Genomic DNA, 72,089 nt, shown 5'->3' on the forward strand with positions numbered 1-72,089 from the left:
GGAGTACTAAGGGAATAAAATTGTAAAGTTTGGGTAGCAATTTGAACAAATTGATTAACCTTACTTCTTTATCAAATCCAATAAAGATGTCTTAAAAATATGTCAAAAAGAACATTGAAGGAGAGAGAATAAGACTATGGCAATAGAATTCTGGAAGCTAGAAAGAAGAATGAAAGTCACTGACTTAAAAAGAACGGAGACATTTCCAGTTTCAGCAACAAGAACATGGAAGTAACTCCCATTACCATAAGATGAAGACAAACTATCGAAGGTGTGGTTGGACTATCAGAAAACTGAGATTTCAGGCCAAAGTGCTATACTGAGATCTGGCTAGAGAGGTGAATTCCGAGTCACATCTGGAGCAGAAGCCCTTGCAGCCATGGACTGGCAGAAACACTTACCATTTTGATCAATTGCTGAAGGCTGAATGTGGAATGAAAATGAGAAATTTCTGAGATTTACAGTTTTAGGAGGACCCCAAATTTTATGGTTTTTACTTCTAGAGTCTCCACCATGTTCTTAAGCTAAAGATTTGAGAAAGATCCCTTCACAGCTCTGGAATGAGAAGATGAATCATTGTGTAATACAGTGTTCTCTGCAACAAAGGTCTATCTCCAGGGCAAGAGACTGAACCCTGCTGGGAGGAGGGTTTTCCTGCCATGCCAGCTTCTCTAACCTTCCTGCTTACCAAAGGAAGGTTAGGGAGCAGCTCTGCCAGCAAAAAAGATAGTAGTGAAGGTCACAGCCCAGAGATATAGGCACACCAAAATACTAAAAGTTAATCAGAAGATTATAGAATGTTTGCCTTCCCCGTTCTCTATCACCATTCAATAAGGCTCCAGTATCATAACACTGAGTTACAGCTGAAAGAGCTGCAAGGCACAAACTCTCTCTGAGCAAGAGTACTTAGGAAAGCCCAAAGCGAGTGGGGGGACAAAACAGGACAGCAGAGAAATTTGAAACTCTTGGCACTTAAAGCCACAGCAAATATAAATACAGTTCAATTCCTCAGCAAATTAATATAAATCATCACACAAAAGGCCTATTTATCTCAGTTCCCATCCCCTGCTACAAGATGCTGGCTTTCAATAAAAAATAAAAAAAAAAAAAAAAAAAAAAAAAAAAAAATTAATAAAAGGCATGCCAAGGGCAGAAAAAGACAAAGTAAGCCTCAGAACTGGACACAAACGTGACACAGATGTTGGAATTATCACAGGTAATTTTTTTTTTTAATGTTTGGGAATACATTACAAGCACTAATGGGAAAAGTAAACAACGTGCAAGAACAGTTGGGTAACACAAGCAGAGAGATAGAAACCCTGAAGATGAATCCTAAAGAAATGCTAAAAATCCCAAACCCTAAAGCAAGAGAAGAAAATTATTTGTGATAAGCTCATCAATAGAGTAGACAAACCTGAGGAAAGAATCAGTGAGCTTGAAGACAGATCACTAGAAACTTTCCACATAAATTTGAATTAAAAAAAAGAAAAAGAAAAGAAAAAAACCCAGAATATCTAAAAACTATGGAACAATGTAAAGAAATGATGTATCTCTCTCAAATTAATGAAAAAAACAAAAAAAAATGTCTTTAGGTAAGGATTAAAAAAAAAGGATTGACCACATTCTGAGAAATAAAATACACTTACACATATTTGCTAGAATAGAAAACATGCAAAGTATACTCTCAGATTTAATGGAATTAAAATATAAATCAAACAGAAAGATAGCTGGCAAACCCCCAAATATTTGAAATTAGACAATAAACTTTTAAATAACGTTTGGTTTAAAAAAGAAAAATATTTGGGTCAAAGAAGAGACATTTTTTAAAAATATTTTTTAAAATATATTTTTTATTGATTTCAGAGAGGAAGGGAGAGGGAGAGAGAGATAGGAACATCAATGATGAGAAAGAATTGTTGACCAGCTGCCCCCTGCATGCCCCACACTGGGGATCAAGCCTGTAATCTGGGCATGTGCCCTTGACCAGAAACAAACCTAGGACCATTCAGTCTGCAGGCCAGAGTTCTATGCACTGTGCTAAACTGGCTAGGGCCATTTTTGAAATATTTGAAGTAAATAAAACTGAAAGGTCAACTTATGAAAATTCATGGAGCACAGTAAAAAGTAGTGGTAAGATGGTCTTTATGGCAGTAAGTGCATATCTAACAAAAGAATTAAAATCAAAATCAATAGCCTCAATCTCATTTTAGGAAACTAGACAAAATTAGAAATATATTTTTCAATCTTACAACATTGTTTACCCTATCTAACTTTTATCCTATCTAATAAAAGAGTAATATGCAAATTGACCATACCTCCGCTAAACCCACAAGCCATGCCCACCAGCCACGCCCACCAGCCAATCAGGAGCGAATATGCAAATAAACCCAACCAAGATGGCTATGGCCACAGAGAGCAGGAGGGAGGCTTGGGTTTCCCCGGCAATGGAGGAAGCCAAGCTTTCCGCCTGCCCTTGCTGGCCTAGACCTCCACTCAAGGCTACAAAGTTTCAATGATAGAAGATACATAAATCCCAATAGAAATGGCTGCCACCTCAGAGCAATCAGAAGGCTTGGCTCCGCTCCAGGCTACAAAGTTTCAATTGTAGAAGATAAATAAACCCCAGACACCAGGGCCTCCACTTGGGTCACCAGGCGGCGTGGCCGGCCTGCAAACCACCACAGGCCCCTCGCCCAGGTCACCCCACACCCCAAGGGAACCCCCACCCTGATCCGGGACACCCTTCAGGGCAAACCAGCTGGCCCCCACCCGTGCACCAGGCCTCTATCCTATCTAATAAGCAGGCCTGGTCCCCCCAACTGCTCTTCCCTGCAGGCCCAGTCGCCCCCAACTTCCCTCCTCTGCCGGCCTGGTCACCCCTAACTGCCCTCCCCTGCAGGCTTGATCACCCCCAACTGCCCTCCCTTGCAAGCCTGGTCCCTCCCAACTCCCCTCCCCTGCTGGCCATCTTGTGGCGGCCATCTTGTGTCCACAGGGGGGCAGCCATCTTGTGTCCACAGGGGGGCAGCCATCTTGTGTCCACATGGGGGCAGCCATCTTGTGTGTTGGAATGACAGTCAATTTGCATATTACTCTTTTATTAGATAGGATTAATCCATTATAATTTGATTGTCTATGTACTTGTGTCAAATATCCATTTTTTTAAATTTTGGTGATTTAATAAACAATTATTGAGTAACTATATACTTATTATTGCCAGATGTCAAGAATTATAAAGTTGAAAGGGCATGACCCTGCCTTCAACCAACTTGTGATTTAGTGAAATAAACAATTACAAAAACAGTTCCAAAAAAATGGAAAATACTGTGAACTTTATGCATATGAAAATTTGGTGGGTTTTTTTTCCTATATGATAAGATAGGAAGGTCTTGTGGTGGATGTTGTGGGTCATTGCTCAGACATCCTCTTCAGTATTGAGACACTTATTTCTCTGACAGAATTTTTGACAGAGAATTCATAGCTTGGTCCCATTGAGAAAGGGAGCTACCTAGCCCAAGTTTAAGTGCCGTCTCTCAGGGACATCTCCCACACTATATTTGGCCAATGTTGGCCTACAGAAATCCAGCTGCCTTGCTGAATTTGACTCAAGTCTAAAGTCCTCTCAACTCCAGAGCTTCTCACTGGATCAGCTGAGGCCATAGTTGTGATTTCAACATAGTTCCACTTCTACTAATCCTGCACACCTCTCTCCCTTACAAAGGCTGTTTCTGAGAGCTTCCTCCAACAACCTCCTGCAAGAAAGCTATTCCCTGAGTCTGCTTTCTGGTGAACCTGACCTAAGACATCTCTGAATATATATACACCTTGGCACTTATTTTCCCAAGTGTCAAGGAAAATATTGAAGGGCCAATCTGGAAATAGGATAAGGCATTAAACAAGACTATCTCTTAGGGAAGATCTAATGCAGGATTTATAGGGTATTAGAAAATACATGAGGCTTGGTCTAGATCAGTGGTTCCCAAGATGGACACATGCCCCACAGGGTGGCAACTTTATTTTTAAGGGGGGCAATTCGAGAATGAGTTATTAATAGTGATTTTTTTTGCATTTCTTATGGTTCTAGGGGCCTCATATACAGTATATAAATATATATTGTGACATATTTATGCATTTCAGTTCTCTATTATATGCTTTGAAACTTTATTTGCTATTTTTTCGTATCACTTCATATTATTTTTTTAACAGTATCTTAGTGATATCTTCCTCAATACTTCAACTGTCCTTATGCTCTTTTATTTTTCTCTTTCATGGATGCCATGTTCTTTGGAAGCTTGTTTAGACCAACTTAATGGCCTTTTAGGCTTCCTTCACGTGAATAGGAGTTCACTTTTTGAATAATAAGAATTATATGTCACAGGGGGCATCAGAATTTTAGATGCTTAGGTGGAGCATGACAAAAAAAAATGTTAGGAACCACTGCTTTAGACACTGTTGCTCCAGGTAACTTCACCCAGTAAGAGCATTATGGGTAATCATCCCAGGATCTATACAGAGTAGATTTAACACAGAGGAAATACAATCAGTATAGCGTTTAGATTGCTGTTATTGGGAATCTCTGCGACATTTGGAAATAAGGTTTGAATTATCTCACAAACATGGAAAAGTAGGGATTATTTCTGACTTGATCTGAACAAACTAAAAGGACTGTATGTGGATAGCCCCCAAATATCTGTAAGCCTCACATCTCTTTTGGGTTCATCATTTCTAACATTAAGTATAAAATATTAGAATTTGTTTTTAGAAGATTGGGTTAGAGATTAATAAATATTTTTTACAAAGTAAAACCTCTACTTTTAATAGTAGGCCATATGATTTTACATGATATACCAATGAATACTTTGATTATAATAATCATGCATTTATTTAAGCATATAATCCAATCTAATAAAAGAGTAATATGCAAATTAACCACCACTCTGCTACACCCACAAGCCACGCCCACCAGCCAATCAGGAGCGAATATGCAAATAAACCCAACCAAGATGGCTACGGCCACAGAGAGCAGGAGGGAGGCATGGGTTTCCCCGGCAATGGAGGAAGCCAAGCTTTCCACCTGCCCTTGCTGGCATAGGCCTCCACTCAAGGCTACAAAGTTTCAATGATAGAAGATACATAACCCAAACAGAAATTGTGGCAGCCTCGGAGCTGGAAAGAGCAGGAGGCTAGGGTTGCCTGAGGCAATGGAGGAAGCCAAGCTTCTGCAGCCCTGACCTGCCCAGGTCTCTGCTTAAGGCTACAAAGTTTCAATTATAGACGATACATAAATCCCAACAGAAATGGCTGCCGCCACAGAGCAAGCAGAAGGCTTGGCTCCGCTTCAGGCTACAAAGTTTCAATTGTAGAAAATAAATATACCCCAGATACCAGGGCCTCCGCTTGGGTCGCCAGGGGTTGTGGCCAGCCTGCAAACCACCACAGGCCCCTCGCCCAGGCCGCCCCACACCCCAAGGGAACCCCACCCTGACCCGGGACACCCTTCAGGGCAAACCAGCTGGCCCCCACCTGTGCACCAGGCCTCTATCCTATCTAATAAAAGAGTAATATGCAGATTGACCATCACTCCAACACACAAGATGGCTGCCCCCATGTGGTCAAAGATCCTGCCCCCATGTGGACACAAGATGGCCATCACAAGGTGGCCAGCAGGGGAGGGAAGTTGGGAGGGACCAGGTCTCCAAGGGAGGGCAGTTGTGGGCAATCAGGCCAGCAGGGGAGGGCAGTTAGGGGTGACCCAGCTGGCAGAGGAGGGAAGTTGGGGGTGACCAGGCCTGCAGGGAAAGGCAGTTGGGAGGGAGCCAGGCCTGCAGGGGAGGGCAGTTAGGGGCAAACAGGCTGGTAGGGGAGCAGTTAGGCATTAATCAGGCTGGCAGGGGAGTGGTTAGGGGGTGATCAGGCTGGCATGCAGGTCAACAGTTGGGAGCTAGCAGTCCTGGATTGTGATAGGGATGTCTGACTGCCCGTTTAGGCCCGATCCCGGGATCGGGCCTAAACGGGCAGTTGGACATCCCTTGAGGGGTCCCAGATTGGAGAGGGTGCAGGCTGGGCTGAGGGACACCCCCCTCCCCTGTGCCCGAATTTCGTGCACCGGGCCTCTAGTGAAAATATAACTACCATATAATGATGTGGTTTTGCAGACTTTTGTATTATTTAGAGCAATTATTGTTAAGTAAATAATTAATAATCATTAAAACTTAGACAATGATAAAAAGTTAAGATGTTTGTAATCAACTGGCTGAATTTTGAGGCTCACTGAGCTATGGCAAAGATGAGGGTTGAGATGGGAAAGATGCACTATGGAAATGCTGTGGGATATGAAAAAGGTGTGGAAAGGCATGTAAGGCTAATATTCAACTATTTACCTTTGCCCACTATGTGTCATGTCTGTTTTAAGCACAGAGATATAGCAGTGAATAAAAGACACAAATATCCCTGCTTTGATGAAGCATTACTTCTGATATCCATACTCAGCATGCCTTAGTATAAATTAAATTTGGAGTGAACTTAATTATGATTTTTAAATTATGAATGAAGAAAACTTCACTTCTCCCACAGTTTTTGTCTGGTACTGACTTTTTTCCTAAAAAATCTTTACACAATGCTTAAATTATTTCTATTGTTTGGAATTAAATATTTAAATGGTTTGGTTTTAACTTCAGCATACCTAATATTTTAAAAGAAAATTTGAAAGTACTTTGCAGAAATGCTATTCTTTCAAAAAGATATTGTCTTCGTAATTTCATAAAAATAGCTAGTTTATATAGGAAATATCTTTAGGAAGACCAAAATTAAAAGTTTATTTGACTCTGTCAACTTTGTTTAACTGAATTTTATAGTCACAAAACATTCCCTTATGTTCCTTGTTTTATAGAACTGCTGTGACAAGACGCAGATATTTTACTGATGCTCAATTATCAGTACTGAGCAGAGAACTCAAAATATATGCCTACTAATAGAAGTCAGTACTGTCATTCTAAATGCATTAGTTGGTCTTCATTATATCCACAAATTTTGTAAATAAATATTTGGTAATATTAAAGCTTTCTTGGTAAAGTACTTTCTACAGAAATCTGTATGTTTTAATTGTTATTGTTTAACTAGAGGCCCAGTGCATGAATTTTTGCATGAGTGTTCCCTCAGCCTGGCCAGCAATCAGGGCCAATTGGGACTGTCTCACCCAGTCTGGGGGTAGGGACAGTGGGAGGTTGGCTAGCCATGTGAGGTTGGCTGTGGGAGTGCACTGACCACCAGGGGGAAGCTCTTGCATTGAGGGTCTGCCCCCTGGTGGTCAGTGTGCATCATAGCGACTGGTCTATTGGTCGTTCTGTCGACTGGTTGCAATGGTCACTTAGGCTTTGATATATATATAGACTAGAGGCCCGGTGCATGAAATTTGTGCATGGAGGGGGTTCCCTCAGCCCAGCTTGCACCCTCTCCAATCGGACATCCCTCTCACAATCTGGGACCACTGGCTCCTATCCGCTTACCTGCCTGCCTGATTGACCATAACTGCCTCTGCCTGCCTACCTGATTGACCCTAACCCCTCTGCCTGCCTGCCTGATTGCCCCTAACTGCCTTTGCTTGCCTGATTGCCCCCAACTGCCCTTCCCTGCTGGCCTGATCTCGCCCCTAACTGCTCTCCTCTGCCAGCCTGATCGCCCCTAATTGTGTCTGCCTGCCTGATTGCGCCTAACTACCCTCCCCTGCTGGCCTGATTTCGCCCCCAACTGCCCTCCCCTGCCAGCCAATTTGGTTCTGATTAGTCAGTTTCTATGCCAGTCAGCATCAAAAGCTCCGCCTCCTAGGCAGCCATTGGCTCCTCAGAGTTCACCCAGATTTGGTTCTGATTAGTCAGTTTCTATGCCAGTCAGCATCAAAAGCTCAGCTTCCTAGGCAGCCATTGGCTCCTCAGAGTTCACCCAGATTTGGTTCTGATTGGTCAGTTTCTATGCCAGTCAGTGTCTCCGGGCCTATCTCCAGGCCTGATCAGAGAGGCAGGGCTGATCAGCAGTCCCTGTGGAGGCATGGAGAGAAACAGAGGTGTGGCTGCTGGCGAAGCCCGGAGAGAAAGAGAGAGGCAACAGCTGATCAACAGCTTACACGGAGGCTGCAGATCAGATCCTGCCTCTCTATTTGGGCCTCTCTCCGGGCCTGATCTGTGGCCCCCTCGGCAGTCAGTGCTGGGTTGCCCTGGCAACCCAGCACTGACTGCAGGACTGACTTCTGGTTTTGGTCAAGCCTTTGGTAGGTCCTTATGGACCCTGGGTTTTTATATATTAGGATGGGTACAGAGTTTTTATTTGGGCTGATGAAAAAGTTCTGGAAATGGGTATTGGTGATGGTTGCACAACATTGGGAATGTTCTTAATGCCACTAAATTGAACACTTAAATGTAAAATGGTAAACTTTATGATATGTATATTTTGACTGCAATTCACACAAACAAAAATGCCCTTGAAACCACAAAATTTGTAATGACATCATTATATACTGATTATGTAATGTGGTTGCCACCATGTTTTAATTGTGTGTTGGCAACTGTCAGGATTTGCAACTACATAAAATAAAATAAAAATCTCACAGTATATCCTGTAATCTCTCAGCAGCTGTCACTGAGTGGTTTTACTTTCCCCAGACAGGCACATAATGTTCTTATCATTTAGCAGGTTAACAAATCACCTATATTTAAGAGCTGTTTTGATAGCACAGATTTCTATGGTTCTTGGTCTGTGGGAAGAATTAAAAACTTTGTTTCTAGTTGGATTTTGGATTTTGTTGGGCAATAAGTGATGCTAGGGAAGTTATTGAAACTGGCCTCCAGAAATGATGTTTCATGAGAAGTCAACCTTTTGATGAAAAATACTCGAAAAAGATGAAACCTTCAACACTAAATGTGATCATTCCTCAATTTTTTTTTTTTGTTTTCTCCTTGGTCTCATCATTATATTGTAAGCTCACATATGTGTGAGTTAATGTTTTTATAAATGATATGTTCAGACATCATTCTATTAAAGTGCACTCACATAAATAATTTACAACCAGTAATATTTCCTCAAGTATTTGAAGTGGATTTATTAAAAAATGCAGTATTGTTTACAAAAATAAAAACATTCTTATGATTTAAATGATAAAGCATGTTCCACTCTGTTGTCATGTTAATCTATATCTGTAACAAAAATTTCTTCTCATGAATTATTAAAGAAATAACCTCAACAAGGCAAATTACAAGGGATGAATTATTGCTATTTAAGGCACAACTGGAATCAAGTCAAACAGTTTTCAAGGTGTTATAACTATCTCAGAAAAAGTTCCTAATCTACATCACCATTTTGCAGTATATTACATGGGATATTAGAATAAAGCCTTTCATCTATTTGCCCACTTAAATTCTGGGTGGCTGTATTCTGGGGAGAAGTCGTTGCTTTTCCTAGGATATAGGACAAATGGAGAGGAGACTATTTACAGACCAAGAAAGTGTCATGCAGTAAATACACACTGTGCAGACATGAACTGCATTTGAAAGCTCCAAACTAAACAGGATATAACTTTCAGGCTAGAGTATGAATCAAAGGCAAGATGAAGAAGAAACAGCCTCTTGAAAGTCTCAGTTTATTCTGAAGTCTTTGTTACTTGACATGAACTTACATAGCTTATCCTATGTGACAGAATCTGTTCTGTACCCTTTGCAAATAGGCTCATGGCATTCCCTTGGGTAATAAAGTGCTATCAATGGGAAAACTGCTTAAGATCACAGGCATAATTAATGGCAGAGCCAAGAATCAAACTTGAGCAGCCTGGCCCCAGGGTCTGTGTATTCAACTATTATACTGTACTACCTTTTTGAAAAGCTGGGGAAGAGAAGTAATCTTTGTTGCAGGAAATTATAAATACTGCAGTGGGCCTCTGCTTTCTAAAAGTCAGGTATCACACATTATTCCATTCTATCTGCTGTGCTTGGCCACACTCTTTGTTTTCTTTGTTTGGAAAGAAAGTATAGCACTTCCAATGCAGTCTGTTTTGGTGGGTTTATGGTAGCAGACCTTATTTCTAGCAACCCTAGACAACTAATAAGTAAACCGACAGGAGCACAGCCAGGAGGTGGTCTTTCAGGTAACGTCTGGCTTTTGTCTCCCTCTTTTGTAGTTTCTACTCACTTCTAATATGTGTATCCAAAGCTGGTCCCATCTGTAAGATGTCAACATTTCTGCCATCATGGTGTGAGACGCCTTCATTAAACACAAGGTCTTTTCCCATGAGAGTTCATAGGGAAAGAGTCTTATGTTAATCCTTCCTCCTTTTTATTCCATAATACAGATCGCATGATTTCTCCATAATTAATCACACTAGTGTCACTATCAAGATCACAAATCATTTTACTACCCTAAAAGATGGACTCACACAGAATGGTTAATTTCTTAGGATGTTTACCTATATCAAGAGCTTTAGTTAACTTGATTACTTTTGTTTGGTGCCTTTTTCCCACTTAAAGAATGTTCTCCTTGGAAGTAAAGATGCAAAGAAGTGAACTCTTCCCTGCCATTCATTACACAGCAAAAGAGCTGGTTGATGTGGCAAGGAAAACGGAGTGTGGAGTACATGACTTCTTCAAGCATTAGTTCTGTGCTTTTAAAATTATGATAGTGCCTAACTGATATGGTAATTATGAGTCTTAGCTGAGATATGCACTTAAAGAATAAACCACAGAATAGATCATCCAGTAATTTATCTTTCATATGTCACATCAGCTTCCTGAGCAGTGACCCAATTTTTACCATGCTCATCTTCTTGTTACTAAGATATTAATACACCAAAATGAAAGAATAAACCTGCTAGTTTTCTTGATTCTACTTTCCCCACCCTGCATATACTCGCTAGATTTGATTTGCTGAAATAAAACTTTTATGATGTTATTACCTCATTCATGTACCTTGATAACATCCAGCTACTAGCATAGTAATTGGCACATATTAATCACCAAATGAATATTTGCTAAATAAATGAATGAATAAGAAAGTGACCAATGGGAGACTTTCAAGACCTTCCACGCTCAGGCTCTACCCTCATTTCTTTCCTTGTCACCCTGTAGTTATTACCATAGACTTGGAATTTCATTCATTGTGTGAAGCAACATGTCAGGCACCATGGCAGTTTTGAGTATTCACGGATGATACAAGAGCTCATGGCTTCTTTAAAAGAAAGCATCCACTTAAGTTGCATTTATTTATTATCTTGCTTTCCCATTGCTAAGGGTTTGATAGAGCTTTTTCACCAGCCTAAACAGCTGTCTCTCTCCTTTCACATTCTTTTTGTCCCTCAGGATTCAGGTCAAAGTGTACCTTGTTCTCCATAAATACTCACTTAACCACCCTTGTGTATCATGATCTCTCCCCATCACTTCTCTGACTTGATAAGATAATTATTAAGTACAACAACTTAACTTTGGCCAGAAATTATCCTATCTAATAAAAGAGTAATATGCAAATTGACCATCACTCCAACACAAGATGGACACCCCCATGTGGACACAAGATGGCCACCACAAGATGGCCAGCAGGTTAGGGCAGTTGTGGGTGATCAGGCAAGCAGGGAGGGCAGTTGGGAGGGACCAGGCCTGCAGGGGAGGGCAGTTGAGGGGGACCAGGCCTGCAGGGGAGGGCAGTTGGGGGGGACCAGACTTGCAGGGGAGGGCAGTTGGGGGGGACCAGGCCTACAGGGGAGGGCAGTTGAAGGGGACCAGGCCTGCAGGGGAGGGCAGTTGAAGGGGACCAGGCCTGCAGGGGAGGGACCAGGCTGGCAGCGGAGGACAGTTGGGGGAGACCAGGCCTGTAGGGAAGGGCAGTTGGGGGGGACCAGGCCTGTAGGGAAGGGCAGTTGGTTGGGGACCAGGCCTGCAGGGGAGGGCAGTTAGGGGTGACCAGGCCTGCAGGAGAGGGCAGTTGGTGATGACCAGGCCAACAGGGGAGGGCAGTTAGGGGCGACCAGGCTGGCAGGGGAGGGCAGTTAGGGGCAATCAGGCAGGCAGGCAGGCGAGTGGTTGGGAGCCAGCAGTCCTGGATTGTGAGAGGGCAGTCGAACATTCCTTAAGGGGTTCCAGATTGGAAAGAGTGCAGGCTATGCTGAGGGACAACCCCCGCCCCCGTGCACGATTTTTGTGCACCGGGCCTCTAGTAATCATATAATGCATTATAAATCTTCTAGTGTGATAACTCTAAAATGTTCACATATATTGCTTATGCCCCATCTTCTTACTCCAGTCTAAATGCTTCATGGACGTGTCTTTCACTTCATAATTTTTTATTCTTGGTATCTTTCACAGGGCCTAGTATTAACTTTTTCTCCCATAGTGGTTCCTCAGTCAATATTTGTTGACTGATTGATTGTTGGTAGGTTACTGGAAATTTCCTTGTATTTAAAAGAGAGTGTGCTTTACACACACTACTAGATATTCAATAAATGTTGGCTTGTTGTCCCAATCAAACTGATTAACCATTATTTTAGAAAAAAATAATAAATCTGTCTGCAATTGACAAAATGGATGCTCCTGAATACTCAAGAAGAGTCAAATAATTAAGAAATTTGAATACTTCTTAGGTTAAAGCGAGGTACATGTCTCCATATCTTTTTCCTATCTTAATTTATAAATTCCCCTACCCTTGTCTCTATAATTACTTATCCTTCATTGCTCAGAGTAGAGGTTTTTCAGTTTAGGGTCTCTGGATCTTTATGAAGTCCATGAATGGATTTCAACAGACTTTACTTGGAACCCAGTAAAATGCTATGTATGAAGAAAGCCAAGCAATTATTTAACAAGTACAAAGTATGAGTTTAAATCCAAGCTCATCTAGCAATGAAGTCCTTGTTTTTACAATTGTATCATGGTTTAGGGGATTTCTCAGTAGAAAACACCTGGGGCTAGGAGAAGGATGCAGTCTGTTTGGTGGATTGGTGTGTCCAAGGAAAGGTTTTTACAATGACCGCCACAAGAGTGGCAGCAGTAGAAGGAAAGGACAGCTTTGTGTGTTGAGATATGTCAGTCGCAATTCTAAATGTTTTATATATTAATCTTTTTTAAACCTCACCACAGACCTATGAAGTGGGTACTGTTATGGTTACCCACATTTTATGGATTAAAAAACCTGAGGAACAGAGAGGTTAAATGACTTATGAAAGGGACAGTGGTAAGGGGCTGGGGAGTGGAGTCATGTGGGAAAGAAAGAAGATGCCCAAGGTAATAGTTTTCTACTACCACATCTTGTCTCAAGCCATCCCACATTCAAGGCTGCCCTGAATTCCACGCTAGAATTTTTTTCTTGGCTAAGGGAGAAAATCTGTCTAGGGCAGAAGAAAGAGCCAGACAACCCACTGCAGCCCCAGACCTGACTTTGAAGAGTCAGTCTAAGAATAAAGCAGTCACATCAGGTTTGCGATACTCAGTCGCTTCCAGACCCATTAGAAAATAAAAGGGTGTCATAAAGAGACCTTGCTGGGCTCTGGCATTCTTCACATCCTTAATCTGCAGATACAATTTAAATCGCTTGCATTTGATGTCAGTGGGAAAGAGTGACTAGCCTTGGAATGAACTTTGACAGCATGCAGACTATCCTTACCCTGTTAACTAGGGAGTTGTCAGTAGAAATCACAGTTTAAGTGGTTTAAGCAGCAGATGTGGCATGTGCTCTGTCTGAATTTGAATATTTCAAATATCTACACAGCAGCCAAGGTTTCTGTGAACCCTACCCCCACACATTCCAAACCAACATAAGTTCCAGTAGTCTTCTTACAAGACCTGCTTCTAGCCTCAAAATATTCCCATTTCCCATTAGATTGCAAGAGACCTGGATTCTGGCGACAGCCCTGTGACTTCTTGGTGACTTAATGGTACATGACTTTGTAGTGACATAGTTTCTTGCATCTAAAAGCAAGTGTGGCAATATATGTAACAATATCTGATTGCAGGTACAGATTTTAAAACCATGTTTGATAAAATCCTTGCGGTTTTAGAGGTGAAGTTCTCACTAAAATTTAAAAGATGGAAATATCCATTCTTATACAAATATGAAATTAAAAGAGTTATAACGTGGTCACAATTTTTAAAATAGTCTGCAAAGACATGTTACCCAAGAATTTTGATAGTTAAATAGTTAAATTTCTGTGTCTTCTGAGTGTGATCTTTCTTAAAATGCGTATAGTAATGGAAATCTAGAAGACCTCAGTTTCTGCCGTGCTTACCAGCTAGGTTAACTTGGGCAGATCACTGGAGTTCAATTTTCTCATCTGTAAATCATGTAAATGAAGTAGTAAATATAATTTCTCTAGCTCATTAAAGAAGCGCTCAATTTACTGGGATCATGCTTTGAGTTAACATGCTTTATGTATGTTGTCTCCTTGCATCTTCACTCCAACATTATGAACAAGGTAATAATTTTTGCCTACTTTACAGATATGGAAACTGAGACTTGGGGTGGTTAAGTGCATTGTCTGAGGTCATACAGATTGCTATCAAAGAGAAGGATCAAGATGTAAACCTTAACCAAGATGATCCACATCATGTCTTTTTCTCCTTTTGTCCTAATTCTACTTTTTCTTTAATGCCTTTATACCTCTCTTTCTTCCCTTCCATCCTTCCTTTCTTTTCTCCCCCCTTATTCCTTTCTTCCCTTCCTTCCTTCCTTTCTTTTCTCCCCCCTCATTCTCTCTCGCGCTCTCTCTCTCTCTCTGCCTCTGTCTCTCAATAATTATTGCTGTTATTTGTCAGATATACTTTGGTAGGAATGCATTTTGATGAGGAACAAGCCAGGACTGGGCAAAATAATAATCATGGTGTGGTCCATAACCAATAATTTCCATGTCTTTGTGGAGTCATTCAAGTGTTTCCTGAAAGTTTACTGTATGCCATGATTGTATTGGGTGCAGGGACTCTACAAATATGAAGACGATGTGCTTCCTTCAGGGGGGTCAGACATGTAGATAAATAGCTACGATATAAAGAAGAAGTGACTGTATGTCTTAAGAAAGAGATAAATGCCATACAGGAGAATATTAGAGAAAAATTAATCCAGGTAAGGAGATCATCTGCACCAATGTCCAGGGAAAATAATACTTGCCTTTTTCTAAAACATCAGAATTACTAGAATTATAATTATTAAATGTCAAGGGAAAGAGGAGTGGGGTAAGGTGTTAAAATTAGGGAGGCAGGGCTTGGAAATAAGGAAAAATATAAGTTGGTAACATCCTCTCCCCTCCTTTAATTACCCACTAGAATTGAATTCCTTGACGTTTCATCAAGCCAAAAGAGTATTTGCTGTGGAATAGTATACTTAGATGGCCAGTGGAGGGAAGAAGGGAGGGTGGAGAATGGAGGGGGATCCTCTCATGTTTCACAGATGCTGATTTCAAGTTTCCACCTGGTAATAGCCTGGGGGAGAGCATAAAGATACAAGTCAAAACAGAGAGACACAGAGAGAACTAACAGCATTCAGCAAGGGAATTACAAAAAGCCTCCCATTAGCTAAATAAATGACTCTCCTTGTATTTGCACTGTCTTTTTTCTATTTACTGAAATTTGCAAAGAACCATAGACTCTATTGCCTTTTCAGAGTTCTAGATGATATAAAAGTGTAGTCTATGAAAATAAAACTTTTCATATCCAGGCTAAATTAAATTGTGACCAACTTCTAGTTTCTGTTTGTTTTATTAAACAAACAAACAAACAAAAAAACTCGGAGACAACAAGAAAGCTTTTAAACTATGAGTAATGAAAGTAACAATGGCATGCCTTTCATATAAACCACGGCTTTCATCCAGGACACTTTAGAAACACATTCAAAATATATAGAATACCTACACTTGAATTTGCACAAACAGCCTTAGGCAAGCAGGAATCCGAATGAGTATTTTCACATAAGGCTACTCATTTATTTTCACAGACCACATTTAAAATAACTACAAGATTCATTTCATACCATTTGCCGGTCTTATACATGAAGAAAGCAAGAAAAACTGTCGTTTCAGAAGTATAATAAATGTTCCTTATAAACAAGACTCGAAAGGGTGGATAGAGGAGTTGGGGTGGGGGTGGGGAAACAAACCCTTTAGTTGTAATATTTTAGGGAAATGAATCGACATAATAAAAGAAATTTCAAGTCAAGTTCCTCCACTCTACCACATAAGCAGTTTAGAATCTTAAGCAGATGTAAAAGAAATAAAGCAAATGGGGAGAAAAAAAGGCCAATAAAGTTTCTGGCTACAATACAAGAGACATATCATTACCATATGATCTAATGTGGGTGTCAGCCGGGTAGTGTTCATTGAGGGAAACCTTATTTTTTATCTGGGCTATGCAGTAGAAGCAGGAGATTTTCAACCTAGTGACAGGCACAGAGCAGCACCTACCCCCCTCCTCCTTCCCACACCTGCAAACTCTTTTGCTTGGGCCGAATATTTAGTGTAATTACATCTCAGCTTTGAGGGCTCCTGTGGCAAATCCCCGGATTAAAAGGTATGGTTTTCAATAATTGTCCTGAACTCTGCTGCAGACTAATAAAACTTAGATCAAGTTGAGAGAAATAGAGATTATTTGGTGAGAAAAAGAAAAGAAAAAGTAATTGTGCTAAACTTTTAATAATCTTTATGCAGCATTTTAAAAAGTATTGCTTGAAAACAGAAGTTAAATATTTGGTTAAATGATTAAATGCATTGTTTTAGTTCTTTCTCTCTGTTCTTGCAAAAAAAAAGGAATATTTCTTTTAAAAAATCTATGATCTAACACTATGGCCATCTATATTTATATATTTGTATTTGTACTAATGAAATGTTTAGCTCTTTAGAATGTATTTATAGAAAAGTATTATTATTTTTAATTGCATTATATATTTAAGCATTTATTTCCTTCCTGAAATCTTGTATATTTTAAGAACTTTTAAAACCTAAGAGAAGTGAACTCTGGTCATTAGTTGTAGAAGTTTAGTGTACATTTCTACAACCTATAAAAGAATATAAATTATCACCAAAGGTGAAAATAAACATTGGAAACATTTATGCTGATTATTAAAGACCTAACTAAAGTAATATCACATTTAATTACATAATTTCTTAAATGTAAAGAGAAACTCTGTCTGTATTTTCAATATAAATGAAATTTTGTAAGATACATTCACTATGAAATGAGGGTGTAGGTTATTTTTTATCCTAATTGCAAAACAGGGTAACATGATGACCACTTGTTAAGTGGGCTCTGGTAATGTAAATACCTGTGGTTTTTTTCTTCCAAGGGCTGTTTTGACCAGAAAAAGAACCAGATGCCTCCTAGAGTAGTTCTTATTTATGGATAAATGTGGTTTTACTGTTTATTTTTAAATTATTTCTATTTTATTGAGGTTTTTAATTCACCTAGTGCTGGGGGTTTTAATTTTGCTCTGCATTTAGAGCTTCACTTATCTCCTGAGGGTTAAATTTTTACTTGAAAGTCACTCCAAAGGCATAAATGACATCATACAAATGTTGATCTGAAATGATATAGTTAATTTAATAGGCTGAAGTAGTCTAAGTGACCAGAGATTGTTATTTTTTATAAAATACTTACAAATTCTGGCAATGAGCTTTAGTGAAGTAGTGAGATTATTCTTAGCAATTAGCATTTAGGAAAGAATCATCCATTTTAGAGTACTTACAACAGTTTAACGAAATTTAAAAAGTCTATTATCAAAATAATAGCCTGCCTGGTTTCCACATGGGTAACTGTTGGTTTTTTTTGTTTATTTTTCTGATTTCTTAAGTAAATGATTAAAGAAGTTATTAGCACCAACTGCCCACATTAATTGTTTAAAGATGCTGAGTATTCAAGTGTCATGGCACTATTTAAAAGAAGTTAGTTTATGAAGGAATTTGTATAAAGTTCCTGGACATATTGGTATTATTCCCCAGGACAATCAGGGTTAAGTGCATGCATGCATACACACACACACACACACACACACACACACACACACACACACACACACACACACACACACACTGGTAGCGATAAACTGCCTGTTTGCATGCAGCTTTAACCAAAAATAATTTTGTGTAGAGAATTCATACCATTTTAACAAGAGTAAATACATGTAAATGATAAATATTTCTTTCTTTTGTGGGTGAGTGAAGCAACCAGGCACTCTCTGTCCTGGAGAAAAGATCAAAAAGTGACATCTGCATTAATTCTAGTTGCTGTTTATTAAATCTGCAATTACTTTGCTTAATTTTTCTTCTAAAATTGTGAGACATTAAATATGCAAGGCTAGCAAACTCGTGGTAAACCATAAATTTTGCATTTTAATGTGAAACAGACTGAAAGCCCTTCCCTTAGTTCCAATCCAAGGGAACACTGCCAAAACAATAGAGTCTCCGTTAAAAGGCAATGTAGTAACTGAGTGGGAGTGGGCTCCTAGACGAAACTGGATACTGACCTTAAAGGGGCAGTGTGGATAATTAATCTTAGTAATATTTTTAAATAAAAATCCATAAGCCCATATTGTATATGTGCTGCCTTTGACATACTTTAGTAATAAATATAAATTTAGAAACAAAAGTATAAAAAATTAAAAATATTTATTCCCTCTCTAGTAGATCTATGCAAAAATTTCCCAAAGATACATTAGGGTTAGGGTATATGAAGACATTTTTTTTCTTATGCTACAATTGGATTATTATAAACAAGTATTTAGTTCTAGTTATAAATGTGCAGCTTTAGTTTGGATTCTTATACGTATACAATTCAAAGTAGAGATGGTGGGACTAAAGATAATATCTGCAATATGCTTTGGGAATGCTTAGAACAGTTTCAATGAAGTTTTTTAAATATATCAACCCAAAAATAGACTGCTCTCTACAGGATCAACTAATTTTTGTTATTCGGATTTATTAAGATTTAATCAATTTTGTTTAGTTCTCTTAAGCCAACTAAACAATCAATTCAACAGCATGCATATATATATATATATATATATATATATATATATATATATATACATATATATATATATCCATAAGTGCTTAATGAATGAATGGATGCATACTGTATGTATGAATTTGTCAAAACTGTACTTTTAATTTGTTTACAAAATAATCCTATAGGTAAAACCAAATAATATGTCATATAAAGTTCAGTTAGGATTTTCCATATGTGTTATTGGTTCATTTAAAGTGATCAGTTTGAGAAACCATCCAATAGAATTACTATTAAAAGTGAATCTTGCTTATACCAAGTTGAAGTTTTCAGTTCCATATCTTTCTTGTGCTAGAAATTTGATATTGAAAAAAAGATAATTTACGTTTTAAAAAAATCAGACTAACTGGTTGCTTAGCACAAAATGAATAACTGGTGTTAATAAATCGATGGCCAATTGAGTCATTTACGTGCAAAATATTGTGCAAGGCTGGTACAAAACAAAAATAAGACATGCCCTGAAGGAGTACATCTCCTAATAGGGAGGTTCGGGGAGGGGGGGTGCAGAACAAGCACGCAAAACAAATTACAAAATAATGTGATAAGTTCTTTAAAAGAGGTTACGAGAACATGCTTTGGGAGCACAGAAGAGAGAGAAAGCAGCATCCTGCCTGGATGAGCCAGAGAAAAACACAGGGGAAACCCATTATCTCTTTTAATCTTTACAACACTCTTACAAGGTAGGTATTTTAAATGGCAATTAGCTTTGAGGGTCAGAGTTGAGATGGGGACTGGGAATGAAGAGAACATGGAAAGACATGTGGCTAGATCATCAGTTGGTACCAAATTATGAACAGTCTTGTATGCACCACAGGGAAAGTAGACCTTATTGCTAAGCCGTGGATGTCAACAGAGGGTTTCCAGCAGAAGAGTGATACAATTAAATTGAATTTTTAGAAGATGACTTGGGCAGCAGAGTGGAAGATGATTTGGTGCAGAGGAAATATGCAAGGCAGATACCAGTTGGAAGCTCTTACCATGGTTTCAGGAGATAAAAAGGTCCTGGACTAAGATAACCAGTGGGATGGAGAGATAAGATTGGCTTTTAGAGATATTTCTGAAGCAGGAATTAGAGATCTCTCAGGTGTATAGTCAAAACTTCATTTGACTGTGGTATGGCTTTCGATGAGTGAGCACTGACAATTTCAACATGATTCATCCATAACAATTTTGCAAATGATGTGAATATATAACATGTCTTAATTGAGACCCAAAATTCAAAACAATCAATGTAAACAATATTCAATTTCTCCTTCATAAGTAAATAGCCATAAAAATCAGTCTAATTTTCCCTTATCACCATTTAAATACATTTTTAACGCTCTATTTTTAACAATCTGTTAAAACACATGAATTTTTTTTTACTTTCCTGTATGCTCACTTCACTGTGGGGTGTTACAAACTAGACAAGGCTACTCTTCTAAACCTTTTGTTTGTTTCCCAGGTTCTTTGGTTGTGGAAACACATGAGATAAATCATGAAGGCAACTATCATCTTTCTTCTGCTTGCTCAAGTTTCCTGGGCTGGACCATTTCAACAGAGAAGCATCTTTGACTTTTATGACCTCATGCAAGCAGATGAGGCTTCTGGGATAGGCCCAGAAGATCCCACTCCTAGTGCTCCTGACATAGAGCTCCTGGGGCCAGTGTGTCCCTTCCGCTGTCAATGCCACCTTCGAGTTGTCCAGTGTTCTGATTTGGGTGAGTGGGATGCAGGCTCTCTTTACCTACATTGTTTATTATATTCCTGGGAGTTTATCACTTTCCGTTTTAATCTCTGCATTTCCAAATGTGAGAGACAGTGCCACCTAATGAGAAGTAAAGGAAACAAAGTAGGATAGAAAGAACTAGCTTCAAGGTTAAGATCTTTTTTCTTTTTTTTTTTTTTTAAGTCACAGCTCCATCATTTTGCAATCTTGGACAAATCATTTTTAAAAGGAAATCTTTTTGATCTTCATGGTCCCTCTTCTATAAAATAAAATTTTAAGCAAAAGAATATCTTACATTCTATGATTCCAGAGTGATGGTTTATTTTAACTACATGATTTATTTTTTCATGAAGTCTTAGGTATTAAGAAAACCTGGGCAATCTCTTTATTCTTGGCTTAATCCAGACAAACAGATTTCAAACATTGCTAAATTGTAAAGTATGCAGAGTTATCAGAAGCAAAACAAGTAAACTTTGAGAACAAAAGATTATCTTTCAAATACCAAAATACTCCCTTATTCTCTGGGTCTTAGTTTTGCCTTTATTTTTGGTATTTTTTAATCTAGCTATTTATATTCTTTAGAACGTTTCAAAGTAAATATTTATAACTAAGGTATGGTATAAATATACAGTGTAATCACAGAGCACATATCTTTAGCCCAACACTGTATATACAATTTGATTTATCATCTTTCAAGAAAAATTTGGCCTGGGAATTTCAAGACCAATACACTCAGAAGATAAATCTCCAGAAATTTTAAAGTCCCAGCACATGGGCCAAAAGGGAATCAACTTAGTTTACATGGCAGCTGATTCACATTCTTCCTTTCTTTTGGTACATTTTCCTTTTGGAAAGAAAAAGGAAAAAAATCCTCATTAAATGATTCTACCATGGTGCATTTCCTTGTGGAAGAAACCCATAGCATAGTAGGACTCTTTATTTCAGAAGCCTTATATTTATTCAAAACATGCTTTCTAGTAGACTTTTGCAGGGGAAATTGACACTAACTTCTACAGTTAGAATAAACTACACACAGGACCCAGGAAAACCTGACATGTTTAAGAATACTTAAAAACAAATACTTTGAAATAGCTTTTTCAATACTGACATCGCCATTTGGAACCCACATAAGTGTATAGAAAGGCTTTAAAAGACAGTAGAATAATTCCACTGGATTCATTCATTCATTCATTCATCAAATATATTGAGAGCCCACAATGGGTCAGATCTTTTCTAAGCCCTGGGGAGAAAGGAATGAGAAAGACAGATATGGTTCCTGTTCTTGTGAGTCTGAGATTCTACTGGTGGTGATTATTGCCTTTTTGACTTGTGTAATTGCTTCCGGGGAGATTAGGTTACTAACAAATTCAAAAGAAACTTCCATAAACCTCTAGAGCTTACATGAAATATGGGTGTAGGCAGAAAAAACAAAGGAACAAAGGAATCACCATATGATGGATATACTAGTGGGAAACTTTTTCTGAAGTTACTATAATGGCTGAGTTACCAAGAAATGTGATGCAAGTTAAATCTCACCTTGCCTCTGAACAAGATGAAAAGACTTCATAATTACTCTAGCACACATTATAAACAGGGAAGGATAGATGTTTTTAAGGAAGGAAGACTTGTCAGTCAAGTGACTGAGTTTTATTTTTCCATAAATATAGGTTTACTTTGCTTGTACAAGAAATGGTCCATAAAGTTTGATTCTGATAACGTATTGGAACAGTGTTCCAACTGTCTATCATGAAAAAGGCCCAAGTCTATTGTGCAACACTAAGCAGAAAGTGTAGTGTTAGAACAAAAACACCAAGGTTCGTTGACTTGGGTGTCTCATGATAATTTTGTTGTTGTTTTGTTTTGTTAATTTTGTGTTGTTTTTAAATGAGAATGTTTTTTACATTATCTTCTTTCTAAAGGCCAGAGTGTATAGCATTCCTTTATTATATATAGTCTTGCTGACTCATAAAAAAGAAGTAGCTAAAATTCTAATAATTATTTGTTTTAGGGGAACCATGTTTAATTATGAGAACTGAGTTCCAGTGAGCAATGGGCTCATCTAAGTCTTTTAGTCTTTATTAAATTCATAGATGCATATTTAAATATGTTGTCAAAAATGTTGATCAGATATTTCTAAGATAGAAAATACATTTCCTTTTTATAAATTGATTTTATTTTTTAATCACAATTGATATTTAATATTATATTAGTTTCAGATATATAGCACAGTACTATGACATTTATATTACTTGATATTTAATATTATATTAGTTTCAGATATATAGCACAGTACTATGACATTTATATTACTTACAAAGTGAAGAAAATGCATTTTTTAAGAGGACGAGCAACCCACTTGCCTTTAAAAAAGACACTCTATTCACATTTTCAACTACTATCTCACTCCTGCTCACTTCATGACTTTGGAAAACTGTTCAGAGCCTTGACATCTTTATTAAAAAAATCAAGTCAGTCTTAGAAAGCTCATTGTAAGTGTGAGATGCCTGATTCACAGTAAAGACTCAAAACATTTTTTTCTATGTGATGATTTTGTGGAGTAAAAGATGAAAAAAAAAAGGCAGAAAAATAGGCAAGGGAATGAGCAATGCCGTTTATTTTATTATTAATTTTAAGTTCTCTAGCGATCTGAACACAAAGCGTGTGTTATTAGAATAAAGAAAACTGCTGGGCACATTTGAATAAGAAATGTAAATGCTTATCTGTAGCAGAGGCTAATGTTTTCTTTGGAATTATCATTGGCAGAGCTTTTAATTAGCAGGGAGAAACTACAGTGTTAAAAGGCAAAATCTTTTGTCAACTTACTATCTAAATAATGTTTAATATAAACAAGCACTTTTTAATTAAAATGTTTGTCTATTTTTACCCCTATGAGTTATTTCTGGAAAAGTTAAACATCAAATTTTTAAACAGTTCTTTTAAAGTTAAGGAGTAAAAATTGTGAAATTAGAATGGGAAAATTGAGACCTTCAGGTAGATACACTGACTGTGTTCCTAGTTTTATCTTATCAGAATAGTATTATATTATGTTTTCCTAGAACATGGCATATTGAGAAGCTAAACATATGCCTTAAACTATTGGAGAAAGTGATGAGTTCTCTATAGATATTGGCCAAATTGGTTTGGCTCTAAGTGTTGCAGTTTTGTTCGTAATTTGAACCAGACTTTTATGAGGTCTATATCTTATTTCTTATTCTATCCTCTTAAAACATAAAACAACTCATTCCTAATTATAGCATTTACAAAAATTAATAGTATAAAAATAAATGTAGGAACAGCAAATTCAGAAATCTGGGTTACTTTAAAATAATAAACTCACAATGCAACTCATTCTTGTCAGATCTTTTAAAAAATGTCATAATATTGGTCCTGTGACTGGATGCCATGTTTTATGTACTTTGTACCTTGAAGAAAGACAGGTCCCCTTACTTGTGTTCTCTTTAGATTAGCCCTTCATCTTTGGGTCAACTGTCCAACTGATCATTTGGTAATGATGTTCATTTTATCACTAAAAGGCAGATCAGCCCTGACAGATTAAATCAGCATAAGCATTGTGTTTGGACCATTTATTAAATTAAAGTAATAGCTATTGATATATTTCCTATAAACAAGATTCAAAAGAATTGAAATACTGTTTAAAATTATTTAATAATGGAAAGAACTTGGGTTGTGCAGTTTAGCCATTCTGCTCAACTCCTGCTTTACCATTTATTACTTGTAACTTGAAAACTTTCAAAATTTGTTTTCTCGTTTGATAAATGAGAATATATTTTCATTAGATAAGAATAAAAATATTTGTAAATGTCTACCATAATAACTGTTACATTCAATTTATCATTCAGACAAAGTTGTCTAATAACAGGAGGCTATTACTGATATGTTATTTTATTTTTCTTTGAAATTAAGAATCTCTAAAAGTATATGTCTTGTCAAGTTGGATACAAAATTGTCTTTTCCCTCCCCCCAAAAGAGGGCCATATCACCTCCAATGTAAATAGACAAGAGTTAGAAAATTTAATAATTGTGCAATTATTAAACAATTCAGTGTTCTCCAACACTATTCCTTTGAACAAAATGAGTTTGGTTGAGTGAAGGATTAAGCACAGTAAAGCACTAAGCTATTTTATAATCATAAATGATTCACATCTACACACTTAGCCCTGTAGAAATAACGCCAAAGGATGGAAGGTTTTATTTTGCCATGTAAAATCATTACAAATAAATACCATTCCTACAATGTACTTCAAACCACAAAAGAGATTTTAATTAAAAACAAAAACAAGCAAACAAACAAACAAAAAGACTTGGGAAAACTGTATAACCCATAAAAAGTTGGTTTTCTTACCTTTGTAAATCATTGTCTCAACTGTTAGGGGGTCACAACTTGGGACCTACTATAATCCAGCTTGTCTCTTGAGGGGGAAGTTAGTTTACCAGGAACAAACCTTACATATGAGCTAAAGGAACTGTTAGATTTCCATGAAATCAACACAGAAGAATAAATGAGGGCTATTTTGTAGAGGGGTAGAGTGAATGCTGGAAGCTCAGTTGCTTTCTGGCTGTACGTCTGGCTCTGTAGCAGCTGGGATGTGGGGTTTCGATGCATCATTAGGAGTTTAGATGTATCAGAAGGGCAACTCCAAAACATGGTATAGAAAAAGTACTGTGCACAGAGCATGCTCAGTAGGTTCCTTAAATTAGTATTGGATAGAGGTATGACAGATCCTCAGATGAAGCAAGAGTAATATTCAGGAGCAACTCATATAACCAAGGCTCCAGCGCAAAGGGTTAAATGGGCAGGGGGAAGAGAGGAGTCAGAGAAGGCCAAAGGAAGCTTCCATCTCCCTGACCTGAAGGAGAACTGACACATTTCCTTCTCAGTCCCAGGAGGGAGAGAGAGGCAGCTGTGTGGGATCAAGGCTTTTTGTGAGACAACAGGTGTGATGCATCCTCCTCTGTAAGACCCTCACTGGCTCCAGGGGACAATCTGGTTAGAAGGGGAAATGCAGAGACCCTTTAATTTTAACTTTTCTCCTTCAAAAGAGTAGTAATAAGATTACATATTTTCTTAAAAATAAGGATAAAGAAGAATTAAACAAATTTGCACTTTAGTCTTAATAAGAGGAGAAAGCCTTGTAGCAGCTACACTGTAATACTCAAGATTAACCCCTAACTTTGCAGATTGCTTTAGAGGCAACTTCTGCACTTGTCTACTTCTGTGTTTTCATTGTAATATACATTTACCTTGATTATTCTTTAACAATAAATGATATATAATAATTATTATTCACTACCTTTTTATTACCTGTTTTAACATCTATATTCTCTACCAGAAGGGAAGCATGACAATAATTTATCTTTATAGGCCCTCTACTCAGCTAAATGCCTTATACTTGATAGGCTCTCATGCATTAATAAACACTTGACGAATGAATACATAAACAAATGCATGGCTTAGTACATGGATGAGTGCATAATTCTATAATGGTCTTGATTCTGTCAAACTGGAAACAGGATGAAAATGTCTGACTGGGAATCAGTTGTCATAGAATTGTGGTCATAGAATTATGGTTCATCCTTTCTTATTCATTTTGGGGATGATCTTAGAAGGAAACTTAAACCTTCCTTGAGTTTATTTGGAAAAACAATCTAATTGAAGAAGGAATCTTCTATTTCTGATCCAACTGCCATTACAGTCTAATTGCCGTTTTTAAGAGGGAAAGAGAGAAACTTACATGGCTTGAGCAGAAAGGTATTTTGATGGGGCTGGACGTGTACATGTTGTTTTGGTTATATGTCCAAAACTGAAATGTAGCACCATTATCCTACTTATTAAATTGAAGACAGAATTATAAAAAAATGGTGCAAATCAACAAGAATAAATCATGGATTTTGGATCCCTGCCACAGGGCAGGGGAAAAATAAAAGCATGTTTTAGGACAACCTGGCCTTTGTCCAACATGATGTTTAGCAGATTGCTGACACTGGCTAACAGAACAACGCTATCCATCACTGCAGCAGCTAGGGAAAAAAGTACAATTCTTTTCACTAATAAGTCTTTATTTCAGAAATAATTTTCTGTTAACATCATGGGTAGGATTTTATTTACTTTAATAAACAATCATATTTTCAAGAAGATGAAGTTCCTTGGACAGAATATGGAAGAGCAAATACATAATTGAGCCTGGCCAGCATGGCTCAGTGGTTGAGGGTCGACCTATGAACCAGGAGGTTACGGTTCGGTTCCAGGTCAGGGAACATGCCTGGCTTGTGGCTAGATTCCCAGTGTGGCAGCCAATCAATGATTCTTGTTTTTTTTTTTTTAAATATATTTTATTGATTTTTTTACAGAGAGAAAGGGAGAGGGAGAGAGAGTTAGAAACATCCATCAGCTGCCTCCTGCACATGCCCTATTGGGGATGTGTCCACAACCAAGGCACATGCCCTTGACTGGAACTGAACCCAGGACCCTTCAGTCCGCAGGCCGATGCTCCATCCACTGAGCCAAACCAGTCAGGGCTCAATGATTCTCTTTCATCATTGATGTTCCTATCTCTCTCTCTCCACCCCTTTCCCTTCCTCAATAAAAACCAATAAAAATATTTTAAAAAATGCATAATTGTGAATAGCCTTAGAAATAACTGCATTTTAATGGAAAATTTAGAATTATATTAAAGTATGCTCATTGAAAAATAATTAAATATAGGGAACCAGTCTGTTCCTATTATTATTGCTGGAAAAATATTACCTCAAAACTTGGCAACTTAAAAATATAATTTAGTTTATGATTTTACGACAGGAGATCTGAGTAGAGCTCAGAAAGACTATTCTCACTTGCAGTCTCTCATCCATTTGTAGTCAGGTGTCAGCTGTGGCCATAGCTGTGGGGTTGCTAGCCTAGGCTAAACACCCAAGAAGACAGCTCACTCTCATGATGGCAGTTGGTGCTGCTGTGGCCTGAGAGCTCTGCTTCCTGACATCTGGAGCGTCTCAGGTGGCGTCTCCAGCATGTGATCTCAGCATAGACAGGATTCTTTCTTACATAGCCTCTGGCTGCCCCCAGAGCAAGCATCCCAGAAGAATTGGATAGCAGCTGTGTAACCGTTTCTGATCCAGCTGCAAAAGTCATGCTGTGTCACTTCCATCCACCACATTGCATTAGTTCACAGAGGCATTATGAGGCCAGGCCAGATTAAAAGGGAGGGGAATTTGACTCCATTTCTTAATGGGGTTGGGACAAGTATGTATTGAATAAGAGCATATTGGATGGGAGATATGATTAATGTCATCTTTGAAAAATGCAAATGTCTACACAGTCACTTAGATTTATATGCATTTCTTGACAAAAAGAGTGGCCTAATATAAACAAAGACTGATATTTTCAGATTTGCAAAAGAGTGTAGCTTTGCTACCATTAAGTTAGGGTTATATTGACCATGAACAGCTTTTAGGAATCTAATTATTTGTTGGGAACATGTGCTTACTAAACTGAGAGGTCAGCATCCTTAGATGGAGCTTGGTAGATAAGCTGTCAAAGGCTTTAACTTTGTGGGAACAATGATGAGTGCAGCAAGAGCAGGAACTGATTGACCAAACCAAACCAAACCAAAACTCCACCCAGGATCAAGAGCTCTAGGTAAAATATCTGTGTGTGACATACATTCAAGAGATTTCAACTTCCAGGAGAATTTGCATTTTAATTGTATTGTGCAGAAAAAAAAAACAAAAAAACAACCATCACCACTTGTCACAGAACATACAGACTAGTAATCAGCAAGGTATCTTCTTATTGATGATAATTATAGATACCAATAATTGGGATTCGGCTAAACACTGTGGTAGGATATTATTTTGTGGGATATTTTATTGAGTTATCAGCAAAATTTTATGGAAGATAGAGGAAAACTGAGGCTCTAGGAAAACTGAGGCTTAGAGAGCCTAAGCAACTTGCCCAGTGATCCTAAGAATCAAGAAGAGGACCAAAATTCAAATAAGTCTTATAAAAAGATGTTAGAACATTTAAATATACAAAATTTACAAAATAAGAGACATTGTCTGCCCATCACCAAGCTTCAGGAATTATCAACTAAAGCCAACATTTTCCTATATATCCTCAAGACTTTCCCCCTCCCATATTATTCTGAAGCAGATTTCAGACATCATTTCTTTTTAAAAAAATGTTTTTATTCATTTCAGAGAGGAAGGGAGAGGGAGAGAGAAATAGAATCATCAATGATGAGAGAGAATCATTTATCAGCTGCCTCCTGCACACCTCACACTGGGGATTGAACCCACAACCCAGGCATATGCCTTGACTGGGAATCGAACAGCATCCTCCTGGTTCATAGGTCAATGTTCAACCACTGAACCATGCTGGCCAGGCCATCATTTCATTTTAAACAACAAATATATCAGCATATTTCTATGAAATATTAAAAATTATATATAACACAATAAAAGCAACCAGCTCATAACTAAAAGTAAAAACAATTTCTTAATATCATCAAATATTTATTCAAAGTACAGATTTTCAATCATCTTATAAATACTATATGTTTTATTTTACAGTTTATTTGTGTGAGTTGGAGTCCAACTGCGTACATATATTGCAATTATTTAAATAGCTCTTATGTCTCTTTTAAACTATAGTTTCACCTACATTTCTTCATTTTATGATGTAATTTATTTGTTAACAAAATTGAGATTTTGTTGAATCTATTACTTTAGCAGATGTTAGCATGTTCTTTTGACCTCTTTATGTCTTGAAAATTGGGAGTTACATCTTGAGATTTAATCAGATTCAGGATTAATTGTTTATCTGCTTATTTTTTTTGACAATAATAATCCACAATTGAGAATCTGTTTCTTCCTTCAAAAGTTATAATCAATCCCTCTCCACAAGAAATATGAGAAATATATGTTGTGCAAAGCAACTGTTACCACTGACCCAGTCACCATGTGGGACAGAAAAGGCAGGCTTATTCAAATACATATGTGACAAAAGGTTCCTCACAAATATATCAAAGACACATAAGAAAGTAAGAGCAATTTTCAGGTGCAGATAATGGGGATGATATGTTTGATAATAGTGTTTATTTCTAAGATGTTCTTGAACAATCAAGAATCAGAAAGAAAATTGTGATTATCAAGCCAGTTTTATCCTAATACTTCTGAGGAAAAATAGGAACCCTCATGAAAGCAAGATGTGAAGAAATGATTGTAACAAAATATAGCAGAAAATACTTTGAGGCCATGACTTGAACTTGTTCAGTATGGGACAGCAGGGAAGACTTATGATTTTAAATTTAATCATTAAAAAAACTACCTCCTGTGTATAAAGCAGTAAGGTCAAAGCTCTGATGAAAAATAATCATTTGTGCCTGCTTACCCAGAACTTACAGAAAAGAAAGGAATCTGAACTATAGTACAATAAAGCAGGAGCATATACATAAGGCGTTTGGAATGGAACATGGGTGTCATCATTAGCTGGGTTGCTTATATATATATGATGTATTTCTTTACTTTAGAGAGAGGAAAGGAGAGAGAGAGAGAGATATTGATGTGAGAGAGAACCATCAATTGTTTGCCTCCCATATGCGCTTTGACCTGGGTATGTGCCCTGATCAGGAATCGATACCTCCACCCCTGGTGTATGGGATGATGCTCCAATCAACTGAACCACACTGGCCAGGGTCATGCAGAATACTTATATGCATAAAAGGCACATAGGGTAGTTCTAGAGTGAGGACTCAAACCATCTTGGTTTTTATCTAGTTTAGCTATGAGGCACCTAGGATAAATCATTTTACTTCATTTGCTGTTTGCTTTTTTAACTATGAGAAGAGATTGTTGGATTAGCTCAGAAGTTCCCTGATTTTTGGGACAACTAAAGTTTTTTGAATGTTGAACAAGTTAATTTTTTATTAAAGTCAAAACCAAATTCAACAAAATAATAACCAGCTTCCATCTGCTATTAGAATTTTTTAAAAATAAATAGAGGGTATATTAAAAATGAAGGCAGTGTGTGTATGTAAGGCAGTGTGTGTGAGATATCATTTATATTAAAATTAAACAGAGTGCCTCGGTTTTTTTTTCTGATTTTGATATAGACTGATAAGAACTTCATCATAGAGTCGACCTAATCAGCATTTTGGAACCAGAGACTAGCTGATATGTCCCTTTCTGAGAACTCATAACTGGGATAAATTCTCAGTTATCCTCTGCCTATAGTTGTCAAGCAAGCTAGTTAACAACCCAGTACTATGTTTAGTCATTAAATGTACAGCATGTTAATGGGTCTGCTGTCAGAACAATTCTTGTTGGGGTACACATGGGTAGGACAGAAAAAACATGCTGTTTGAAGCCAGCAGAATTGTCTTCTGGTTTGCATTTTATCACTCCTAGCTACAGGAGCTTGTTCATGTCATTAAACCTTTCTTAAAACCATCTGGAATGATGAAATGATCACAGTGCCTTACCTATCTCACTGAATTATTATTAGGTCAATAAGATATTTTATTTTTATTTTTTATAAACTGTAAAGCTACATAAATTTTAAGAATAAAATAGTGATATGTGAAATCCCCCAAATAGATATGAATTTGATAGTATTTTAGAGGATATAATATTATGATTTTGATAATTAAAATTACTTTCTAAGATGTTTTTAGCCCTAGCTGGTTTGGCTCAGTGTATAGAGCCTGAGCCTGCGGACTGAAGGGTCCCCAGTTCGATTCTGGTCAAGGACGCATACCTGGGTTGTGGGCTTGATCCCCAGTAGGGGGTGTGCAGGAGGCAGCGGATAGATGATTCTCTCTCATTGATGTTTCTATCTCTCTCTCCCTCTCCTTTCCTCTCTGAAATCAATAAATATATATATATTTTTAAAAAGATGTTTGTATGCAAATTCTTCAAGAAAAAAAATGATATTTAATTTACCCTAAGCATTTCCTGTTCTTATAAAATCTAGATGACAGTATAATCATTGTCAGCCATCCAAATATATCATTTCTTTCTCTTCACATCTGAAATTTATTAGCACTTTAGCATTGAACAAATGTTAATAGAGCCACTAGAATTTAAGCCCAACAAATATAAAAGTAAGCAAACTGGAAATTAAGACTTTGACAAAGACCCCTTTGAAGTAATGATGAAATGTAAGCAGTAACTTCTTTTCAAATTAAAGGAAATGTGCCTCTTCTTGGTTGGAGAACACTAATTATCAAAGATTTGGCAGAAGTCTACCACTCCTAATTGCATGAAATCAGCAAACTGACATTTCTGAAAATGGCACTGATCACAACATAGTGTAGTTGAATAAGCCTTATACAAGGCAGCTGTTCTGGTGGTTGGTTTTCCGTTTGTCCCTGAAAACACTTTATTCTTATTATTTCTCTGTGAAATAACTGTTTCTGTGAGTTATTGGAGTATAATTTATGCATGTTTAAAATCAGTGCATTTTTTATTTTTTAAATTAAATTTTTACTGAATTTATTGGGGTGACATTGGTTAATAAAATTATGCAGGTTTCAGGTTCACAATTCTATAATGCATCATCTGTCTATTGCATTGTGTTACCACCTCAAGTCAAGTCTTCTTCTATCACCATTTATCCCTGCTTCTCTTCTACTGCCCCCCCGCCACCCACCTTGTCCTTTGGTAATCACTTGACTGTTGTCCGTGCCCAAGAGTCTTTTTTTTTTTCTTTGCTTAATCCCTTCACCTTCCTCATTCAGTCCCAAACACCCTACCCTCTGATAGCTGTCAGTCTGTTATCTGTATCCATGAGTCTGTCTCTACTTTGTTTGCTAGTTTATTCTGTTCATTAGATTCCACATATGAGTGAAAGCATATGGTACTTATCTTTCTCTGACGGGCTTATTTCACTTAGCATAATACTCTCCAGGCCAGCCTTGGGCAAACTATGGCCCGCGGGCCAGATCCGGCTGTTCTATCCGGTTCTCTTGCTCTCCCCTCCGCTCCTTTACTTTGAATTTATATTAGTTCACACAAACACTCCATCCATGCTTTTGTTCCGGCCCTCCAGTCCAGTTTAAGAACCCATTGTGGCCCTCGAGTCAAAAAGTTTGCCCACCCCTGCTCCAGGCCCATCCATGCTGTCGCAGAAGGTGAATGCACCTGATCACATCTCACCTGCATTTTAATATTCACATCCTATATGATAAAAGCTTAATATGCTAAGTGTCTGGTTGACTGGTAGGCCAATCAAACAATCAATGCATAATATGCTAATGATATGCTAAGGCCACCCAACTGCTCACTATGATGTGCACTGACCACCAGGGGGCAGACAGTCTACCAGTTTCTAGTTGCTATGTTGTGCACTGACCACCAGGGGACAGACGCTCCAACTGGTAGGTTAGCTTGCTGCTGGGGTCCAGCCGATTGGGACTGAGCTAGATGGGCCAGACACACCCTAGAACCCTCCCACAGTCCCTCCCAAGCTGGCCAACCTCCTGCTTCCCTCCCCAGCACAATTGTGCACCAGTGGGGTCCCTTAGCCTGGCCTGCACCCTCTCGCCACCCAGGACCCCTCAGGGGATGTCAGAGAGCTGGTTTCAACCCAATCCTGCAGGCCAGGCAGAGGGACCACCACTGGTGCATGAATGCATGCACTGGGCCTCTAATTTAAAATAATTGTTGATCACTGAAATGGGAGCTAGTCTTTGTTTTTAGAGCAGGTGATTTCAGATACATTTTCTGTAATTTTCATGGAATACATGAATATAAAATATGGCTACCTTGATATGCGCTTACATGAAATTCAAAATTGGAAGGATATCTTCTTCCCAACATAGCCGTCATTATATGCCTTGTTGTAACTTTTTAAAAATTGAAAACTGTACATTGAATTATATTTTCCATGATGATGTGCATAATTTTTGTCTTGTTCCTACTCTATCTCCAGTGCCTAATAAGTTGATGGTGTCTAGGAGATATTCAATAAAGTGTTGTTGAGTGAATGAAAGAATGATTTGCAGTACTTCATATTTCAGATATGGTGGAAAGTTTGAAAAATATTTCTGATTTATGCTATACAACTTTAAAATACAGAAACAATTACATGAGTTTGAATTAGTAGAAACTCAAATGTTGAGTAACATCCTTCATCAATATGAAAAAAGTCAATGGAATAAAGAAAGGCAAACAGATATGTAATTTAATATCTTTCTCCATTAACATTCAAAATGATGATTTATTTTAAATGCAATTTGTTTTGAATAAAAACAGTTCATCCTTATACATCTAGTTGAATAAATATGTTTTAATACCGTAGAACATTTGTTTGGTTAATGTGTTTACATTTATAAACTATAATAACTCAGTTACTTAGACCAAAATTTAATGTGTAAAAGGAATGCTTCATATTATAAATTTTGGACAAGCCATACTAACAATTTTAATTCATTTTATTCTAATTCCATCAGTCATAAAACATCAACTAAGTTGATATGGTTTTGGGATTCCAATTAAAATGGAAAGAACTTCCAACGTTTGGATAAATTTTTAACTTGTTGATGCAACAACATGGTTGCATATTTATATAATTTTAAATGTAGATCTGTGACCATGTTAGGTTTATCAAAAGGATCTTTACCTGATGATTTGGCTAAAGCTCTTCTTTACTGACAGGATATGTATATAAAGGGTACAGATTTATAAATAGCTTGCACTTAATACTTATCAAAACAATAATTTTCTAAAACAAGAACAATGAGGTATAATATACTGTATACTAATTATTTGAGCCATACTTTTACCAAATATTATTTTTTTTATGAAGAAGAGTAATTAATAAAAATAATGTGTTCTGTTTACTGAGTAAATCAGATTTGGTTGGAAAAGGTAAAGCAGATATTTTAAACTAGAATAGATATAATACCTAGAAAAGAAAAACATGATACTTGTAAAACTATCATTGCAACAGTAATTTCTTTATAAACACATCCTTTGTGACTCTCCATTTTGCTGACTGAAATGGCTTTTATTCTCATACTAGGTCTGGAGAAAGTGCCAAAAGATCTTCCACCTGACACTACGCTGCTGGACCTGCAAAACAACAAAATAACTGAAATCAGAGATGGGGACTTTAAGAACCTGAAGGACCTTCATGTAAGAATATTTGAAAATTTTTGAGTTGTAACAAGATCTGACTCAAAGTATTTTTCAAAACAAAACCTAGGTAAGGCCAAGAGTAGTATGTGGTAATAAATACGCAACTAAGTGTTTATTCAACTCTCTTAGAAGGTGATAGAAGAACATATCGTCATAATCATTAACCCCTAAAAATAAGCCAATATATACATAGCATATATACTTAGTATTTTCTTCTTAAGACTACATTCAACCTTAATCTCTCTCATGTTTCATGAATAAAAGTCTTTATCTTCCCAATTATATTGTACTTCAATAGTGAAACAAAATGGACTGATCTCAGTATTATTTTATTTCTTTTGTTCATAGTATAAGAGGTGCAAATAACTTTGTAAGGTCGCAGATTGTCACCAAGAGAAAAAGGGATAATCATGTATATTTTATTAATTATAATTTCATCTAAATTTCATTAACACACACATATAAATATAAATATAAATATATATATATATATATACATAAATATAAATAATATATACATATATACACATTAGAAGCCCAGTGCACAAAATTTATACAAGGGAGGGGAATGTGTCCCTCAGCCCAGCCTACAGCCTCTCCAATCTGGGACCCCTCAAGGTATGTCCGACTGCCCGTTTAGGCCCGATCCCGGTAGGATCAGGCCGAAATGGGCAATCGGACATTTCTCTCACAATCCAGGACTGCTGGCTCCCAACCGCTCGCCTCGCCTGCCTTCCTGATTGCCCCTAACTGCTTCTGCCTGCCAGCCTGATCACCCCCTAACCACGCCCCTGCCAGCCTGATTGATGCCTAACTGCTCCCCTGCCAGCCTGATTACCCCTAACTGCCCTCTCCTGCAGGCCTGGTCACCCTTAAAAGCCCTCCCCTGCAGGCCTGGTCACACCTAACTGCCCTCCCCAGCAGGCCTGGTCCACCGCAACTGCCCTTTCCTGCAGGCGCGGTCGCCCCCAACTTCCCTCCTCTCCCAGTCTGGTCCCTCCTAACTGCCCTCCCCTGCTGGCCTGATCGCCCCCAACTGCCCTCCCTTGCAGGCCTGGTCCCTCCCAACTGCCTTTGCCTGCTGGCCATCTTGTGGAGGCCATCTTTTGTCCACATGGGGGCATCCATCTTTGACCACATGGGGGCAGCCATCTTGTGTGTTGGAGTGATGGTCAATTTGCATATTGCTCTTTTATTATATAGGATTAGATAGGATAGAGGCCTGGTGCACGGGTGGGGGCCGGCTGGTTTGCCCTGAAGGGTGTCCCGGATCAGGGTGGGGGTTCTCTTGGGGTGTGGGGCGGCTGGGCAAGGGGCCTGTGGTGGTTTGCAGGCTGCCCACATCCCCCAGCGACCCAAGCGGAGGCCCTGGTATCTGGGATTTATTTATCTTTTATAATTGAAACTTTGTAGCCTTGAGAGGAGTCAAGCCTCCTGCTTGCTCCATGGCTGCAGCCATTTTTGTTGGGATTTATTTATCTTCTATAATTGAAACTTTGTAGCCTTGAGTGGAGGCCTAGGCCAGCCAGGGTGTGCAGAAAGCTTGGCTTCCTCCATTACTGGGGAAACCCAAGCCTCCTGCTCGCTCCATGGCTGCAGCCATCTTGGTTGGCTTAGTTTGCATACTCACTCCTGATTGGCTGGTGGGCATGGCTTGTGGGTGTAGGGGAGGTACAGTCAATTTGCATATTACTCTTTTATTAGATAGGAGAGAGAGAGGGAGACAGACAGATAGACAGAGAGAGATGTTGCTTTGTATCTTGATTATGCATACTGCATTCTTATCTGTGACTTTGTTTTTATTATGATTTTCACTTACTTCTACTCTAGTACACAGCAATACAGCCAGTCTACCAGTCAGGATTCCAGCAGTAAAGAATGGTTTTCTCTAAAGCATTTCAGGAGACTTTACTAAAGGCTATTTACAAAGGGGTATGGGAACCAATCAGGCATTATGAGGTACTCAAGCCCACAAGGCCTCACAGTACTAGAGAGTACCAAAGCCATGAGAAAGGTGGGGAGCTATAGTCCTATCTTCTGATTTCTTGCTAGTGTCTTCTATGGTTAAACCTAACTGGAGGTCAGAGGACAAAGACATATGGGTGATGAAGTCATCAGAGGACAGCCTTCCAGGACATCAAGAAGGGTCAAGAAGGACAATAAATATAACTGTATTTGGGAGAGGGTGCATTAAAAAATGAGAAATGACCAACCTAATCAAGTAGGTTTAAGCCTTGCTAAGGTAGCCTTCTGTAAGAGTATATGTACTGTCTGTTCACATAGGGCAGTGGTAGGCAAACTGTGGCTCGTGAGCCACATGTGACTCGCAAGCCGTCGTTTGCCACTCTGTTGACTATTTCATTTGCCGGCCACTGACCTAGACTCTCGATTCCAATAATTACAGGCTGTTGTTGTTCCTTGTGATTAAGCCCCTATTCCAGTGGTTGGCAAACTCATTAGTCAACAGAGCCGCAGTTTGCCGACCGCTGACATAGGGCATCAGAATCCCTATAAAATGTATTAGGTAGTCCAGCTCTCCACCGGTTGTTTCCCATCAAAATATCATTGCACATTTAGTGTTAATAAGCTAGATTTCAATGTCCAAAGAGAGACTAAAAGTCTCATTGTCTCTGTACTCTACTGTGCTAAGCCACTCTTAAAATATTGAGTCTAGTCCTGGACATTTTAAGAAGGGCATTAACCTTAGAGCATCCAAAGAATGATCATCACGAGGATAAAGAATCTGGAAATTATGTTTATGGGACAGTTGATGGAGATGTGGATATCTAAACTGCATGCAAAAAGGTCATGAATGACACATTTGAAGGACCATGATGTAGAAGATAAGTTGAATTTTCTTGCTTCAACTACAAGATGCCAAAATTGTCCTATTGACAATTTAATGGAATTTTAGGGATGCAGATTTTGTTCAACATTAAAATTACAATGTAAAGAGAATTTTCAAATAATGTAGAGGATTGCCTAGTGATCAGTTACCTATCTGTGGAGATAAATACCATAGAAACAAGTTACATTATTTCCCTTGAACATATATTTTTATTATAATACTAGAGGCCTGATGCACGAAATTCGTGTAAGAGTAGGCATTCCTTCTCCCGGCTGCCAGCACCGGCTTCCCTCTGGCACCCGGAACCCAGGCTTCCCTCCTCCTGCCACCAGCAGACACCTGGGACCTGGGCTGGCTTCCCTCTGGCCCCAGCTTCATTAGGAAGGATGTCCCGAATGACTTTTGGAAGATGTCCAGTCTAATTAGCATATTACCCTTTTATTGTTATAGACTAGAGGCCCGGTGCACAAAATTTGTACATGGGGGGGTGTGTGTCCCTCAGCCCAGCCTGCACCCTCTCCAATCTGGGACCCCTCGAGGGATGACCGACTGCCCGTTTAGGCCCGATCCACTTAAGATTGGGCCTAAATGGGCAGTCGGACATCCCTCTCTCTGATTTCATGTTATGGTTTCACTGAGAGTGAGCCAATTATGCTGCCAACAAGGTTTGTCAATGACTATTTCATTTGTCACTGGACTAAGCTAAAAGAGGTATTAATAAAAAAGGAATATTATTAGTTTCAATAAACTAAAATATTTTAAAAATATTTTTATTTTCATAAGTTTACCCTCAAGCTACTTTTCCTTAAAAATGTTTTTATTGATTTTAGAGAAAAAGGAAGGGAGAGGGAGAGAGATAGAAACATCAATGAGAGCGAAACATCAATTTGCTGCCTCCTGCATGCCCTCTACTGGGATCAAACCCACAACATAGGCATTCACCCTGACTGGGAATCAAACTGGTGACCTCCTAGTGCATGGGTTTACACTCAACCACTGAGCAACACTGGCTAGACAAGCTACATTTTTTTAAGGAAGGAAAATTCTTTCTCTAATTCTTACTTCCTGTGTGTTTAACTATATTCTGAATAATTTGTTTAAACTCCTCATAACCTGAAATAAGAGATATCAGGTTTCTGGATGTTCTCATTAAATTGAGTCCTTCTTTTCCATATTTCCTCCTAAGGATGTTTTTAGGCAATTATCATCTTGGTAATCTCTCTACTTCAAAGTATACATTGGAAGAAGAGAGAGTTTATTAGAGTTTTAACCACTCAGAGGATGTTAAACAGCTATTTTTCTCTTACTCTTCCATTCATGATCATTTCTATCCTTGTTATTATGCAAATAAACACTATAATTTCAGGTCGGAAAGCCACACTTGAATGAGAAGGGAAGAAAGAAATGAAAATTTAGCAAGGATTAAAATAAAAAGGATTTAACAGAAAAATGTCCTTTTTTCCTTAATTTGATCAGTTTACAACTCTCTGGTTCATTATGAGTGGTACATGTTGTAAGAGTAGTTTTATATTTATATGAAGTAGAAAAATTACATACTTATTATATAAAGTAATAAAAATTGAGTATTATAATGTCAACATTCAATATATTTTTAATTGAAGTTTAAAAATCTAGTAAGGAAATTATTCAAAGTAAAAATTGTCAAAGATTGAATAATAAAAACATTTATTTAACAATTACTATTTAATAGACACTGTTCTTAATACCTTATATGCATTAACTTATTTTATTTTTATAACTATTTTATGAGGTAAACACTCTTTTTATTTTAAAACTTTTTATTTAAATATGTTTTTTATTGGTTTTAGAGAGAAAGGAAGGGAAAGGGAGAGAGAGATAGAAACATCGATAAGAAACATCAATCTGCTGTCTCTTGCACATCCCCTGCTGGGGACTGAGCCTGAAACTCAGGCATGTGTCCTGACTCAGAAGCAAACCTGTGACCCCCCGCTGCATGGATCGACACTCAACCACTAAGCAACACTGGATAGGGGAGACACTCTTGAAAATCCCTTTATACAGATGAGGCCACAAGCACAGAGAAGTTGACTTATTTGCTCATAATTATATAGCAATTAAGAGCCAAAGCTTGTGACCTAAACTCAGGAGCAGTCTGACTTGATTCTGTGCACTGATAATTTTCTTTTAAATTTAACAACCAGCATACAATTCCTAAAAACAACACCTGGTACAGTATAAGTGGCTTTGAAGAAAATTGTGCATATATATTCAGGTTTCCATATTTTTTTCTTTCAGTTTTATTGAAATATAATTGATCTACAGTACTGTGTAAGTTTAAGGAGTATACCATAAAGAACTGACTTATACATATTGCAAAATGATTACCACAGTAAGGTTAGTTAACATCTATCATCTCATATAAACATTAACTTTTTTTCATTATGAAAAATTTTAGGATTTGCTCTCTTAGCAGCTTTCAAATATACCATAATGTTAATTATAGTCATCATGTTGTACATTACATCCACAGTAGTTATGTATCTTATAACCAAAAGTTTGTATCTTTTTTTATCACTTTCTTGGATGAAGGTAGTGAAAATGCTTTTGCTCCTATTTCTACCCAATTTCTATTGCTCATCATCTTTTTCATTACCTCTCCCTGCCTCCCAGGCTAGATCACTTCTATCTTTAGTTACCAAAGAAATAGGTTGCACTGATTTTTTAGTGTGTGCTTCAATTTTTAGATTGAGTAGTACTCAAGGTATTTCTTACCCCAAACCACACATTCTCTTCTAATTCACTTCTCTTGGCTTAAATTAACTAATGATAATCCATTTCTGCTTGTTTTTCTTTGCATCAGCTGATCTGAAGAACACCTGGAGTTCACCTTTGACTTTTTCTCTGGCAGCTGGACTTTGTCATTAGCCAGTGTAATTAGTCAGCTTTTCCCCATCTCAACATTTAGCCTTTGCCTGTTACTTTATAACTATGCTTTCTTAAATACATATCCCTTTGTATGGAACTAACATTAACCATCTTTAGCAATACTGTATATACACGAATAACTTTTTTATGAGTGGATCTGTTTAGATGAAGTTTTAATTTACATAGCCCTTAAAATTTTACCTTATTATGACCAAAATTTTTAGTTTTATTTTTTCAAATTTGTTTTATTCTGAAACTAGAGATGCTTTTCACTGGACTATAACTTTCAACTAACAATAATATTTGAAAAGTACTTTGCAAAGAAGCAGTCTGTACACATTGTCATTTTTAATCCTCATAACAATCCCTCTAGGTCAGTGGTCGGCAAACTCATTAGTCAGCAGAGCCAAATATCAACAGTACAACGATGGAAATTTCTTTTGAGAGCCGAAAACCAACTTCTGCGCATGGGCCACGAAGTTTCAATCACACTGTACGTGTGGGCATGCATGTGGTATTTTGTGGAAGAGCCACACTCAAGGGGCCAAAGAGCTGCATGTGGCTCACGAGCCGCAGTTTGCTGACCACTGCTCTAGGTCAAGCATGTCAAACTCAAAGGCTAACACAGGCCAAATAACCGAGGCATGTGGCCTGTGGGCCGTGAGTTTAACATGCTTGCTCTAGGTGCTATTATTATTCCCACTTTACTGAAGAAATAATGGGAGACAAATGTCACACGCTCACCAAATTTAGCAGAAGTTATTGCTGCATCACACTCACAGGTAGAAGCATTATTTAGTTATTATCTAGTCAAAGGCATAATATTTTATTACCTGAAATAGCAGGTTATACATCATTAGGTTGACTTTTTAAAACATATTTTCAAACCATGTTTAATGCATTTAATTATAATTAAGCTTTCAGAATTTTCTTCCACAGATGGCAATTGATGATTTTCTTAAAAGTAAGCATCTACCATTTTGGGTGTCTTTTAATGGCACAAGTCCTCTCAGTCTTTCTCTAGCTCTGGCTTTTACTGATTCCCTGGATATTTTGCTTGTTAATATAAATTTACTATTATGTAAACTTTTACGAGTTTTTGAACTTTCTTTAATATTCATTAGAATTTCTTAGGATTTTGTTTCAATCATCAATTCATAGTTTAGGATTTAAAATTATAGTAGTTGTAATAAGTTTTAACTAGTCAAATAATGTGAATTACATGAAGATGTACATGGTTTAATTAACCAGCTGTTAGTAGAAGAAAATATTCTTGCATTTCTGAAAATGAAAGTTACTGCTTTTCTGTTACTCAAATTCCCTTTGTGTCCCTCTTCATTTTCATATATGCATAAAAGTGTACTACAAACCCTAGCTTGTTTGGCTCAGTGGATAGAGCATTGGCCTGCGAACTGAAGGGTCCTGGGTTCGATTCCAGTCAGGGCCACAGGTCCGGGTTGTGGGCTCGATCCCCAGTAGGGAGCATGTAGGAGGCAGCCAATCAATGCTTCTCATCGTTGATGTTTCTATTTCTTCTCTCCCTCTCCCTTCCTCTCTGAAATCAATAAAAATACATTTTAAAAAAGTGTACTACAGTTGAAAATGAAGGGGCAGGAACCAGGGGTTGGGGGACAAGGGAGAAAGAAAGGGGCCATCTGTAATACTCTCAACAAGAAAGAGTTAAAAAAAAAAAACTTGATAAAATTACCCTCTTAATTAGGATTAGTTGATAAAGGGACTTAAAATAAGAAGAATGGTGGATCCTTAGACATACAGGTTGTTGGAAGAAAATTAGGTAGTCCAGAAATAGGTTTGACAATAGCTATAAGTATATGAATAAGAAGGAATTTCCTATATTAGGAGAACTCAGAAACAGAAATTTAAAAATTTGTCAAAAGCATTAATATACTTGGCTATATAAAATGTTATATGTAAAAAGGGCAAAAAAATAGAAGAAAAGTATATTTATGCTCTGCATATCATATCAACTATACCTTTATTCTCTTAACTGGCTATTAAAATTTATTAAAATTTAATAAAAGTGAGAAGCATTGTGATCAGGCAATTCCCTTCCTTCCCCCAAAATACAGTAAATGATAGTAAATGAATGGAAAATTTTTAAAGCTTTCAAGTGACAAGAAAATGCAAAGTAAAGTAAGAAGCTACAACATAATGTACTAATTCCGCAAACTTTTGAAACAGATTATATCTAAATTTTTGAGTCTTCAAGAAAATTTTACTCTTTTGCACTGCTGGTGATAGTATAAGTTGATGAAGATTTGTAGTGGAATCTATGACAACAGTTAATGAAGATGGATATAGAGATTGAAAAACTGAAGAATGGATGCCTTTTCAGCTATCTTATATCATTCTAATAACTTCAATCTTTAGAAATATTATATATAGTTTTATATATGTATATTACATTATATTTCCCTCTTCTTTATTCTTGATGTTCAGGTCTTCATACACTTTTTTGTTGCTGTTAATCCTCACCTAAGGATATTCTTTCCATTGCTTTTCAGAGAGAGTAGAAGGGAAGGGGAGGAGAAAGAGAAAGAAATATTGATGTGATGTGAGAGAGACACATTGAATGGTTGCCTCCCACACACATCCCGACTGGGGGTGAACCTGCAAGTCAACTGAACCCAAAACCCTGAGCCGCTCAGGCCAGGGAAGATCTTCATGCACTTCTTAAAGGAATCACATCTGCTTGATCTTTACTGATTGCTTGCAACTTTGCAGGTTTCTCTGCTAGTTCCATGAATGGAATGAATAGACTACACACTTGTTTTATATATGTGTGTGGAAGGTTTTGGAATTAAGAAAAGGTTGTTTTTGTTCCCTATCTATAGGCATTGATTCTTGTCAACAACAAAATTAGCAAAATCAGCCCTGGAGCATTTACACCTTTGGTGAAATTGGAACGACTCTATCTGTCCAAGAATCAGCTGAAGGAATTGCCAGAAAAAATGCCCAAAACTCTTCAGGAGCTTCGTGCCCATGAGAACGAGATCACCAAAGTGCGAAAATCTGTGTTCAATGGACTGAACCAGATGATCGTCATAGGTATGGATATTCTTATAACACTAAGACCAGGATTCACGCTTCACCTTAAGAGATTTCAAGTAAACCCAGCTGCAGGAAGGTAAATTAGCTAGAATGTACATGTCTTAAGCTTATTGGAATGGCAGGAGCAGGGTCAGAAGAAATGGGATTTTGAATCTGTGCCTTACAATGTTTTTATTTCTTGTCCTTAGGGATCTTAAAATGAGAGAAAGCTCTAGAGCTGAAATTACCCTACTGTATTTAAGATGCAGTATGTAATTCAATAGTACTTAATTAGAGATATTTGGTGATACATTCTCATTTTGGGGATTAATGCTATTCTGAACATATATAAATCATTTGCTTTAAAGTATGTGTTCTAATGTTTTGCATTCAAACACTAGAATTATAAAATTATGATTTATAATTGGCTTACAAAGTGTTAGATTAAGTTATTTAACAACATCTTTAATGTATTTTAGGAAAGTAATAGCCCCATAATTTGTAAATACTTGCTTTTGTTGATTTCTGGGCAAAGCTATGTATGCAACTTAAATAATGTTGTTTTTCTTACTGTTACTCTTTCATAAATATTTGTGTTTTTTGTTGTTGTTGTTGTTATTTGTTGTTTCTTTTAGTATAAGGGACATTTTTATCAGATTTTAAGATCCCTTTGAGGAGCATTGTTTTCATTTCTCTTTTGTTTTTCAGTCACGAGGTTATTGAACCAAATTTCTGGTAAATTCCTTGTTGTAACAGACACTACTCTGACTTGCAATATCCTAAAACTGTCCTCTAAAAGTTCTGCACTTACTGCATTTATAGAACTGGGCACCAACCCGCTGAAGAGCTCGGGGATTGAAAACGGAGCCTTCCAGGGAATGAAGAAGCTCTCCTACATCCGCATTGCTGACACCAACATAACCGCCATCCCTCAAGGTGATAGAAAATTCCCCAAAGCAACTTGAACATCCAAATCCAAAGGCTTGTACACATAAAAGAGAGCATTTTAGAAATTTGAATGGTGACTCAAGTGGACAACTTATTTCCAGTAAATTTTCTATCCCTGGAAGTGTTTCTACTGAGCCTGGCTGACTACTGGGCCATCTAGGCTTATTGTAGAGGTGAAGTCTTTTCTAAGATGTATCTTAATGTATGTATCATGGTTTTATATGATAGAACTAGAGGACCGGCGCACAAAATAAGTGCATGGGTGGGTGTGTCCCTCAGCCCAGCCAGCACCCTCTCCAATCTGGGACCCCTCAAGGGATGTCCAACTGCCCGTTTAGGCCCGATCCAGGTAGGATCGGGCCTAAACGGGCAGTCGGACATCCCTCTCACAATCCAGGATTGCTGGCTCCCAAACGCTCGCCTGCCTGCCTGCCTGCCTGATTGCCCCTAACTGCCAGCCTGATCACCCCCTAACCACTCCCCTGCCAGCCCAATTGATGCCTAACTGCTCCCCTGCCAGCCTTATTGGCCTTAACTGCCCTTTCCTGCAGGCCTGGTCACCCCTAACTGCCCTCCCCTGCAGGCCTAGTCCCCCCCAACTGCTCTCCCCTGCAGGCCTGGGTCCTCCCCAACTGCCCTTTCCTGCAGGCCTGGTCACCCCTAACTGCCCTCCCCTGCAGGCCTGGTCCCCCCCAACTGCTCTCCCCTGCAGGCCTGGTTCCGTCCCCGCCCCCCAAACTGCCCTTCCCTACAGACCCAGTCATCCCCAACTTCCCTCCTCTGCTGGCTTGGTCACCCCTAACTGCCCTTCCCTGCAGGCCCGGTTGCCCCCAACTTCCCTCATCTGCTGGCCTGGTCAACCCTAACTGCCCTCCCCTGTAGGCTTGATTGCCCCCAACTGCCCTTCCTTGCAGGCCTGGTGCCTCCCAACTGCCTTCCCCTGCTGTTCATCTTGTGGTGGCCATCTTGTGTCCACATGGGGCAGCCATCTTTGACCACATGGGGCCAGCCATCTTGTGTGTTGGAGTGATGGTCAATTTGCATATTACTCTTCTATTAGATAGATAGGATAGAGGCCTGGTGCATGGGTGGGGGCCAGCTGGTTTGCCCTGAAGGGTGTAACGGATCAGGGTGGGGGTTCCCTTGGGCATGGGGTGGCCTGGGTGAGGGGCCTGTGGTGGTTTGCAGGCCGGCCACACCCCCCGGTGACCCAAGCGCAGGCCCTGAGATCTGGGGTTTATTTATCTTCTATAATTGAAACTTTGTAGCCTTGAGCATAGCCAAGCCTCCTGCTCACTCCGTGGCCACAGCCATTTTTGTCGGGATTTATTTATCTTCTATAATTGAAACTTTGTAGCCTTGAGTATAGGCCTGGGCTGGCCAGGGTGGCAGGGAAGCTTGGATTCCTCCATCGCTGGGGGCAACTCAAGCCTCCTGCTCTCTCCAGCTCTGTGGCTGCTGCCATTTTTGGGGGGATTTATTTATCGTCTGTAATTGAAACTTTGTAGCCTTAAGTGTACACCTGGGCCGGCCAGGGCGGCAGGAAAGCTTGGCTTCCTCCATTGCCGCAGAAACCCAAGCCTCCTGCTTGCTGCAGCTCCGTGGCTGCACCATCTTGGTTGGGTTAATTTGCATACTTGATCCTGATTGGCTGGTGAGCATGGCTTGTGGGTATAGGGGAGGTACGGTCAATTTGCATATTTCTCTTTTATTAGATAGGATTGTGATTTCTCAATGAAAATAGAACAGCTATTTTAAGAAATAGAGCGCCTTGGTAGTACTTTGTTTAAAAAGAGAGAGGGAATGGGGGGATGAGGACACATATGTAATACCTTAATCAACAAAGAAATCAAAAAAATAAAAATTGAAAAGAGAGAAGAGGAAGAGAGAGGGAGAGAGAGAGAGAGAGAGAGATGGAAGTACCTTGGAAATTGAGCCAATTTTTAAGTTGAGTCTCTAATCTGTTGGTGAATTTCTTTCCATCTGAGGATTTTCCAGTTATTACTCTCTGAGTAAGAGCATCCACAGTGACTATACTCTTATTTTAAGAGAGGCAATTGTGTGTTATAAAGAGTATAGATTTTGGAATCTGTTTGCTTGATTTAAAATTATCACTAATTGGCTCTGGGACCTTGGACAAGTTATTAAAATCTGTGCCTCAATTTATTTATTAGTGAAGTGAAAATAATATTAATATCTACCTCATTGGATTGTTTCAAAATTAAATAAATAATTAGAGGAATATCTGGCATATAGATAAGTAGTGGATTCATTACTTTATGTTGTTTTAATTAAAAATATTTTGAACACTCATTTTGCTTAGTCAAAGTTCCAAACCCAGGAGATAGGACAGTGAACAGGATATACTACCTGCCTTTAAGGAGCTTACTGCCTGAAGCAAAGCCAGACAGTTACACAGCAATCACCACACAGTCATGGGGTAAGCTCATTTTGTGAAGGGCTACCCAGGAGAGGTGCATCAGCCAGTATTTGTGAATCAGAAAAGGCATCAAGTCATCAAAAATAAGTTTCTCTAATTGACACATTTTCCCTGTCTTAGGTCCTTTAGTCTCACAAAAACCCCTTTGTATTTTCAAATTTTCCTTTCAATCTGGCCCTTCTCAATGTAGATGTCTTTTTCTTGGACTGGGTAGAAAATGTAGCTTCTTGCTCGCAGAAACAATGACCCTTTCTTGCACTTCCATGGAAACTTCAACTCTTGAGCGCACATATTCCATAGAATGGTTTCTTACCACCCCTTGCCCTCTCTACAGTCCTTTTGCTACAGAGGATGTTTTTGACTCATAATAGTAACTACTAGTATAGATGGATATATAGATACATAGATAGATAAGTGAGATTGATTTACAGTTCATAAAGTGCATTCCTGTTGAGTCTCTGATTTTTTGCATGTAACAGTGATCTTTTTCCGCAGTACAGGGATTATGTACATTTAATATATTTTATTTATATTTATATAATTATATTTTATGACATACATATAAAATTATCTATCCATATCTATATCTATCATCTATCTATCTATCTATCTATCTATCCATCTACCTACCTATCTATCATCTATCCATCTATATTTTGTATAAAGCCTTAGAGCTGTAGAAGGTGAAGTAGAGTAGTTGGAATTTAAAGTTCAGGTCTTTCCACTCCTTCATGCTGCCAGATGGTTTGCTGTAAGAACAATCTTTGATTTTGCTGTCCTTGATGCACCTTCCTAAATATCCCTCAGTAACATTTTCATCACTGAGTCATCTGTTTTTCTTGACTTTCTTATGTCCTTTCCCTATCCTAGGTGCTCTTTTCTCATCTTGCTTTTATTTGACAATACTTAATAACAATACAATTATAGTAACTACGTTTTATTCAGCACTTGATGAAATGCCTATCATAGGTTCTGTTATATGAATTTCAAAACAATCCTCTGTAAGTAATATTTTTACACCTGTTGTATAAATGAGGAAAATGAGGCATAAAGAGATGAAGTAAATCATGACCAATGTCTTGGAGCTGGGAAGTGTCAGAACTGGGGTTGTCAGAACTCCAGTGTTTGACTATTTCACTCTGCTGTCATATTAAGCCCTGTCTCCATGCATATTTATATATGTATCTAACATATGAGTCTATCTTTCTTAGGCTGAGACCCTTCAGCCTGAACATCACCAACCTTCAGGGAGTCTTAATTTCTACATGTTATTTTTCATCACTGATGGACACAGGCAGTGGAATGGAATGGAGAGATTATAAATTTACTCTTGAGTTAGACCAACCTGAGCGAGAGGCCTGACTCAGCCTTTTAGTTGCTCTCTGACTTTAGGCTAATTATCCCACATCTCTACAGCCCCAGTTTTGTTATCTATAAAATTGGTGACATCTATCTTTGAGAATGAATATTTGTGAGGATTAATAGATGTAAGACTTGTAATGCACACACATAGTATTTGGGCCAAAGTAAGATGTCAGTATGTTTTGTCTTAAAATGAAAATAGAAAGGAAAAATAAAGTAACTATAGTTTAGGTTCTTTGGCTCAATGCTACAGTGCCAAGGTTATGATGTTCTTTATAAATTTGACTCTCTCTATCCTATGCAAAGTTTCTTCCACAGTCATACTTCTTCCTGGCTATAACTTTCCTTTTGGGAACCTGACATCCCCAAAGGGAGACACTTAGATGTGATGATAATTGGTGTTCTAGAGAGACTATATTTTAAAAACATCTTTTCATGGTAAAAGGGAAGAAAAAAACTTGCATTCATTGCTTATTATTCATAGAAATTGTTTAAAAATCCACATGTATTTATTCTATGGAGATTCTGGTGTTTCAAATCCTTTATTTCAAGAGTGACTGTGATTTTCTGATGCTTATTCATCAGAATAATGCAATTGTGATTTCATTTCCTTCAGTTAAGAGCATGCTATTTTAACTCCCTTGGGCTATCTGGGAACTTATTATATTTCTACCTAGTTGCTAGATAACCTACAGCATTTGTAAGTTTGCATCTCTGTTTCCTCCTCTATGAAATGGGACAAATGAAAAATAATATAAATATTGAAAAAATTAAATGAGCTAAATTAGAAAAAGTGCCAATGTCAGTGTTTGGTACACAACATTCAGTAAGTAAAATCTTTCCTTAGCATCTCCCACATATATAGAGAAACTAAGTCATTTTCAATCAAATACAGACTAAACTTTTACATTAAATAGACAATCTTAATAGAATTCAGTGGGATGCAATGAAAATTTGGGACCAGACGTAACCTGTGATTTTCCATTTCTGTTCTTAGTAGGCAAATAACCAACACTTTCAACTGAGCAGACATTAGTTCTACATGCAACCAATTTTCAGGTTTCTTTGTAGTTGTAAGTGGGACAATATGCTCTTTAAAAAGCTGTATAAAAACATAATTCCTCCTCAGATGGCTGGAGAAAATGAAAATAAAATATTTAAACTTTTATATTTATATTACTAAATTTTTAGAATTCCTAGTCATTTAAGAAGTGCTGTCTAGAGGTTTAGTACATATTTTGGATCTAAAATGATTTCCCAGGTGATCAACATATGGCAGATCACTTGATTAGAGGCCTCTGCACTCCACTTCTATACAGAAACAGTCCTGATTTTTAAAATCCAAGGAAGCTTTAGCTCTTTCTGTACACCCATGTTGCCTGAGGCATTTGATATTTCTATGGAAAAGTTGATTAAGACTAAGGCCAATTTATCAATTAGTGTGTTTTTTTTTTTAAATATGTTTCTACTGATTTTTTTTTAGAGGGAGAGAGAGAAACGTCAATGTGAGAGATAAAATATCGATTATTTGCCTCCTATATGTACTCTGACTAGGAACAGAACCCACAACATGGGCATGTGCCCTGACTGGGAATTGGACCAGAGACCCTTTGGTGCATGGGACGATGCTCAACCAACTGAGACACACCAGCCAGGATATCAATGTTAGTTTTTAATGATGATCATTAATGAAATAACTAGTTAATTTATCCTATATAATAAAAGGGCAATATGCAAATAGACTGAGTGTCAGAACTGAACAACCAAACAAAGCATAATATGCTAATGATATGCTAAGGCTGCTCAACCACTCACTATGACATGCACTGACCACTAGGGGGCAGACAGTCACTGGTCAACCAGTTGCTATGATGTGCACTGACCACCAGGGGGTAGATGCTCCGACTGTTAGATTAGCTTGCTGCTGGGGTCCGGCCGATTGGGACTGAGTGAGATGGGCCGGACATGCCCTGGAGCCCTCCTGTGGGCCCTCCCCGGCCCGATCGTGCTCTGGTGGGGTCCCTCAGCCTGGCCTGTGCCCTATCACAATCCGGGACCCCTTGGGGGATGTTGGAGAGCCAGTTTCAGCCCTATCTCACAGGCCACTCCCCTCAGGAGGGTGCCAGATGCAGGGCCCATGGCGTTGGGACTGATTGGGCCCGAGCCTGCAGCAGGCACAGTGGGGCTAGGATGAGTGGGAGCGGCAGGTAGGAGCTGCAAAGTGGTGTTGGACTGCAGGTTTCAGCCCAATCCCTGCCAGCCACCCAGAGGGACCCCACGCATGCATGAATTTGTGCGCCGGGCCTCTAGTATAATATATAATTTCTTTTCATAGCTCAACTTCTCATCCCTTCATGTTAGAGTAATTATAGTTTATCAATGACAGTGTTAGCCCATTAACAAAGGTGTAAAAACTTAATGAGATTCAGGGCTTCACTGCAGTTCCACAATTGTATCCTAACAATTCGTAAGAGGGAAACATCTTCTACAATACATGATAAGCACAGTCCATGTTTTTGTTAAAATCAATCTAGGAGAAACCTGAAGACATCTCATACTACTTGCAAGAGCATGTATTATTATAAAAGGGATGAAGGAAAATAAGGAAACATAAAACTAATGAACAAGATGAAAAGCAAATCGTTTGGAACTGTTATGTCTTTTAGAAATTATGTTTATCTGCTAATTTAACATTTTGTATCCATATTCCAGGTCTTCCTCCTTCCCTTACTGAATTACATCTTGATGGCAACAAAATCACCAAAGTTGATGCAGCTAGCCTGAAAGGACTGAATAATTTGGCTAAGTAATATTTTATATTTTTTCATAGCATTCTTTCAGTATAATGGCTAGGTATACTAGTGCCCACATGCTCAGATTTAGAAACATGACTGATTTTTTACTGTACCACATTTTTTGTTGTTGTTTACAACAACCTCAGACTTTAGCTAGCCCAATTATTGCTGTTAAATAAACACTAATGAAATAGTATACTTACTGTAACTGAGACCAACCTATTAGTTTATGAATGTCCTATTATTGTAAAATTAAGATATATCTTATTACAAGGCATTAAATTAAATCAGTATGTTCATTCATTATGTTTTTAGTTGCATTGAAGGTTAAGTGAATTATAACACAGTGTTCAGAATTTGAAAATGCATTAAAATTAAAGCTACCAGGATATATAAATATTGGACATCTTACACTACATTATAGAGTTAGAATACTACGAGTTATGATGAGATTCACTAATGCTTATTCTGAAGAGTTTAAAATGTCTCTGGACCCTTAATGTAGTATAAAATATATTTTTTAAATGTCTGGCCCTTTTTTACTTTTCCCCCCTTATAAAATGATCACTAATGCCTGTCTTGCTTTCTAACCTGACTTTAATCATTCGCATATTTGCAACCTGGTAAAGTAATAAACAGAGGAGAGTGCTGGAAAACTCTTTCAGTTGTCTTCAAGAAACACACTGTTCTTGATCCACATGTATTCCTGAATATTTTTACAGAGAAGCATGGTATATGCCAAATTGGCTCACTCCTCTTTTTGTATGTAAATTTCATGGCAGATAAATAAATATAAAGTATTCAGTTCATCTTTGAGAAATATCTACTGTGGGGTGAATATATAATGCAACTTTTCCTATTTCTCTGGATATTTTTCAATGACCCGATGGATGGTGAAGGCTGAAGATGAGCACATGCTAAGAAATCATTTAATTAAAACTATTTTAAATACAGCTTCTAATGTAGAAAGTATATTTCAAAATAGTATTATGTATCACCCACCTTTATTTGTTTATTTGATCCCTTCAGCTGCAGAAAATATTGGAAGATAGGTTGCATTGATTACTGTATAGAATTGTCTTTAGAACAGCTGTTATTATTGGATCAATATTTGGATGAATAGTAGGGATAAGAATTAACAATAGTCTAATGTTCTAAATATGGTAAATCATTCATACTCCTTGTGACATTTTAGTAAAATAAGTTATTCTGTACTGAAAATAGTATGGATAACTTGAGATTCTTCACTTAAATATTAACATCATATGCTTTGTATCAAATAGAAAGAAGTATAAAGAGCTAGTAAACATTGAAAAGGTCAATAGAAGTAAGGATTTCTGTTTAAATGGATTTAAATTCCATTCATTAAGTTAGAGCAAATTGCCTCATTGGCCAAGCAAACTTTCTTGACTCTTAAATTTATCAAACACATCTGGTTTTGGAATTAAGTCCAGAAAAAATTGTCTATTAAACCATCAAATCCTTGTGTTGTTTGCTTTTCACTGATGTTGGAACATGAGAAGTATTTTGGTACTGAAAAATCAAAACTATGAAAAGAAGAAAGCAGCCATTGATCTCAGAACATGTTGCAGGGCAAATATTCCAATGAGTTGTTGGGAACAATGGGGGAGAAAATAGTGTCTGTCCCTCTGCAAAAGCAAAAAAGATTTTCAGGCAGATTTCCCTTTTATTACACACACACACACACACACGCACATATGTCATCATATATATCAATATGTATTATTACATCATCATCTCTCCCTTATAAAGTATGATAATCTTCAATGAAAAGAATCATGGATTTTTGACCCATGTGTCCCCTGCCCTCACAAGCTAGGATAATATCTTGAACATATTAGGTTCTCGAATATATAAGTAAATTATTTAAAAACTGAAGTTTCCTTGAATAAATTATTAGGGATAGTACATTCTAAGAAATGTGTTATCCCAAAATGGACATGGGATTTAGAATATTATAAGAAATAGAAGATATGATTTTGAAATAAAAAAAGGAAAAGCCAGGTTAAGACTCCATAGCTAAAATAAACCAACTCTGCTATTAATTGCCTAAAATCAGTATACTTTAATCTCAGTTATTTCAACTACCAAGTCATGGTTCAAATTGGGAGACTTTGGTTACCTAAGCCAGCATTTAAACCTCAAAAGGGCTCAAAGGTCAGAACTAGCTGAAGGCAAGTAGAAACTATCCTATAAAATGTGCCCAAGTCACCTCTGCATTTGAAGAAAACCAATAGGTTCTTCCTCTTTCTCTCCCTTGGAGCTTTCTGGATTTCTTCCAATATCTTTTTGTCTAATCCCTAGAGATTTAGGCCAGAGATCAGGGTCAGAAACCAGGGATGTTGGGACCAGGCACATTCTGACAGAAACAGATGGTTACTGAAGAATTCTTCCTAAATAGTATAAGATGCTAATTATGCTAACCTTTCTGTAAGGTAGGTTTATTGACTCATTAGAACCTTGTACTTTTATTTCCAACAAATAAATTTATGTGCTAAATTTACAATTGCTTAATTTCCAGCGTAACCAAAATGATAATATTATTTCTTTTATTTTTCTCCCAAATGAATCCACTATGTTCATTATATGGAGGAATCACCTTAATGGCTATTCATTGATTATTTCAAGCTCTATGTTAGTACTGAATATACAAAACAGTCACTTTGCTCAAGGAAAGACATACAAGTACACAGTCCCTTGAGTTTTACAAGAAGGTGACAGCAGGATGATTGGTATTTGAGCATTTACTGGGGTACCAATTCAGTCTGCTACTATCAGAGGAATTTTAAAGAGGGTAACTCTAACCTGAAATCTTCAGAAAAACTGGGCTTTTGTCCAAGTTTAGTAAATTTGAAAAAAACACTATAGACAGAGGGAAGAGTAAATGCAAAACTGAAAAATGTCCTTTTTTTTTCAATCATTTAATCACGTGCCTGTGAGAAGGCATCCATGTGTGGTAAATGCTCTTGTTTTCTCTTTTCTGTTGCAGGTTGGGACTGGGCTTCAACAGCATCTCTGCTGTTGACAATGGCTCTCTGGCCAACACTCCTCACTTGAGAGAACTTCACTTAAACAACAACAAGCTTATCAAAGTTCCTGGCGGGCTGGCCGAACATAAGTACATCCAGGTAATCCAATTCCACTAACTATTGCAAATAATATCTAGTGAGCAAATCCTCTTCATTGGGATTCCAGGAGGTGGGAAGCTCTACTTAGAAATTATTTTGCAAAGAGATACTTTAATGTTTCCACATAAATAGTCATTCTAGTTTTATAAAATACTAGTGTCCCAGTGCACAGATTCATGCACATTGAAAGGAAATTCATTAGAAGAAATATTTTAATATCTCTATTTGCCCTTTCTCTAAAATAGAAGTGTCAAACAAATTCACAATCGACAATGACAGATCAAAACACATGCATGTGATTGGCACTAGTTAGAGCTTTATATGTATCATGCTTGTGCGAGTCAACTTAGCCTTTTATCTACATATATAATCTATGATGCACAGATATGGAATAAAATATATAGATAAAAGGCTAATATGCAAAGTGTCCTCTCAGAAGTTTGACCAGGAGACCAGGAGTTTGATCACTCACTATGATGTGCACTGACCATCAGGGGACGGTGTGGAATGAAGGAAGGCCCCAGCCAACAGCTGGCAGCTGGGGAAGGAAGGCCCCGGCTGGCAGCTGGAAGGCTCCAATTGACCCTGATGGTCGGCCAGGCCCAGCCATGTACGAATTTTATGCACCATATCTCTAGGATATATAGAATGAACTTGCTTAATTAAACCTGCTTTCTGATTTAGCTAAACTTTTTTCAGCCCAGTGAAGCACCTCAACTTCCCTTTCAAGTAATTGTCAGCAACACAGCAGTAAATATCAACATGAAGCAGATTATTATTGTAGCTCACGCAGGGATAACAAAGGGTAAAATATTTAACTGTAGCAGTGTTTGACTATAATCTGCACAGTGAGAAAACCTGAAGTCATTTTAAAGGTCCACCATTTCTTAATTCTTTTTAGTTGGGTCAAGTTTCTAAACTTTCTAAATCTCTGTTTTCCAGCTAATGGAAAAAAATAATAGGATTCTACTGAGTCTTCTATCTATCTACTCCAGGAGTTCTGTGAGGATCAAATGATATGAGGAACAGAAAAATGCTTCACAGATATTTGGTTAAAGTGTAAAATGTTTGCACCTGGCTATAAAGCAAGTCATGTTCCTGGGCTGAAGAAACTCCAAGTAGGCTAGTCGCTAGGGAGAGGAAGCCAGGTGTTGCTACATGACTTCATTACCCAGCACCCACAGCCACTGTTTCTGGACTAGGCTGGCCTGTGGGCTGCATTTTGTGCCATGGGGTCTTGGCAGCATCGGCTGTGATTTGGTGGGGTGTCACTCTGGGGTAGTCGCGGGGCCTGTGTCGCACTTGGGGGGAGCCGAGTGTTGGTTTGTTGGCACCTGGTCCATGGTGCCGTTTATTTTTAAATGCCCAGTGTGTGTCACGGCAGCTCCTGCATTGAGTGTTTGCCCCCTGGTGGTCAGTGTGTTTCATAGCTACTGGTCAGATGGACACTTAGCCTTTATATATATATATATATATATATATATATATATATATATATATATATATATATAGGTTCAAATGATTATTTTTTTTAATTAAGGCTATTGCCTTGAACTTACTGTAATGCTTGATTCCAGAAAGTAATATTTTTCTGAGGTAGGTACTTTCAAGTCACTGATCAGTGTGATAACACATACTGGTTGGAGAAGATGATATAATCTATGATGCACAGATATGGAATAAAATAGTAGGTTTAACTTTTAGCTTCAGCATATATCATTTAGGTCAAAAGGGAATGTTTATGTAGCAATGTGACTGAATTAACTTTATATAAATTATCAAGTTAATCCTCAAAAGGATTAGAGGACACAGTTCAATGACCCGCTGTGGTAATAGAGCATTAAATTATTTCAGAGGTTTACATAGGTACTTAGTTCAACTTTGGTGATTCAGAAACTAAAATTTGACACTGACACTATGTTATGGTAAAACCATTTTACAAAGTTGCCCTTTAGATAACCTAGTATCTCAACTTTATTACTTGGGGGTTCAAAATAGATTTATCTTTTATTCTGATATCAATTATATCAATAATTTACTGATATTTTTAAATGAGTTGTGACAAAAACTCCATATTAAATTAATATATCACAATTTTCATTATTTTATGCTAATCCTTTTTCAGTGGGTGCTTTGTGATGGTAGAGAAGTGAGTAAGCAGGTTTGAAGCCACAAGTAAAACCAAGTCTTTTGGAAGACCTAATAAGAATAGATACCATTGTTAATATTAGGATTTTAGTTGGTGGTGGGTTTTGTTTTGTTTTGTTTTGTTTTCATTTTTATATCTCAGTATAATCATTCTTACCTTCTTGATTGCTCTTTTTCAAATGTTAGTCTAAATACATTACTTAGAGTTCATATAATCAGTTTCATGGGTTTATTAAGAACATTTATGAAATGTGATGGGATGGGATGGGATAGAATAGAATAAATTTAATATAAAAATCACTGTCATGCTAAGTATTTAAAAAAATTGTTTCATATACACAGAGGTATATGTACTGAACCTCAATATATAATGTTTCATATTGTGGATCACAGTGGAAAATATATAAAATATGCTAGTTTGAAGTCTTTGTTGAATATCAACAAATATTATAGACTTTCACACAAGTTCCCACATTCAGAAGGCCCTCACTCTTGATTTTTCATATCTAATAGTTTGTTCATATGCTCATTTTATCTCTCTTCCTATAGGCACCATGTGATTTAAACCAACTACTTCTTTTTCTATAAGTTTATAGGTTAACTAGAGGCCCAGTGCATGAAATTCATGCATGGAGGTAGGGGGGGTTCCCTCAGTCCAGCCTGCACCCTCTCCAATCTGGGACTACTTGGGGGATGTCCAACTGCTGGCTTAGGCCCGATCCCGAGGATTGGGCCTAAACCAGCAGTCGGACATCAGACATCCCTCTCACCTGGACCACTAGCTCTTAATCGTTCACCTGCCTGCCTGCCTGGTCACTCCTAATTGCACCCCCTCCCCACTGGCCTGATCACCCCTTACTGCCCTCTCTGCCAGCCTGATCATCCCCAACTGCCCCCCCCCCCCCGACGGCCGGTCGCCCATAAATGCCCCCCCCACGCTGGCCTGGTCACCTCTTACTACCCCCCCACCAGCCTGGTCGCCCCCAACTGCCCCCCCACTGACCGGGTCACACCCCTCATGGCCCCCCTGCCAGCCTGGTTGCCCCACGAAGCCTGCTGTTCAGTTGTTTGGTCATCCCTCACTAACCCCCTTGCCGGCCTGGTCATAGGCAGCCATCTTGTGAGGGTGTGATGGTCAATTTGCATATTACCTTTTTATTATATAGAATTATATACTTGTTCAACATCAACACAATCCAGTTTCAGAACATTTCTATTAACCTCAAAATATTTTCTTAATTTCTAGTCAGTTCTGAATCTCATCCCCAGACACAGGGAATCATTAATCTTCTTTCTGTCTCTATGGATTTGCCTTTTATGGACATTTTATGTAAATGTAATCATGACAATGTGTGGCTGTTGTGTCTGGCTTTTTTAAGGTATCATAATGATTTTAGGACATCCACTTCATAGCATTTATTACACTTTCATGTTCACTGGTAAAGAGCATTCCAAAATGGATATGCTACATTTTGTTTGCTAGTACACCTATTTTTAAAATATATGTTGCCATTGATTTTTTTAGAGATAGGGAGAGGGATAGAGAGATAGAAACATCAAGGAAAGAGGAACATCATCAACTGGCTGCCTCCTGCATGCCCCCTACTGGGATCGAGCCAGCAACCTGGGCATGTGCCCTGACCGGGAATCAGACAGGCAACCTCTTGATTCCTGGGTCTAATGCTCAAAGGCTAAGCCACAACATCCAGGCATACACCTTTGATTACTGTAGCTTTTGATTATGTTTTGAAATTGGGAGTGAAGGTTCTCTAATTTTGTTCTAATTTTCCAAAATTGTTTTGACTGGTTTTGTTTTTTTTTTGCATTTCCATGTAATTTTACAATCAACTTATTCATTCCTAATAAAATAGTCTATTAGGAATTTAATTATAAAAAATTAAAGAAGATAAAAATAGAGATATTACATGCTTGTTAATTAAAAGACTCGATATTATCAAGATAAAAGTTCTCCATTAGTTGATCTAAAAATTCCACACAATCCCTGTTAAAGTCATGAACAAAACAGAAAAGGTTTTTCTCCTAATAGAGCTTTTATTCTATATGAGGAAAACAGACAAAAAACAAAATAAATATATAATATGCTCTATAGTGATTATTGCTATAAACTAAATAAAAAAAAGTGTGATAGCAACAGAGAATGGCAGAATGGGATGTTTGGGGAAGACTTTCCTGCTAAGGGGAAATTAATTACATGAGGAAGTAAGCCTGGCAGGCAGCTTGGAGAAGCTTTATTGAAGGTGGAGGAAGCAGTGCATGCTGGCTGGAGGAGGAACCATCCTATCTAATAAAAGAGTAATATGCAAATTGACCGTCACTACAACACACAAGATGGCCAATCCCATGTGGTCAAAGATGGCTGCCCCCATGTGGACACAAGATGGCCACCACAAGATGGCTTGCAGGGGAGGGCAGTTGTGGGTGATCAGACCAGAAGGGGAGGGCAGTTAGGGGTGACCAGGCTGGAAGAGGAGGGCAGTTGTGGGTGACCAAGCCAGCAGAGGGGGGCAAATGGGGGAGACCAGGCCAGCAGGGGAGGGAAGTTGGGAGGGACCAGGCCTGCAGGAGAGGGCAGTTGGGGGCAATCCGGCCAGCAGGGGAGGGCAGTTAAAGGTGACCAGGCTAGCAGCAAAGGGCAGTGAGGGACAATCTGGCTGGCAGGGGAGCAGTTAGGCGTCAATCAGGCTGGCAGGGGAGTGGTTAGGGGTGATCAGGCTGGCAGGCAGAAGCAGTTAGGGGCAATCAGGCAGGCAGGCGAGTGGTTGGGAGCCAGCAGTCATGGATTGTGAGAGCGATGTCTGACTGCCCATGGGATCGGGCCTAAATGGGCACTTGGACATCCCTCAAGGGGTCCCAGATTGGAGAGGGTGCAGGCTGGGTTGAGGGACACACACCCCCGTGCATGAATTTCATGCATCGGGCCTCTAGTGCCTTTTATATTAGAGGAGAAGCAAGTAGGCCAGAGTGGTTGGATTGAACAGTGAAGGGAGATGAGGTCAGAGCAGAGGATATCAGATCATGTAGGATTTGGATGCCAATGTGAGAACTTTGGATTTTATTCTGCATGACATGAGAAGCCAGTGGGATATTGATACAAAAAAAGATATAAATTGGCTTAGTTTTAAAAAGTAATTTCTTTGTGAACGAAAGAAAAAAAAAGAAAATAAAGAAAGAAAAGACTTTAGGAAGGCAAAAGAGGAAGCAGGAAGAACAATCAGTGCAACTTCAATAACACAGAAGAAGATAATGGCAGCTTTGGAAAAGGATTTGGGAGTAGACTTGGGGAGAAGAACTGGATTATATATATTTTACAGTTGGAGCTGGCAGGATTTGTTGATGGTTGGGCAGAGAGTATAAGGGAAAGGAAGGAGGGAAGATAATGACAATGTTTTTAGATTGAGCATCTGAAAAGATTGAGATGCCATATACCAAAATGAGGGGACTAAGGAAGGGAAAAGCAAGTTTTAAAACAAAGAGAGAAATAAAAATTTTGGTTTAAGAAGTATTACAGTATTTTAAACTGAAGGATGAAAATACTGAAAAAGAATGAAGTATTTACATGAAGAGCCTCAATACATTCAGAGGAAAATAACTATTTTCTGTTATTTCATGTTGCAGGTTGTCTATCTTCATAACAACAACATCACTGCAGTTGGATCTAATGACTTCTGCCCACCTGGATACAACACTAAAAAGGCTTCTTATTCAGGAGTGAGTCTTTTCAGCAACCCAGTTCAGTACTGGGACATTCAGCCAGCCACCTTCCGATGTGTCTATGTGCGCTCTGCCATTCAGCTCGGAAACTACAAGTAACTCCCAACAAAGCCCTCATTTTTATAACCTGGCAAAATCCCATTAATGCCATTGCTCTAAAAAGAAAAAAAAAAAAAGAAGAAGAAGAAAATGAAAGCCAGATACTGAAATCCTAACTGCAATGTGGATGTTTTTCCCACATGACTTATCACGCATAAAGCCAAATATGCAGTTAAAATAATTGCCTACAATAAAAAACTTTTGCCTGTCATTTCAGAATCCTTTTTTGAAGCTTTCTGTTGATGTTAACTGAGCTATTGCAGATATTCTTAGTTCACTAAATGTAAAATTTGGAGAAAATATGTATGTCCAAAATTTAGTAAAGCTTTTTTTAATAATTTTCAGAAGGAATTAAAATTTAAAAGTAATCAATCTTCTGTAACCTATAGGATGGTTAGTACCTTTGGCATAAAGTCAAAAGTCAAACTCTAGCTTTGTATCAATCCCCATTATTACTGGAAAAGCCTCATTTGAATATGTAAATTCAATATAGGCTATGTAAAATTTTTGCTGCCATTATTTTGAAAAAAATAAATTCACATGTTCACATTCAAAATATTACTATGGTATAAAAGTGTAATTGTAAACCTTCCCTAAACTTAATTTTCTTAAAAAGTAGACATTGCTTTCTTGATATAAATAGCACCTTGTTTCAAGTTCTTAGATATTTACTCTTCTCCTGTCCTTTAACATTTGTGTATTGTAACTTAAGTTATCTATATTCAATGTCAAGTTGATAAACACAAAACTGACTTTTTCTGAGTGGTCTAGAAAACTGATCTTTTATAGTTACTAAGATACTTAATCAGCTTTAAAACGCCCATGTGTATAATTAGGCTACTCACCTGAATATTTCTATAATTACTAGACATATAAGAAATATTTATTGCATCTAGTTAAACCTTCTTTCGATTTTAGAATTTTGTCTGCAGAGTTTAGAAACAACTATCAAAGCAGACCATTCCACAAGCCTGGGGAATGGGATGATTTACCAAGAGTAAATATTTATCAAAAAGTGTATTTATGCCATCAGCATCTAATAACTAAACATGGGAAGACAGTTTGTTTCTTCTGCAATGTTGGATGTTTTATGGTTGTATATACTGAAAACTGAATCCAAACTGCTTTAAACTAAAAAAAAAAAAAAAAAATAGAAATACAAAATAGTCCTGCTGTTAGGTGAGCCGTTAGCTCCAGTTTGATCTGAGTGTCTCAGCAGTTCTTTCAGCTCTGCCTTCCTTCACTGCATTTTCTGGCTGGCTTCTCTTATGGTTGCAAAATAGAGATCTCCCCAATTATTTATTTCATTCGGGACAAAAAGAACATTAGCACAATATTTTCAGGAAAAGTCATGAGATTCTCTCTGTTTATTACATACAAACTTCACAACGCTGTAGTGTCAGTGAGCAAATATTGTTACTCTCATTTCGTAGAAAAGTAAACTTAAATCAGTAGAAAGAACTTTCCTGTAGTTAAATACCTGATAAAGACCTGGCATCAGAGCTTTTTCTCTTTTTCTTTGTACAAGGCAGGGTTTGGTAGAAAACTGAATTTACCCCAGAGAATTCACATGAAAATAACTTTATGAAGGGACTATTATAGGGTGTGCAGAGTTTATTGCATCAAACAAGGGATGGTGAGGCACCCAGAGACTGGTCACTGGTGGAAAGCCATTCCCACCATATAGCTGAATGAACAGGGGAAGAACTTGTATTTCTGGAGCCAAGTGCGAGAACAGCTATGGAGGACATTCCTGCCCAGGGAGACATGTCCCTGAAGGAACACAACTTCTGCCAGAGGTGAGGTACTGAAGCAGGACATCTACTTTTCCTAATACAGATCCTCCCACTGTTTGAACCTAAAGGAAAGACAACCATGAAGAAAGCCAGGTAGATGAAGTCGTATCCTAGAGCAGGTCAGAGAAGAGAGGAAAATGGATCTGGCTGAGGCACTTGGAGAATAACCAGCTCAAGCATTCTACTTATAATTGTAGGGTTAGTGAACAAATTCTACCAGCCTAAGATAAGAATTACACTCACATCATATGTTATCCCAGGCACATTTTCTGAACCACTTTAGACTTTTTTGCATTAATCAGAGGTCCTAATGAATAAAAAAGCATATATTTGATGAAACTTTGTCAAATGATTTAGCTGAATCTGGTTTTCCATTCTTAACACCAAGCTATTTTTATAATGGCTTTGACTAAAGCAGAGTTTACTCATTTAAATAAGTATGGTTCATATTAAAAATCAAAGTGTAAACAGAAAACCTACATTGTCAATATTAAGGGGCAGTCAGTTATGTATTATACAAAAATTTGGCAGAAAACAAAAATAATATTTGGATAATGATGAGAATCATGAGAATTGATGCCCAGAGCTCTAAGCTATTGCATTTAGTCATATTTTTCTTTTTGCCAGTTACTGGCAGAAATGTACAAAGCTATGTATAAGCTATTTAACTTAGCTGGACTTTCATGAAATTATTATATTGGTGATATTTATTCATAGCCTTGTATCAGGCAGTAACAAGGGAGGCTAATTATTGATTTAGCATAATCCATTCATTCATTCATTCATTCAATAAGCTAGACATAGCTCCTAGTGGAAAAATGAAAACAACAACAATAGATGTTTGTTTCTGGAGTTTTTTCAGTGCATACAAACTGCCATCTTCTGTGCTGGGCTCTTTTTGGACCAGGCATTTATTTATCACAAAAATCCCACAAGGATATTCTATTCCCATTTTATAGATGATGAAATTGAGATATATAGGAAGTATAGAGTCAGCATTGTAACCCTGATGTGTGCTAATCCAATTAGGTTTGGCCTTAACTTTTGCAATAGTTTATACAATTCATAGCATTGTCAAAACCAAAGGAGGAAGTCTTAAAACACTAAGAAGGGAATATATTCATGGTTTTTAGCAGTTCTTTAGCATTGTGTTAATAGGTAGAGTCTTGAGGTTGAGATGCCATCAAGATAATAACTGCCCTTTCATTGAATACTGTCTTAACTTATTTAACACTTACAATAGCCCTATGGGCTATGTATAGTTATTTAATGTCCCTTTTACAGAAAGGCAAAGGAAGCCCCAGAGTGGTCAAGTAATTTATCCATGGATACACAGCTTATAAGTAAGAAAGACAACTCTTCCATCACTTCAATATGTTGCCTTCTGCTACTTAAGAAAAAATGTATTTGTGTCTAACAATGAAGCATCAATGAACATTCACAGTATTTTTTTTAAATATTGTGTAGCGCTATAAAATAATGGGTAATCCCATCAGCTGCAATTAGTGTTATTACATTTCAAAAATGGTGAATTCATTCATAACAAATAGAAAATATTCTACAGTAACGCTGTTTAATTTTGAAAATGTTCTATATCAACATAAAAGTGTCCGATATCCACTGGCTGCACATGTTTATGGAGCATTAAAAATGTGATAGAACTAAATAACATTTTAAATTTTATTTAATTTCAATGCATTTAAAGTTAATAGCCTTGTATAACTACTTGGTATCACATTGAATATCACATTATAAATACTCCCAATGAGTTTAAATATGACTTCCATAATACAGAGTGGATTTCTATTCATGCAAAAATATTTACTAAGCCTGTGCTGCATATTGGGGATATAATAATAAATAAGATGCCCTTCTTGACTTTAAGGGATCTTAAAGGACACAATCATGTAAGCAAATAATAGAAATATGGAAGGATAAATTTTATCATAGTAATATAAGCAAGTTACAGCAGAGTTCAGGGAAAGGATTATCAGTTTTGCCAAGGGAGCAGAATACACACAGAGAAATATGGAAGACTTCACTGAGAGGGGAAATGGTTGAGGCAGGTTTTAATGAGTGTAAGAGTTCAACAGGGAGACTTTAGGGAAAGGGGCTACTCAAGGTAGAGAGTAAGTTCAAAGACTCAGAGGTGTGCCGAGGCAAGTCTTCTCTGGTGGGCTGGCATAAAGGAGCACTTACTCAGATGCTTTGCTTTCTCTGAAGCACGGGCAGTAGTTTACAACCAGAGATGATATACACAGAGGTGAGGACAGCATTAGGAGGAGCCACCCTTTCTCCTCTTTCCACAGGATTGCTGAGTCCCAAAATATCAATTTCCTAGAATTTTCAATAGGAGGGAGAAACTGTCTTCTCTCTTACAATCCCAAAGATCCTACACTCATAGTGAAGAGGAGGCTTCTATTAGAAGGCATTCAGGTATTAAGGTCCATGTCATCACTAGTTTTATTTTTTTTCCCAACAGGACCTGGAATGCTGCACCCTTTTTCTCTAGTCCTTCCTCCTCCATATTGTATCTTTCCTCCTGTAGGGGAAAAGCTTGCAGTTACCATGCTGCTTAATTTACAACTGAGTGAGGGATAGGTGCGGGTGGAAGAATAGGGAAGAATATTTTGGACTTTTATCTCCAAGGCAGATCCTGCAACATACCTTTTCCAGCAGCAAAGTTATTTCTAATTTTGTTTTAGGATCAACAGGAGATAGAGGACTGACCTTTTAGCATCCCTCTTTCAAGTATCTATATCTATATCTATATCTATATCTATATCTATATCTATCTATATCTATATCTATATCTATATCTATATCTATATCTATATCTATATCTATATCTATATTTATATCTATATCTATATCTATCTATATCTTCTTTCATGTGAAATAAAGATCCAGGTGGTTCATTCCCTTAATTCAACATTTGCTATTTGCATGACTTTGGAAAGTTAACTTAGCCTGTCTGTGACTGATTTCCCTGTCTGTAAAATGGGACTAATAACAGTACACTCCTTATAGGTTGGTGTGTGAATTAAGTATGTTGACATATGGTGTGATTCTTTTATCAGAGCCAGGAACCTAAGAAAGACTCCAATATGATGGTGCTGTTGCTGTTATTCCCCAGGATGCATAGTGAGAGCTGCAATAATTTCAAAGGGTATTAGGTCCTTAGGACTACGGTGGAGTCTGAGATTGTGTATTTCAAACAAGCTTTCAGGAATGTTGCTGCTGTTTGAGGAACAAAGCAATTGAGTCTTCCCATTACTTACTGTACCCTGTCTGTCTCTTGTGTCCCACTGCTTGGCCCCTGTGAGAAACTACCACCGTTTTCATTTTCTAGAGCTACTATAACAAAGTACCACAAGCTGGATGGCTTAAAATGATATAAGTTTATACTCTCATATTTCTAGAGACATAAAGTTCAAAATCAAGGTGTTGATAGAACAATGCTCCCTCTGAAGTCTCTAGGGGAGAATCCTTCTTTGCTTTTTCTGGCTTCTGTTAGCTCCAGGCTTGTGACGTCACTCTAACCTCTGCCTCTATCTCCACATGGCCTTCTCTCTTCTTGTCTTGTGTGTCTGTGTCTATTCTCCTCTTCTTCTAAGGACCATACCTATTTTTGGATTAGTCTCCATCTCACTTCAGTAAGACTGTATCTTAACTTGATCATCATCTTAAATAGATCATCTTAACTTGATCTATTTTCAAATAAAGTCACATTCACAGGCACTATGGGTCACATCTGCAACATATCTTTTGGAAGGACACAATTCAACCATGAACACTTTTTATCTTTATAAAAATGGTTATTTATTTTTGTTCTTATTTTTACTAACACTTTTGTTTGATCCTGTGTAGTTTGCAGAAGAGGTTAGAAAATGTGAATTTACTTCTGACCCTTTGCGGTTGGGTAAGATCCCCTCATACATTCATGTCAACTTAGGCTGTGATCATTTCTGTCTTAAGGGAAGTCATTTTACCAGACCCAATTTTTCCAGAACATGGTATTTATGTTCTTTAAAGGCATTCCTCTTCAATGATCTTGATCCAGCAATGAAACTTGCTGTCATACTCATCACATAAATCATGCATAATGTGGGTCTCCACCTGCCTTCTGGTTCAGTCAGTGTACTGAGCTGTGACTATTATCTTTCTTTTCTTTTTTCCTCACTCCTTTTCTGTAATACTATTCCAAGGAACTCCTTCATTCCACAGTTCATTGCAGCTGCAGATACAGAATCTCAGGGCCTTGTCTTCCATACAAAGAAACACCTAATCCCTTAAGTAAACTAAAAACACTGTATGCAACAGTTTCTTTGTCATACCAAGTTCCAAAAAGGCCTGGTTCAAGACTCCTCCTTAATGCACACAGAACAATGTCTCGCCCAGTCACAGTGGAGGAGTCTTCCAAGGCAGACAAGTAAAATCGAGGAAAGTAAAGCAGGACTGGGAAATAGGAACGTGAGAGGGTGGAGTCTGCGATTTTATATAGGACGGTCAGAGGAAAATCCTTCAGATAAAGTGACATTTGAGCAGAGATATTAAGGACTGAAGGAAGCACAACAAAAAGAAGGATCTCTAATGAGGAAGATATGCAGAAGATTCTAGTAACAGCAGAAAGGACAAATGTAAACAGTGTAAAGTGAGGAAGGAGAGGCAAAATATGACATGAGGTCAGAGAGGTAATGAGAATCTAAATCTTGCAGGGCATTTTAGGCCGTTTTAAAGATAGCCTTTTCCACTGAATATGGCAGGAAGCTATTGGTGGGTTCTCAGCAGAAGAATGACTTGATTGAACTGTCTATGAAAGAATATTCTGGCTGTATGGATTGTGGAGGGACAGTGATGGTCCCAGGAGAGATATTTAGAATGTCACTGCAATAATCAAATAAGAGATGATAATGGTTTTGACCTGGATAGTAGAAGAGAAGGTGGTGAGAAAAAGTCACAATGTAGAAGTATTTTGAAGATACAAGAGGACAAGGTGCCTGAGAAATCAAATGGGGTGTGAGAGAGAAACAATAAAGACAGAGATTCTTCTTCCAAGCATTTTGGCCTGAGCCACTGGAAGGATAAAGTGACTGAGATGGGAAGACTGTGAGGAGGTTGACGTGGAGGGGATGGAAATCAACAGTTTAATTGTGAATGTGCTCCTTTTGAGAGGCCTATTCAATTTCCATGTGGACGTATGAAGGAGGCTTTTTGGATCTAGGCGTCTGGAGCTCAAGGGAGAGGGTGGGGTTGAATGAATAAATCTGGAAGATGCCAGAATATAGATTGTCCCTCTTTATCAGTGCATAAATGACTTAACATAACTCAAACTAAGCAATCATACTGTACAATGTTAGCAACACATTTTTACAGGGCCAATTCTGGCCTTTGCAATGTTCTTGTGGTTTCTAAGATAAATAAACATATTATATGTCCCCCCTCCCCAATGCCTTTTCAGAGATCCTGTCAGCATTTCTAAAACAGTTCTTACTTGAACAACACGAAGAGAGAAAAACCTCCTGAGGAGAAAGAATTTTATTGTTTTTAAAAATCTCTGTTTTTCTCTTATGAGTTTAAAATTGTATAAAAACAGTCTAGTTTCTGTTTCCCACAAGAGCTCACATTAACAAAAGTACAGCTTGCCTTACATGTGGGTTGATAACTTGCTGGTGGTTTGACAGTTATGAATAGACAGTCCTGTTCCATATATCAGTAGAAAGCGTATCGCTGAAACTGCAGGAGTCACAGTGGGCCTCAGGACTGTACCAGCACATTTCACTAGAAAACCATGGACACGTATAAATTCCACAGCTCGGCCATTATTTCATGGAATCCTAGCACAGACAGTTCTCTAATAACTTGTATTGATCATAAATTTATAAACAATCCATATGATCACTTGATCTGGCATAATATGTAAAATATATAAAATATTTCTATTGAAATAATTTACTTTTTTCCTATCTTTTCACACAATAGCTATGTGTGCATGCTGGGTTGGGATATGAAGGTAGGTGGGTATCCTCTTGCAATATTTATATGCTCTTGAGAGAAAATAAAATTTTAATTAACATAATTATTAATTCATTTATTCCTTTATTTCACATATTTATTGGGAACTTGGAATATCACAGGAACTATGCTAGATCTGGAGAAAATTAAAACCAAGAAATGTATATTTTCTTCCCTGTAGAAAAAACTGCGGGATATGAAAGTGAGATATTATTTCAATAAACTTTAAAAATGAATGAAAAGATAATATCTGAGATGGTTCTGAGAGGAAATGAAAGTTAAAAGCATTGTATACCCATTCATGATTAAGAATTATAATGTTAGAAAAATTTCCTGTGGCTGTCCTTGACTTCAGAAAAGAACATCTGGAACACTGTAAGAAATACCAGGCCACCTACAGATCACAAAGCTTTTACGGAGGTCTAGGGAATGATAAACAGAGCTTAGGAGACCAGATGTTTCTGGACACTGTTATTGTGGTTAAGATCTTTCTCATGCCATCTGGATTAATAAATGATTTTTTTCTAAGGTATTTCTTTCTAACTTCAGCAACTTTCAATTGTAAATATATTAGAAATCTATTTCCCTAAAATAGAGTTAGTAGATCTCTGAAAGGCAAAGTTAGTGCAGGAAACTGCAGCTATTTGTGAGTGAGATGTACAAAGGTTAAAATTTGCTGTCATGTTCACAAAGCCTCCATTTACTCCTGAACTCCAGCATCCACTTTTAAACTCTTTTCTCAGAAACAATGCCTAAGGCTCTAGTTGGCAAAAGTTGGAAATAGGGTAATAATGTCATTACTCTTTTCATAGAACTCCTTGACTTTGATACTTTCTGTCTCTAGCAAATAGCAAAGCAATTTGGTGTTGTTGTTTATTTTTTCCAGTTTTATTAATGTGTAATTGACATATAACATTATAGAAATTTAAGGTATATAACATTTGGAAATATATATACATATCAAAGGTATTTCCACAATAAATTGGGTTAACATCCATCAGTTAATATTCTTTCTCTGGGTTTTCTTGCATTAGCAATAATAACAATAATAATAATAATAGCAATGCTATTTTGCATTGAAATGGCAACTTTTGGTTGGCAAGTATATTCACCAAAATAATCTCATTGCTGTTTTACAACCAACAGTGCAATTGATTGTATTCTGATAAAAAAAGAGGCAAGAAATAAGTAATGTAAAAGGGCTTCACAGACAAATGACATTAAAAATGGCTTTAATCCATTAACATGGGACAAAGAATTGAGTTGCTAACAAGAGTTGGGAAAGCAAAAGTTCTCTTTCCTGCTCCAGATTCTTAATGGCATCTCCTCTACCCTTTCATTCCCATACTCTCTCATTTATCAACTAGAGGCCCAGTGTACAAAATTTGTGCACTGGGGGCGGGAGGGTGTCCCTCAGCCCAGCCTGCACCCTCTCCAATCTGGGACCCTGCGGGGGACATCCCTCTCACAATCTGGGACTGCTGGCTCCCAACTGCTTGCCTGCCTGACTGCCTGATTGCCCCTAACTGCTTCTGCCTGCCAGTCTGATTGCCCTCTAACCACTCCCCTGCCGGCCCAATTGCCCCCAACTGCCCTCCCCTGAAGGCCTGCCCCCCCCCCACCTTCCCTCCCCTGCAAGCCTGGTTGCCCCAATTGACCTCCCTTGCAGGCCTGGTCACCCCTAACTGCCTTCCCCTGCTGGCCTGATCGCCCCAACTGCTCTCCCCTGCCAGCCTGGTCACCCCCAACTGCTCTCCCCTGCTGGTCCAGTCCCCCTCAACTGCCCTCCCTCCCCTGCAGGCCCAGTTGCCCCAAAGTGCCTTCTTCTGCAGGCCTGGTTGCCCCCAACTGCCCTCCCCTGCAGGCCTGGTCGCCCCTCACTGCCCTCCCCTGCCGGCCATCTTGTGACCACATGGGTGTGGCCATCCTGTGCAAGGGGGTGATGGTCAATTTGCATATCACCTCTTTATTATATAGGATTCCATCCTTGTTATGGACTGAATGTTTGTGACACCCCAAAATTCATATGTTGAAACCCTTATTCCCAATGGGACAGTATTAGGAGGTGAGGCCTTTGGGAGGTAATTACCATTAGATAATGGTAATGAGGGCAGAGCCTTGAGTAGGATTTGAGTCTCCAGAGATCTTACTTTGCTCTGTTCTCTGAAATGTGAGGACACAATGGGAAATTGGCCATCTGCAACCTAGAAGAGGGCCTGTACTAGAACCCAATTGTTCTGATAGCCTGGATTTGAATTTGCAGCCTCCAGAACAGTAATAAATAAATTTATTTTGTTTATAATCCACCCAGTCTATGGCATCTATATAATAAAAGCCTAAGTGACCGTTATGACTGAACAACCAGAAGGACCGGTCAACCAGTCACAATGACATGCACTGACCACCAGGGGGCAGACTCTCAATGCAGGAGCTGCCCCCTGGTGGTCAGTGAGCTCCCACAGCCAACCTCCCACAGCCAGCCAACTTCCCATGGCCCCTCCCCCTACACCAGCCAACTTCCTGCAGTCCCCCCCCCCCCCCGCTGCCCAGCCAGCCTCCCCATCGGCCCAATTGGGGGAGCCAGCCAGCCAACCTCCTATGGTTCCTGTCCCTGGTCAGCCCTTCCCCATGGCCAACTGGCCCCTCAATAGGCCTTGATCACCAGCCAGGCCAAGGGACCCAACCAGTACACAATTTTGTGCACCGGGCCTCTAGTTTTATTATAATAGTCTGAACTGACTAAGATTATTTTCACCATCATAGAGTTTCACATTCTTGCTACATGAATGGGTCAGAACAGACCATTTCAGAGGTGGAGATCCCTGTGAGCTGTGGAGCTAGTGCAGGTCCAGGTTTCAGAGCTGAGGGATAGTGTGCTCGGGGGTCCAGATAGCCCAGGTGGAAGCCTGGGCTGTAGCCTCAGACTCTAAATCAGCTTCCAAGGCAGTGGAGAACAACTGTAGAGAGGAAAAGCCTGTGGTCAGAGTGATCTGGGATGGTCTCTGCTTTGTTGTTTACAAGCTGTGTGATATGAAGCATATCAATTTATCACTTTAAGCTTAAAATTGGGAATAATAATAAAGACACCTACCATAAAAGTTACTTAGGACAATTAACTGATATACTATTCTATATATATAAAAGGCTAAGCAACCATCGCAACCAAAATAACTGTACGGACTACCTAACAGTCTGTGTGGGGTGACAGGCCGGCAGGGGGTTAGTGAGGGGTGACCAAACGACTGAGCAGCAGGCTGTGTGGGGCTACCAGGCCTGCAGGGGGGGCAGTGAGGGGTGACCAGGCCAGGAGAGAAGGGCAGTGAGGGGTAACCAGGTTGGCGGGGGGAGGGGGGGTTGTTGGGGGTGACTACTCCTGTGGATTGGGCCTAAACAGGCAGTTGGACAACCACCAAGGGGTCCCGGATTGGAGAGGGTGCGGGCTGGGCTGAGGGGACCCCCCTGTGCATGAATTTCATGCATCAGACCTCTAGTATGTAAATAATAAAATATCCTATAACATACAATAAAAAGGAGAATTAATGTTGTGGGTGGTGGGGAGGCACTGCTTGAAAACCATTTATCTACAAAACAAATTTTAAAAATTCTATTTATACTCAAAATAAACAGTGAAAAAGAAATATATATCAATATGAGATAGAGGGAAATAGGCAGAGTAAAGAAATAGAACTGTATCATGAGAAAAATAATACATTTCAGAAACAGTGAAAAGAAAAATCAACACTGCAGAAAGAAAGCAAAAGAAAAAGACAAAGGAATGAACTGTGGTGAAAAATAAGAACAGAATGAGAAAATCAACCCATGGGTACTTGATTTTTTTTTTTAAATGAACTAATTCAAATAGTGCAGAGGAATACTCAAATGAGGGGAAACATTCTCTGACTTGAAGATTTGAATCTGCTGCTAAAAAGGGAG

The 72,089-nt window shown here is 38.2% G+C and overlaps 1 protein-coding gene across 3 annotated transcripts; it reads left to right on the top strand.

Annotated features, from left to right (window-relative positions):
• The first annotated feature begins 16,174 nt into the window (after positions 1–16,174).
• On the top strand, positions 16,175–60,556 carry DCN (decorin). 3 transcript variants are annotated; one of them, XM_080661305.1, is made up of 8 exons: positions 16,175–16,517; positions 20,449–20,704; positions 34,751–34,863; positions 43,477–43,690; positions 44,495–44,608; positions 51,135–51,228; positions 54,228–54,366; positions 60,151–60,556. In XM_080661305.1, exons 2-8 carry the CDS (start codon positions 20,482–20,484, stop codon positions 60,343–60,345), a joined length of 1,092 nt encoding a protein of 363 aa, XP_080517431.1. In that variant the 5' UTR covers positions 16,175–16,517; positions 20,449–20,481; the 3' UTR covers positions 60,346–60,556. The 3 variants fall into 3 exon arrangements, 2 of the variants coding, with proteins under 2 accessions (XP_080517431.1, XP_080517430.1); XM_080661304.1 differs by lacking the exon at positions 16,175–16,517 and adding an exon at positions 19,437–19,684; XR_013960187.1 differs by lacking the exons at positions 16,175–16,517; positions 51,135–51,228; positions 54,228–54,366; positions 60,151–60,556 and adding exons at positions 19,533–19,684; positions 59,406–59,682 and having other exon boundaries at positions 44,495–44,882.
• The last annotated feature ends 11,533 nt before the right edge of the window (positions 60,557–72,089 follow it).

The sequence above is a fragment of the Plecotus auritus genome (assembly GCF_963455305.1).
Source record: "Plecotus auritus genome assembly, chromosome: 3".
NCBI classification, from domain to species: Eukaryota; Metazoa; Chordata; class Mammalia; order Chiroptera; family Vespertilionidae; genus Plecotus; species Plecotus auritus.

What these genes read in the sequence shown, in the direction of transcription:
- DCN (XM_080661305.1), top strand. Translation starts at nt 20,482, where the DNA reads ATGAAGGCAACTATCATCTTTCTTCTGCTTGCTCAAGTTTCCTGGGCT. An exon ending in TGTCCAGTGTTCTGATTTGG is followed by an intron (nt 20,705 to 34,750) that starts GTGAGTGGGATG and finishes TTCTCATACTAG; the next exon opens with GTCTGGAGAAAGTGCCAAAA. An exon ending in GGACTGAATAATTTGGCTAA is followed by an intron (nt 51,229 to 54,227) that starts GTAATATTTTAT and finishes TTTCTGTTGCAG; the next exon opens with GTTGGGACTGGGCTTCAACA.